The 72,089-nt window shown below is 30.1% G+C and overlaps 2 protein-coding genes across 11 annotated transcripts in view; one reads left to right on the top strand and one right to left on the bottom strand.

Annotated features, from left to right (window-relative positions):
* Positions 1 to 695, top strand: part of LOC132716639 (short-chain collagen C4-like) — a 14,801-nt gene extending 14,106 nt beyond the window's left edge. Inside the window, exon 7 of one of the 2 annotated variants that reach the window (XM_060699959.1) lies at positions 1 to 695. This exon is cut by the window's left edge and continues 1,477 nt beyond it. The gene's annotated coding sequence lies outside the window, so the exon portion shown is untranslated. The other variant, XM_060699960.1, reaches the window with a different exon arrangement.
* A 20,000-nt stretch (positions 696 to 20,695) lies between these two features.
* On the bottom strand, positions 20,696 to 59,529 carry LOC132716637 (potassium voltage-gated channel protein Shaw-like). Of its 9 annotated transcripts, none has more exons than XM_060699948.1 (8): positions 58,548 to 59,526; positions 31,989 to 32,158; positions 30,925 to 31,534; positions 29,878 to 30,183; positions 27,169 to 27,198; positions 26,654 to 26,686; positions 21,629 to 21,850; positions 20,696 to 21,437 (listed from the first exon to the last, which is right to left on the bottom strand). In XM_060699948.1, exons 1-8 carry the CDS (start codon positions 58,990 to 58,992, stop codon positions 21,364 to 21,366), a joined length of 1,890 nt encoding a protein of 629 aa, XP_060555931.1. In that variant the 5' UTR covers positions 58,993 to 59,526; the 3' UTR covers positions 20,696 to 21,363. The 9 variants fall into 9 exon arrangements, with proteins under 9 accessions (XP_060555931.1, XP_060555932.1, XP_060555933.1 ...); XM_060699949.1 differs by having other exon boundaries at positions 29,890 to 30,183; XM_060699953.1 differs by lacking the exon at positions 20,696 to 21,437 and adding an exon at positions 25,488 to 25,545 and having other exon boundaries at positions 21,711 to 21,850; positions 58,548 to 59,529.
* Positions 59,530 to 72,089: the final 12,560 nt, after the last annotated feature.

The raw sequence follows: 72,089 nt of genomic DNA, 5'->3' as shown, positions 1-72,089 counted from the left end.
TTTCAATTTTGTCGTGTTGGACTTTATTTAGGGATTCTGTATTTCTCTATTTTTTTGTGTCTGCTGCTCAGCACAAGGATCGAATCATTTGGCTTTCTTCATATAACACCAGTACCAGTAAGGTACAGGATGATGACTCGATTTTCAAGAACTTGTTTCCCAATAAGGCATGAAAAACATCTATAGCTACTGCTCAATTTTTGAACACATGTTTCAAAATTCAAAATTTCACCATTTGATCTGTTTTTATATTGAAAGGTTCAAAGGGAACGTGAACTTTTCATTGCACATAACACTACAGTCGATGAATTCAAACAAAGCATACAACGTTTGGAAGAAGTTTTTCGTACATTTTTATTAACAGACATGAACTGACAATTAATTGACTGCCTCGTCAATATAAAACATACACTTTCAAAATATATGGGTTACTTTTAATATTGCCCTCACATTCTTCAGGATGACATTTAGAGTATACAGGATATCTTATGACAAACGCCTCCGTTCATCCCGCAGCAGGAGAATTCATTTGTATGGATGGTCATCTCGAACCAATTCAAAACGGAAGTGCAGATACGAACGGAAATTTTATGTACCATGTTGAGGCGGTCTGTGGAACGTAACCTTGTTTTCCTTACGTTAATTGACGAGAACTTGCTTGTTCTGTTTGTAGCAAATCAACTAGAGACTTTTTTATCAGTTCGAGATGTGTTTTTTAGCTTCTATAGATTTTATAAGAATTATCAAAGAAATATGTGTGAGACATGACTATTATGAAATTTCATAATTTACCAGTATTTTTTTATGACATTACATAAATATAACAATTATTTGACAAGCGAGGTGACTATCATTCAAGGTTTGATCAGTTTTCTCTCTGTGTGTCGTTTTGTGTTTAAGGGGTGTCTAAATGTATTCTCACTTACTATTCTGAAGTTTATTCAATACATTTGTCAAAAATAGTTAATCAATATCATTATTGACCGAAAAGACAATTCAATTAAACCGAGTCTACGATTTGTGATATATGTGATACATTCTTTTCGGCTATTTTCAGGTTGATGGTTTCGGTATTCCCATTTGAATACTGTAAAAACACCCTTACGATAAATTCAATGATTTTTAATTTACTTTTTGACGTCTTGTCTGTGATATGCAGGCTTCATTACATCAGATCTCCTTTCAATATTCCATTTCATATAGTTCCACCAGTTGGTTTCTCGTTTAGGGCACACGCATTTTTTATTGGGGACCAAACGCTTCCTTTTATGGAACGACACTTATGTGGCACTTTGAAAAAAATCACTATTACCATGATAAAATTTTGAATTCTGTTTAAGCCGGTGGTAGGGGCGTGGACGGTAACTTGCACTTTCCATTACATCCATGAACACATGGACATGCCCATTCAAACCGACCCTGCAACAAGTTTGTCGTTTTCTTTAGGATTTATTTATTCTCTATTTTATTATGATACATTTCATTCAAATATACAATGATGAATACGCTCCTATGTGTGAAACATTAAAAGTTCTTGTTTTCGCATCCCCATCACATAGAAGTTATTACAAATTGTTAATCATTTTATACCTAAAATACATGTACATTTTTCGTATATACAGAAAGAAGAAACAATAAAATATACAATATTTCCGGGTTTTTTTTGTCATAATTTTTCAAAAAATAATCCTCTCTCAAATTTTACACGAAATGAAATATAATTATTAGAATTAAATATTTTATAACCAAATCTTTATTATATGTTAGCAAGTGTTTGCCAAAAAATAAGACCTTACCAGTTACACAGAGATATTACCTTTTGTAACAGAATGTATGAAAATATAGACATTACTTGAGATAAATTTTTTATGTACAACTTATTCTAATAAAAAGAAAATGAAAGAAACAAGCCCCTTCTTTAACAGTCATCATACTCATTTGAGTATGCAATTCACGCCTACAATAATTTAAATTAAACACTTTTAGTAAGACCAGCCTCCATTAATTGATTATTTTCCTTATGATAAAAACTGGTCTAAAATATGTTTTATTTTGAAACTAAGCTATTTTTGTCAAATAAAACGACGGATGACCCGTTGTTTATTGTCAGAACCTGATCGTCGAACTTAAGAATGTTTCTTGGATTATGCTTCTATAGAAAATAATTGTCTTCAGTCTTCCTGATGTTTGTTTGGAATTTCCAGCTGATGTTAAGATCAGGATATTAAATATTTCAATAATGAGGAAGACCTTTCGCAAAAAGTTAAGGGAGAGCGGCGTTACAGTAAAGCACCCTGGTACGTTTACATTCTTTCATAGACAAATGTACCCATTGGCATACTTAAGATTAAACATGAGGTCGGGAGAATGATTACATTAAGGAATAATTATATTTTCTAATCATAAACGAGTTTACAAAAACTATTTCAACATACAATGCTTATAATGCAAAAAATGACTTAAATGTAATTTAACATCTCAAATTCATAAAATGACATGTTTCGTTTGTATAATTTGCTTTTATCTATCATTACAAGGGAGAGTATCAGTGAATGTATAAAGATAGTCTGTACGATGTTATTTCCCTTCCGACAATGCTTATGAGTACAAATTTCTCGACTGGACTCTGAGATATTTTGTAACTAGGTTGTGAGAACAATAAAGGGATAGGGATAACCACTGTTAATAAAATAATATTTTATTTATTCTGCCTTAATCTTATACTAATTCTAGTTATTGTCGTTTAAATAATATTCAAGTCAATTGTTTCATAGCATTAAGATGTTTTGCGTCAATATATACGGTGTATTGCATACCTATACAAGTACATCGTCATTATGTGTTCTCGTGTATTACATCTGGTATATAAAGCAGAATTCTCATTCATTTTATATGTACCAAGAAAAGCATGAAGGACATTTATGTTTATAACACAAATTAATGTTATGCTTGTATATACTTGACTTGTCGATAAATCTTTTGAAATACAAAGCATAGCATATGCACAAATACATAACATTCGTGATTGTATATACTTATATAAGTTCACATTGAAAGTAATTATTTCAAATGAAAGAAATGTATACAAACTATGAATGTCAAAGCCAAATTTTACTCGAAAAACAACTCTTTATCAATACCAATGCATGTGTAAAATAGAACAAAATTTACTGTGAACGTTGCCTTTGCCTTGTTGATCTTTATTCTCGTTTTCTAAATGCTGTAGGCTCAGTTCACCTTGACCAGATAAATTCGCCACACTTGATAAGGAAATCACATATACACCAAATTCCTACACCACCGTGTGTTTAATCACTTTATGATCTTGGTACGATGAATAACCTTTTCTCCAAGACTTTACATAGCATTTTGGATCGCCTTTATCAATATGATAACAGTCATATTATCTTGTAAGCTGTCATTTTTATCAGTATGATGGTGTATATCATCAACATGTTCACATCTCTTTGCGCGATACATGTCCATCGTTAAAGCATGTCCAATGTTGAGATTTCTCTTTGCTGTGTTTACAAGTGTTACATTAAAAGTCATTAGTTAAGATTTTGACAGACACAGTTCAAACGTACGTAAGCTTAGATAATGAAATGCACAAACAGAAAATATTTCACGCTATTACAAAGATCTAATACAAAATGAATTAACCTATTTCGAAAACATATTATACTATATTGGCAACGGGATAGCCATTTACATTATTTTATTGGTGTGCTAATATCTTGTAGTTGCATAGTATGAATGTACAGAGTGTCAAAATTATTGTACTTTTTAATCATGTGAACAAATTGGTGCAACTATCTTATCAGTAAAAAATAGTTGAATTTTATCCATTGACAGCTATTGTATATACGCCTAGGTAAATCATAGTTTTAGTTATAGTTAAGCGCAAAAATCATGCAACTATTAATTTCCACTACAAATACTAGTTATTACATATATTAACCGCATACAATTAAATTGTCGGTTTTTCATGAATTTGTAGATAAGATAAAACTGTTAATATGCCGTTTTTTAAAGCGAAATAAGAACGAAAATAAATGTGATTGATTGCTTTTCCGTCTCAATAAGAAATTGATAAAACCGCTCGAAACTGGCTGTAATGCCAATATAAAACGCTTATTATCTGATAAACGTTTTGCATGATAGATAGTTTGTTTTGTGGTAGATATTACGTCATGAATTGAGGAACATACTTGATAAACGAATTTATACTTATCATTTTTACTTTCTATTTTCGTATCTCTAGCCTATCAAAATACATCGTATATTTTTGTGATTTATTCAAAATGATCATCCCTTTATAATGAGTTTCTTATCCTGCCTGTTCTTTTTTATACTTTTTACGTCCATTGTCTTAAATTAACTCGTCTATCATTCAATCTGGCGGAAACCATAAAGATTTTGAGTTTGATTTGTACTGGTCACATGGTTAGAATCAGATGCCATCAGCAGGCAAATAGCTTAGCTATATTGCAGTATTATACAAGTATTATGACAGCATATTTTTCAGCTCGTATAATGATGTTTACTTTGTTTTTGAATACAATACAAATATGCCTATGATTTCATAAAAAAATTGATATGTACACTATTTCAAAGTACAGTGTGTATATTATAAAAAACTTATTTTCTCAAAACAGATTTTAGTTACATACGTTAGATATCTATTACCGATGTTTTGTGAAAGTATTTGATAAACACATTAAATATTACTAAATAGTTTTACTTTGAAATTCTTTTTCATATTTGTTCGTCTGTAATTAAAAATTATAAGTCTTGAAAATCTGTACCGTAATACTTATTCGATGTTTTTCAAATATATGACGATATTAATCTTTTTTCTCTTTTTAACAGAAGGACAAAATGTGATACTTAATTTTTAAAGTTTTTATTTACGAGTATTTGCTAAAATTTACTAATTATTTCAAGTTTTCGCTTTACTAAAGAAAACGAAACTAGTAGAGAATATACAAAAAAATGTAAGAAAAAATGTTTTACTAAAAAATTTTATAGCTTTATTTACGAGTATATGCTTAAATTTACTAGTTATTTTAAATTTTCGGTAAAGAATGTCTAACAAATATCTGAACAAATTGACAACTAAATTATTTACAGTATTGATTATTTTCAATCGCGGATTCTAACGCCCATTCCCCAACAATTGTCCTAGTTTGTTCTACCCCTTCTGGAAGACAAGTAAAATATCGACCCACATCCCATGTCGAATTTGAGCTCCTGTAAAAAAACTTGATCTGCGTCGTTTTCATTTGCAAGAAACTAATTAACTAAGTTTTATTCTAATATAAAATCAATTAATTTTGTTTAAAATGCCTTTACTGGTAACAAAGTAAATCTGTGAAATGATATTATTTGTGTTTGCTTAAATGATAGAAAATTACAATTGAAAAGTGCTGCAAAATGTCTGGATAATTTGTCATATAAGTTTGTATTTTTTTAAGTCGAAACTTTTGGAATCTTTCATGTAAATGGCGTAAACAATGTTATAACCCAAACATGGCTTGAAATCGATATTCTTTTAAGTCAATGAATAAACACGTTTTACTCTAAATTCAAATGCAATTTCATTAATACCCTTATTAAATATTACACTAACTTCATGTTATTAATTATCAAATAAGTAATTTTAAAAAAAAGAAATTGATTGATTGTATGAGAAGTACGGAAATAAATATGACAGTGTTGCATATATTGTTTTAACTCGTTTCCTGCCCAATTAGCACGTTAATTTTGTAAATTTTATTTTTTTTTTTTTGTATTATTCATGTAAATTTTTTTCAATCACGTTTTGCCTAGAGTTAGTTCCGATAAAATATAATTAAACTAAGAAATGCTGTCGTTTATATAACACATTGTATTTTCTAACACGCTTCATATTATTCCTCTAATGAACGAAAGGACAACATAATGCATTATGCACGGCATTAAAAAGTGTTTACTTGCAATATGACGTCAATTAACCAAATGACGTCTGGAAAATTACTCATTAACTCTCTGTTATTCAACATCTCTTAGTCAATTTGCTCTTTATTAAAGCATTATAATGAAATGTGAGATATTTGTAATGTTCTATATTGAATATTGAAACGACAAAGGGTTATTATTTATTGCATTCGTTCGAGTGATACGAATCGTTGACATTTAGTCTTTTCTTGCTGTTTATACCACATGTAGTAGACATAAATAAAATATACCTGCAGTCGTGTTATTGTTGAGAAGCTCTTTGATCTGTTTGTTTACAATGTAAGACTGGAAAGATAATCTGATAGGGAGTGCATGAGCTAGGTCTGACAAATGATGAAATGTAATGTGTTACGACTCAAGAAAGACTTGCCAATGCTATCTTGTTGATTGTTAGTCATGTTTTGTTTTTTTTAATTTAAATACAATAATGTTTACACCATTCATGAAAGCAATTCAATTGGTATTATTTCTAACTATATTATTTTCCAATTTGAAAACTCAAGCATGACGTAAATATCTATTGTTTAAACAATTGCTGAACTACTCATTTTCCTTATGTTTAATTCATATATTTTTTGTAAGTTTACAAGCAAGAACATTACAGCCTTATAGACATAAAAGCAGCATTTATCCCCTCAAAGGCATACGATAGAACAGTTTGACACTTAGTTGTGTGCGATGCAACTTTTTAAAGTGTCCACAGCACTTTGTATCAAATCTAAAAAAGTCAAGGTCAGTCAATGAATAGAAACAATTTCAGAAACGCGCTGTTTAAGCCTACTCAGCAAAGATATATGTTATCTTATATGAGTTGTTATGTCTTATAGACATTTTTTACATCACAAAGTGTAAATCATTGATAGATATTATGTGATAACATTGAAGTCAAGGAGATTGCCAAACATCATACTTATGTCATTTTTGTGGATGGTAGCTTTTATATTATGGCCAGGCTCAATCTAACCAAGCTTGAAACATTTTTAGTTTATTTTTTCTTTTATTGGCGACCTTAAAGATTTTCATTCGATGCATTTCAAAATATATCTTGATTTAAAAATTCTTAAATAACAGAAGAAACAAGTACATAGTACGTACAGAGTGGAACTGTTTTTAATTTTATCACTTTACCTGACTACATTGCTAAAACAAATGCTGAATTGGCAACGGACAATGCTATAGATGTTAGATACAATATCTGCATCTGATATATATCACTATTTGTTAACATCATGCCAATAGCAGGTAGTTCTGCTTTTTGTTAGTTCATATGTTGAATGATTTTTTGTGATATTGCATAAACGTATCCCGTAAACTCGTATACACAGATATTTCAAACATAAATTTGAATATGATAATATCTATTATCATTGGAAATACAAACACAGGTGACATCAATCTTGTTCGAAGAGAAGCCTTTTGATCGTATTTTGTTTGTATTTTTAATAGATGAAGCTACTAGGCGATGGTAATTCAATGAACAGTCTCGTCAAACAAGCAAATGTTTTTGCAACTTACCATATTTTCAAAGAAAATATCAATTTACTTAGACAGGTTTAACGCAGATACTTGTAATGATAAATCATATATTTAAACAATATGTACTTGTATTATTCATGACTAAAAAGAAACGTGTCATGTTCAAAAAGTCAAAGTCTGCAAAAATACGATATATTCTATATATCGTTCTTTTAATTTCCAGTTGAAATAAAGCAAGCAATTTTGCAAATTTTATTTTCACCATTCAAATGTCAACGTTATAAACTTAATGAATAATTTGAACGTACACTTGCATGAATACAACCAAGCATATTTTCATCAACACATTTGTTACAAGTATTTTGGTTTAGTCGAGTATTTCGTGTTTTACTTTAAAATCTAATTTATAGTTTCAGGGTTAGGATAAATGGACAAAAGTTGCACCATTAAAATTGTATTTCTGAATAAAGTATTCAAGCTATGGGTGTGTTATGCCAAGTCTGATTTTCATTTTGAATAATTGTCCGTTGTTGTTGTTCTTATTTTTAATCAATACTCATGCATGTGTAAAAAGTATAACAATAAATGATTTTGGCACAGTTCACCTTGACCATATTAATTCACCACATATGATAAATATATCACATCTGAGTCAGATAAAAGGCCAAAGTCTTGCAAAACGTGTATTCAATCACTTTATAATCTTGTTCCGACAAAAAAACTCTTCTCCAACGCTTTCCAAAGCATTTAAGATCGCCTATATCGCTATTATATCAGTTGGTTTATCTTGTAAGCTGTCCGTGTTATCATATGATGGTGAATAACATCAACATACTCGCATCGCTTTGCACGATGCTTGTTCATAGTAAAATCAGCAAAAATGATCTTTGCTGTGCTTACAACAATTGCATTATTAATTTTAGTTAAAATTTAGACAGGTTATATTGCGCAGTGTAAACGAGATTGTAGATTATTATAATCCCGGCCGATTATATAACCCGAATCTGCAGATTAATTTGTGTTGCGATTAACATATGAATATGGCTAAATTGCTCAAACAGACGCATTTTCTTCTATCCCAATGTCTAATATATAGTATATCAAGCTATTTCAAAAACATGAACGTAAGAAAGGCGTCCGAAAAAGGTTATTTTGTTTTTCTTTTGGCTTTAATGGATTTGAAATTTTGTCAATTGTTATCTCTCTGGATTTATCGGATTTTCATTTCTCATAACCATATGTTCCAAATAAACTTTTTCTAATTAATTAAATTTTACATGGTCATAATTATGATAATATCTATTAAGTAATTACTATAACGAATAAACATTGAACATGTATTAGAAATTCTTATTTTTATTTTTTTATAAATGTCAAATGTGTGGTTAATTATGTTTAAATAATGGATATAAAGCATGTAATATGTTAAACAACTAAAGAAAATAGCACTGAACATACACTATTGTGTTCAAAAGGTAGAAAAATGTAAACAAAGTAGTATTTTGACGTCCATACAAAGTCCTAATGAACTATAATAATACGGATTGCACACATAGCTATAGTTACAAAAGATAGTCCATGTAAGTTGCAAATGAGTATTACTTTGAAAACTATAACAATATACCAAACGTTTCAGAGAAATGAAATTAGTAGCATTTCTGAGGCATAATTGGCCTTTAAAAAGCGAAATAAATAACGAAAAGATTATGCTGATTGATTGCAACAGTGAGTGATCAACAGTCTCTATAATTATTTGATAAAACCGCTCAAAACTGGCTGTATTGCCAATATAATATCCTTTAAATCTGATAAACGGTTCGCATGATAGAAAGATTGTTTTATGGTAGATATTACGTCATGAATTGAGGAGCACCCTTGATAAACGACTTTTTACTTATCATTTTTACTTTCCATTTTCATATCTGTAGCCTATTAAAATATATCGTATATGTTTGTGATTGATTCAAAATGTTCATCACGTGATAATGAGTTTCTTATTCTAGCTGTTCTTATCCTTTTCACGCTAAATATCATAAATGGACCGTTTAATCTTGTAAAGGCTATTAATCACTCGTAGCGTAATAATTACTGGAAAACGAACATTGTTGACCATGATCAGACGTTACAGATGTACCGGTTGATCTTTGTCTGCACTGGCTGAATTTGTAGAATCGAAACCACCAGTAAGCTAAGAGCTAAACCACATGTTTAAATATTGCAGAAATGTACAAATATTCAATATATTTTTCCACTCATAAAACATAACATAGCATAAGCAATTATTAATCATTAAATGTGATATCACCCATATCTAATCGCATATCGTTATTTATACAAACGTATATAGGGCAAGTTAATGATTTAGAAAGAATCGTTAGTATGTTGTTGTTGTTTTTTAATATCTCTTACATTTAAAAATTTCTGTAATTGGTGACCATTTATATATGATTTCTTCTTTTAGAAATAATTCCTAAACAGGCCTGGAATTGTTGTCTTTTGAAATGAAATTCAATGTAAGATCAAATAAAAGCAGATATTTTTTGCCCATTCAAGTAAAAGATAGCATGAAATATCGTCACGGTCATCATTGAAAAGTCAAATGTTATACACACTTTTGTGTCCATACTATGAATTCTATACACTTTGAATGAGTGTCTACAAACTTGGCTCACACATTCACCTCAACAAGTTGATATGCAGAACACATGCCCCAATGTATCAGCTCAAAGACATGGAGGTCAAGGTTAAATATTTTTGTGTCTGAAGTATAAATGTTATTGTTCTGAAAGGTATTTTCAAACATAAATCTTTACCTTAAAAAATAATGATATACATATACCTACATACATCCAGTTTCATAGCAATTGTATGGGTATTAGTCACCTCTATGGCAAAATAGATCTTCTAACATTTCAGTATATAACTGTTTAAAGTCATGGTTTAAATAAAAAATAATAAATACTCCAGTCTGTACTATTATTTTGAAAATTGAGTTCAACTGGATATTTTGCAATTTAAGTATTATAAGTCGCATCTTTCTACAACAGTTAATCAAAATGTTTGAAGGCATATAGATGAAAGTGATTTATTAGTGTTCTATCTCAATAATTGTTTGATAAAACCTCCTTCAAACTGGTATAGTTGCCAAGATAAATTGCTTATTTAACTCGGATAAAAGTTTTGCATGATATGTTTTTGTTTTATAAACCTAAGTAGATATAGCGGAACATTTTTACTTTTTTATTTCATATGTGTTCGTCTGTTATCACATTGTAATCGCCTATATTATCCTTTTGACATATCGCTATATTATTTTTTTTCTAAACCATATATTTCTATATGGCAGTAAAATATAGAAAATATGTATCTTTAAAGAAAGCCCAAAATGACAAAATTGAAAATGTTGCAGACTCGGTTTGATATAAGCCTGTTCGTGGACGGTACAATCAAGTACAAACTACTGCGTCCACGCCCCCTAGCACCGGCTCAGGAAGAATTCAACATTTAAGCATGAAATAATAAAATTTTGAATTTAGAAACATCGCGGATGTATTCATACGGCGGTTATCATGAAAACTTCAATGTGATACTTCCGTGCCATTCCATGAAAAGCGGCGTATGGTTCCCAAGTAATAGAAAGCGTGTATCCTTAACGAAAACAATGGGTGGAACTAAACAAAATGGAATGGGCTCAGAGGCAAGAAGCCTGCATATCACAGATATCCCTCAAAAGGGAATATTACAATTCTTTAGGAAATATGGAATATCTCAGTATTTACATTCTGTTGTTAATAATAATGTATAATATATTTTATTCCTCCTATATTGAAGAGCATAATATATGTAACAAATTAATAATAATTTACAGACAGTAAATAGAATGTATATACAAATCAATCAGAATCAAAATAACAATGCGACCTTAAGAATCTCACAGTTGTCTAATCGACGAAATGAAGATCGAAAATGTCAGACAAAAAAGCGTTTTTCATAGAAACAATTATAAACCATGAACAGCTGACAAAAACAATGTCCACTGGTTCAAAATTAACTAGATACGAAAACGAAAGGCTAGTCAATTTACAATGGAATCTGTTCCTGCATACTTCAAGTATAATTAAGTTATAAAGCAATAAATGGGGGTAATATTTAAAAAATTATGACGAAAATGCATATTTCTTTAGGAAATATGGAATATCTTAGTATTTTTTTCTGTTGTTAATGTTGATTGTTAGCTCTGTGTGTATTGAAACGACAAAGTGTTAACATTTAATGCAAGTGTTCGTTTGATACCAAACGTTGACATTTAGCCTTTATCACGCGTAGTAGATATAAATAAGATATACCTGTAGTCATGTAATTGTTGAGAAGCTCTTTGATCTCTATGTTTGCAATGTAAGACCGGAAAGATAAACTGATATGCAGTTCATGACCCAGGTCTGACAAATACTTGAATATAATGTGTATCGACATTAAACAGATTTCCTTGTCTAATAACATGAACGACAAGAAAGCATTGATGCAAAGCATCAAGGGCGCTTAAAAAGCAAGGAAGCAAGAAATGCAGCAGATGAACTAGTAGACATATGATGACCAGATATTCCTATAAACTTTTCAATGGTTAATTGGCTTTTACCAGATTTGTATATCATTTGTGAATGGGCAGACATTAGACATTGTTCATCATGAACTTTTGGTAGGCATGCTAGAGCTTAGAATATTAAATGTTGTTTTTTTCCACAGTAACTTGAAATTCTATCAATATTAACGATAATATCCAAAATATACAGGTCTATAATATCCAAAATATACCCCCCTATATAGTATAAGTTTATTTATATTATATAGGGGGTGGTTTTGGGTATTATCATTAATATTGGTTATTTGATAGAATTTCAAGTTAATGTGGTATTTTCTTTGGAACATACAAAATAGTGGTCAAAATGAACAAAGTCTGTTAATTTATTTATTGAGAGGTCAATCTACTAGTTTAATGAATTACTTCAAAAACCTCGTCTGACTCACCAGTGTGTTTACATTCCTATCAATAAACCCATAACAACTCATGTTAGAATTGCAGACGAAAGTTTATGTTGTTTAAATGTCACAATATTCGGCAAATGAACATTCCACTCAAACTACCATAAAATAGATTGCCTTCAAACAAAAATGTAGAACAGTTAGTTAAAGAAACTTGAACTATATTCGCACTAAGTCAAAATAAAAGCGAAACTTAAAGTTATGAACTAGGTATATTTGAATATTCACGGTAAAAATGTCATAAGTGCAACCAGGGCCGAAAAAAAGAAAACCGGACAGATCTACGGAAAAGACAATTTTAAAATGATAATACTATGATATAACAATTCGTAAAAATGGCCTATTTAAATTTTTTCTATAGATTTATAAAGAGTGCAATAAATTGTTTGAATATTTTTGCATTTCATTTCCTGCAAATGTCTCCAGTTCGTGATTTATTACCAAAGCGCGACACGAATGACCGTTTCTTTAAACTAAAACTACTTCTGTAAATAGATTTTCGGTCGTTCACAATGATAAGATCATCATTCTATTTATAGGTACAACAGTTACATACATAGCCAACATGATTAAGAAAAAATCGAAGACCGCGATTAATTGACGGATAAGATAATTTCATTTGAATGTGTTTGCATTGCGAAATTCTCCAGTTCGCTATTCATTGTACATATCGCGACATCTCATTTTTGATATTCAAATACCCTCATACATGTACCAATCGGAATGATCGGCTATTATGACAGACGAAAAGGCCCGAGAAGTGGCAATTGCCCGTCCACAAAATCTGATTTCATTCCATAAAGGGTGTTGCGCTTCGACGCGGACCCAAATAAGATAAGGTTCTGAAAAAGGAGAGGGGTAATTAATTACGTAGATAATGAGAAGTGCAACTTCTCTCAAGTCTAAAGCATAAGATAAAGGACAGCAGTGTAGAATCTGTAAAGGCCTCAACAGACGGTAGGATTTTGAAGTACAAAACCAATTAAAACTGAGATGTACAATCAAATCTTAATGTGTGAAGGCTACTATTTCATGAACCTTAATGCTAGATGTAAGTAATAGGACATGTTCTAATTTGAAAATCTTGTAAAGACCTCCCGCAATGACAAGTAAAAGATTATCTCCTGATAATGTGATAATGGGCGTAATGAATGAAATTCCAGAACAATAAGGGCTAAAAGGTAAACATGGTAGTAAGATTGGGTAAAAATGATGTTGAAAAACACTTCAGGAGACCCAAAGTTATGGTATGTTCAAATCCCAAATTATTCCGAAAATGATTATGTCACTCTATTGAACTGTTCTCTAATCAGGGGAGAAAATTTGTAGGCGGCCGGATAGCTCAGTCAGTAAGAGCCGCAGTACGGTACTCCAAGGGTCCAAGGTTTGAGTCTCGGTCAGGCTGCACATTAAAAAAAAAATTAAAAAAAGTAAATAAAACAAAATGGAGATGTTCAATCATTACTCATGTTGAGAACAGAACCAATTATCGAACAGAACCAATTATCCCGAAGAAAAGAAAAACACGAAAATAAAACAATGAAGGAGAGCAATATAATTTGTAACACAATAAATGACATTTGAAGTACCACCAGAATTTACAACACTGAGTAAAGTGCGATGCAGTTTTTTTAAAGTGTCCACAACACCTCATGTTTTGAGTGTTACAATTCTGAAAAAGTTAGATCTTTTGGAAGTAGTAAAAGAATAAAATAATAGATACAACTGTAGAATCGTTCTGGTCAAGCCAATGTACTTGTATTACAGATAAATACAATTTTAAATAAGTTGTTTTGTCTTTATGGACTTTTTGTCACAAAGTTAGAAAACGTCGTAAAATTTCCCTTAGATGTCAAATGATTTAATTAAAGTCTAGGAAAGTACAAGAATTCATATGATTGTCCTCTTCCATGGACGGTGCTTTTTATATTATGATTAGGTTCAAACTAACAGAACTTCAAATATGTTTTTAATTTTTATGCGTTATTGGCGGCCCTTCAGTTTTCAATTTAATGTATTTCAATAGATGTTTGATGTCAATTTTCATACATAACAATAAACAGCTACTTTCAAAGAGAAATTATTTTAATTTTACCACTTTTCCTGATCACGCTGCTAAAAAAACAAATGCTGAACTGGCAACGCACTGTGATATAGATGTTAGATACAATATTTACACCTGATATATATCATTATTTGTTAAAACCATGCCAATAGCAGGTAGTTCTGTCTTTTTTGTTAGTTTATATGAATGATGTTTTTTGTGTCAGTTGGCATAAACGCATCCTGTAAACTTGTATAAAGATATTTCAAACATAAATTTGAATCTGATAATATGTTTGAAGGTAAATTTAATCTTGTCTCAAGGGAATCCTTTTGAGTGTGTATTGTTAAATAGATTAAGCATAATGCTAAGATGAAATTACAATGCTAAGAAACATGATTAATAAGTGTACATAGACACACATGTCACGTTTAGAATTTTTACAGAACAATATTAATAGGTAGAAAAGTAGATTAAACAAAACGCATACCATTTGAAAATTTACTACAACACCTTAAACTGTATTAATGACGGTGTATTGATAATCTATGAGCATAAACATTGGTAAAATCCCATGTGCAATGTATGTAGGGGTTTTTTTGTTGTTTTTTTTTTCTTCTTTTTTTTTTGCTGCTGCTGTTGTTTTTTCGGGAGGGGCGATTGTTTGTTTTTTTGTTTGTTTGTTTTTTAAAGTGTGTTGTTGTTGTTGTTGTTGTTGTTGTTGTTGTTGTTGTTGTTGTTGTTGTTGTTGTTTTATATAAATGAATAAAATTCTTTACATACATGTATTAAGTTAAGATTAAGATTGGTCATTGGATAGGTGGTTATTTTCTTTATGAGAAAAAATCTATATTGTATTCTTATATATATTCGTAAAATATTATGTGCATACCTCTTATTAAATGAGAGAGGAGAAATTATTGAACATTAATTGCATTTAGCATGACTGCAAAATAAGATATTAAGATCGCATGGAAGCAGTTGCCAAATAAACAAGACACTTTATATCGTCTGCTAATAGATCTCAATCAAACCTGTGATTTAACCAAACGTCTTCTTTTGTTTCCCGTGCTAATAAATACTGATTTTGATTCAGAATGTTATAATAATATTGATAAGCATGATAATGATATGTACATGTGAAAATCATCTCGCAGTTGGATTTTGTGACTATAAATTAACCGAACTCAAATAGAATTTAACGATTTCTTTATTAGAAACGAGTATTCATAGAGCATTTGTATTAAACATGGTAATACTTGTTATACTTTCAATCATCTGGTGTGTATTTTCTTCATTCCACACAACACGATGCTCTTAACAAGCAATAAAACGAATTTTATTAATGTTAACTGACCTTAAAAGTAGTCCGTCTATAAATCTTCATTGTGATTAGATATATTTCACCGAATTTTAGACATATTCTCAAATTATTATCATTTTAAGATTACCGGCATTTAATGACATTATAAATCAAACCTTGTCTGAAGGTTTTGGTCATTGTTTTTGTTATCATCGTCTCTCTTATCATTTATTTATGTTTCTTCAATGCATAATAATACGTAATTAGCATCTGTATCTGACATAATCTGCAAATATTTTCCAATAGAAAATAAAAAATTTCAAACAAAAACAAATCCCTTTACAGTCTCTTAACTCAATCGAAACGTTAGATATTTTCAAGGTAAACGGTAAGATAACAGTCTATATATATATAATAGTTGATTGATATATGATGGCCCATTTTTGTCTTTTAAGGGATATTTAGTATAAATACAACAATTAATCAAATTCAATACTTTAATATTAGTTAAGTGCTAAACATTTTGCAAGCAATTGTTCATACTGCAATCATATAAAATGTTTTAGAGTAGTTATTAACAATATGTCCAATTGTACATCTTAGATATTACAAATAAAAGGGCCATAATGCCCTAGATATGCTTTAATTTCTTTTTCTTAAAATCTTCCTTTTTTTATATAAAACATATTAACAAGTTTATTTTTTGCGAGGAGTATGAAGATTAAGATCTGGACAAGGTTTATATAATGCCGCAATGAATATAAATTGAATTAAATGGCGATTTAAGTTATGAATTATCTAATTATAGAAATGCGAAATCGCACTTGACAGTTAGACAACATGAAGGACCCTTACGCAACACGTTGTCTTATTTTTTCTTTGAATTCGTTCTATATGTAGAATAAAAAAATATTAATTCATTGATTTATGCATTTTATGAATACAACATTTCAGCCAAACTTTACTGGGACTAAATATAAATTGAATTAAATGGCGATTTAAGTTAGCGGCTTTGACATTCTGTAATACCTCTCTGGCGACCCAAACAAACAAATTAAATCATGTAAGCATACGAATAATAATAAAAGTAAGTACTCTGACTAAAATAGTATTATGAAATTTATTGTAATATGTTATTAATGCAAATTATTTATTTGATAACAGTGGGTATTTCACATAAGTGTTCATTTCGAAGCACAAAGTGGATATGTTTAAAGAAGAAAAACAATAAAAACTATCATTTAACTGAAAGCGCTATTATATCCATCAACTACATTTTATATGCAGTAACAAACTAAGTCTTTGTAGTGTAGACATAATCAGCTTGAAAGTAGCTTTAACATAGAACATTAGTATACTAGTTTTCACACAATACGTCATCTTTCACTCAGCAAACGTTACAATATTTGAAAGTCTGTTACAGTTTTGAACAACATGTCGGCATGTTTCCGACAACTTAGAGCGAAAATGAAGCACCTGTTTTGTTGAGGAATGAATATGAATGACGAAAAAAATATTTGACATGTTTATACACCGTAAATGAGGATTTATGTAAGCTTTGCATGAAAGTGCGAATAAAAGCAAATAATTAGTTTATATTGCAAATTTAATATCTTAATACTTTAAAAATAAAGGTTAAAGAGTAATACATGTATAATGTCTATTATTGTGAGCAAGGTATTTTTAAAACTTTTGTAAAAATAAAGTTTAAAAAATATTTTAGATTAAACTGATCGCAGAAATGCATGTAAGTAAATTAAAGTTAAATCTTGCTTATTTTCATGCAAAAATAAATACATCTCGATAATTCATCAATAAACCAGGACTGCATTTCGTAGCAGCATTTCTCTAAAATATCATCTTGTCTTAATTATAAGTTAATCGGTACAAAAAAAAATCTGCATTAATGGTTCTTAGCTGATATTGCACTGAAGTTAATACAGCATATGTCAGAAAGAAGCTGAGGAATATGAAGAATTTATAAACCATATGGTAGGAAAAGTGCGAATCGTGAAAAATACTGTTTTTTATTGTAAATAATATTATGATAAATACTTACGAAATTAAGTGACAATACTTGTATAATACTTACGTAATTAAGTGACAATACTTGTGTATAATATATTCAAACAACGTTAATAGCTTGTCAGTATCACCATAACGTATTTCCTTTTTCTTGTTCATGATTAGCACCTCGCACTATTTGGTATTTTCAATTCCCCAGTTGTGTTTTAGCTTTAAAATTGAGTGCCCTACCTTGCTCCTTCTTGATGTATTGTCTCGGTTTATGTGTATTATTTAAGCGTTCTAATTTATCTTCACTTTGCTCCCTTTCCCCATCCCCTTCCTCTTACAAATTTATAAAATTTCCCCCTCATTTGCCCCGTATGTCTGCCTCTGCCCTATTGGTGTCCATTTCAGTGCCGTTGCATTTTGAGATTGTTTGGACTGCGTTTCCTTTCCCTTGTTAATCTTTATTTTTATATTGATATACAAGAAACGATTGTTCAAATTTGCAATATAAGGAATAAGATATGTGCTATATCTTTTCTAAAGGTTTGATGTTCTATTTACTTACGTGTGTTGACTTATGAGGATATAAGAACCCTTTCCATTGATAGCTCAGGCAAGACAAACATTACTTTTTAGTCAGTCTTTTCCTTCCTATGGCATTGGATCACTTTCTTGTTGGAACGAGGTAAAAAGAAAAAATTAAAAAGATGTTAATTTTTGTGATACCTTACCAGACAAAGGCGTATGACTATCTACGTCATAAACATGATACTGTTTAAATAAAAAGTGCTATTCTTGACGTCAGAGCTGCTCCAACTGTTCCTTTTCCCTTATAAGGAGGTACATGATTTCTACATTTCATTCGCTATATTAATATCCCAATTACAATATTTATAGAATAAATTATTGTTTAAATGAAATGTCACCTTATTTTAATGTCATAATATCTAAATAATTCTTTAAAAATATTTTTGGTTGACTTAACGTCGCACCAACACAGTGCAGGTGATATGGCGGAGGGAGACCTCAGGTGCCCCAACTTGCATTATTTCATGCACGAACGCCCTTGTGTAGTTCTCAATAAGATTGTTTTTAGCTCTTATATAGGTAACAAGTCATAAATATCTTACGAACAGTGCTAATTTGATTTCTTCTTTGTAATTAAATCTATTTTTGTTTAATGCATTATAATTATTATAATTAATTCTGAGCCAAAATAGATACAGTAATTATAATAAATGATCTTGGCACGTGGAATGCTTTGTAACATTACAACAAGTTTTCTAAATTATGTCAATTAACTTTATACCTCTTTTATTGTAAATCATCATTTAAAATACCTGTTTAACATGTAAATTAGTAAATTCGTAATATGCACTGGAAATGTGTACTTGAAATAACATGCTTATAAAATTCAATTAAATTTATGAAAAATACATTAAATCAATTATTAAGATTAAATATTTGCCGTTCATATAGCCATTTTAATGCTTAATATAAAATATATATAAAGATATTATTTAATGGATACAAAAAAATACTTTGGTATTTATTTAGACGACAAATAGAGTTTGTTAATATTTTAGAATTAAATTTGAAAATAAAAGATAAATTATAATAAATATGAGTATAAACACAATATTATTCAATAATTGAAAGAAAAGTATTTAATAGATGTAACATTACTTAACATGTTGGAAAATCATCAAAGAAACTAAATCAGTAACTCTTTATTGATTCAAATGTTTTTGAAATATTTTTTTCAACTGATATTCGTCCTATTCTGTTTTATCCGTCAATGTCTATTTTTAGACGCTGCTCACAATTATACGTTACTAAAATAACATTTCGAATAAAACCTGAAGCCAAAATAGCAACCTGTTAGACAAACAAAACTGAACTCTATCCTGCCAGAACACATAATTAAAATAAACCGCTGCCAATATCTTCTCTGTAGGTGCTCGTAAGAAAGGTTGTGGAAACAAACAAAAGTATCAGCGTGGTATAAGCAGGATTTCTTAAGGTTAAGCTTACTAGCACTGGTTCATGTTTTCAAATATAAAAAAGGTAATTAAAATATTCTTCTGATGCTGATATTATAAACATATTAATTGCTCATGTGCCCTAACATATAAATTTTGTTAAGAATGCTAAGAGAGTCCTTTGCTTCACTTGAGTACTGTTCATAAGTTTATCTAACATAATTGGAAAAAGCTGTAATCTGGAAGTTTTTCTCGTTTATTTGTCTTCTATATATGGTTGCAACCATAGATTTAACAGTAAATTTAATTCAAAATGGTAAAGTTTCAGTCACCTGTCATATACAAATAATCAAACAAGTTTTCTACATTCAGCCAAGACAAAACAATGAAATGAAAGTGCTTGATCAGTCATTGAAGTTTGATTTCATTCTTGGAATATTGGGACGTAACTAAACGTCAGCTTCGTAATTTGGTGGCAAGAAACTTATAATTTCTACTTAGAAAAATGATCGTCACGTCCTCGCTCCTCTCTTGTGCCGTCCGTTTTGTTCGTTACCTTCTTGGGTGCCTTAACGACTGTTCTGTGTTGTTTGGTACTGTTGGAAGCTGTTGGAAACTGTGTCATTTCTTTTATATATTTTTAATATATCTTACTTCTTACGCACACTTTTTTAACAACTTAAAAAGGTAATTTAGTAATATCATAATTTTGCAATACTATATGGACACGATATGTTAATGAATAAATTAATAAATAATGTGGAAAATAAACATTCTGATTATTGAGTAGGACTGAAATTGCATAGCTACTATTTAATAACAACACACGAAAATACATGTTTATTAACATTTTAATGATAAAAGAGCATTGAATACAAGTGTTTGCAAAAATATACAACCTTCGAATATTATACAAACCAAGTCATAACGAAGAATGATGTTTATTTATATCATTCTTGAATGCTGAAAATCAGTTTCATATTTCAAAAATATATAAATATTTTCGCTTAAGGCACATTTTGTTTAAAGGCAAATTGATAAACATGTGTTAAATAGTATCACATTTTATTTTATTTTTAAATACACATAAAGACAAAACAATACAATTTGAATATTTATTCATACTTTCTGCTAATTTTTTTCAAAACAAATCTTATTCATGTAATTCTATAAGTTATGAATACTAATTTATCCAAACACGTTGCTTAAAAACAATACTATTAATATATTTTCTGCAAACCATATCGTAAAAAAATGAGATGAAAACAAGTCATACACCAATAGACTAGTGAAAACGATTTATAATAAGAACTATATATAGTAGGATTTGGAAAAATGGAATATAAAAATTGCTTAAGGAATGCACCACAATTATTTCATCAAATGTTTAAATACAAACTGCATACATGGTTTTGTGTTTTGTTTTAATTTTGTCAAAATATGAAAGAAACATTAAAGATTCAATGATTTAGTTATATATTACATTTGACAACAGCTCCGTGACGTCATCTATTGTTGCTCTTTGCAGAACGTATAGAACTTCTTCTAGATGCTGTAATCCCTGGTGGCACCAAACTGACTGAGGAGAAGACATAAAAATAAAACTTTGTATGACGAAAAACATCTATTATATTATGAAATTAATGATTGATTAATTGCAAACTACTTAAGTTTTTATGGGCTTTTAGAGACAACGGACTTAATATATTGAAAAATGTTAACTATAACATACTGTATAATTAATAACTAATTATAACAAGCAATGCTTACCTCTTCTCTGTCGCCTTGGGAAATTTTGATCAAAGGAATGTCTATGTGGCGTTAGACTGTCACGTGACTGCAATGAAATTTCTTCATCGGAAACTTTATCATCAACAGTTTCGTCTTTAATTTTATCAATGCTTTCTATAGATAAGGTTGGGTCCTCCGAGGCATTTGGTGATTCTTCAGTAAAAATGACGCTGATACCAACCTTACCGTTCTTACCATTGTCTAGAATGAAAAGGTCACAAATGTCAATGCTACATATAAATGACATTGCTACATATAAAACTGCAATAAGATGAGTTTTAATCTCGATTTTAAACTTGCCTTAATTTAACGGATTTCATAAAAACGAACATACGTTTTATTTGAAAGTAATTGAAAATGCAAAAGACATAACAATTTAAAGACAAGTTTATTCTTGACCAAAATGTATTAACAAATAACAACTGTAACATTAAAAGAGAGTGTTCTGTAAAATAACATTTCTGAATTTAATCATTTATTGAATAAATGATTTAAAGAAGTATTGTCAGATACTTTAAATTTAAAATTATCTAACATGTAATATACTGTATTTTATCCAAAAGTAAGGAGAAGTTGATAAACTTATATCAAGATACATTTTACAGAAAAATGCCTTTCTGAAAATCTACTTAATCAATCATATATGCATATATAAATTACAATTCTAATGCAATCATCCACTAAGCTTTTCATTCTGATATTGATTGGCATAAAAGCAAGATTAACGTTCGACCTGATAAATTTCATCATTAGACTGTGCCGGCTGACGTTGTTTGGCCGACAATTTAAGGTTTTTGACATAAGTTAATAAACAGTATATATATATAGAGCCTAGTCAGACTTGACTTCTTGAATGTTCAGACTGGCCTGTGCTTGGCTGGTAATCAAGACTTATAAGTTTTGATTCTAGCAGGTTATGGTTAAATGAAATGGTATGACCTTAAGCTTTCTATTTAAAAGATATTCCTGAACATATTTCATTATAATGGGTTGTAATTTAAAAAGATGAAAATAAAAAAAACTATGACATGTTGTCTAAATTCTTGTATCTGACGATGAAAGATGTTATCATAATATGTAGCTGGTGGATTAAAAACAATGACGATTTTTTATACTTTGTTTATAAGAAAGCAAAATTTTGGTTTGCCTTTTTCACTATTTATATAAAATTAAAACATAATAGAAGCCCGAATACGATCTGGCTTCGATGTAACAGTCTATGCCAATACCACGAAGTATAAGAAAAAAATGTTGCCAAGAGCAATTATGTATGTATGTTTTCTTAATAAAAATGTACATTTAACAGACACAAGTATACATTCAAACATTTGCAGAATTTAGTTTTGATAAACCTTTTGATAGAATTATTTGTTTTTTTAAATAATGTACAGCAACTGCTTTTGTAAAAAAATAAAGAGAGTGGAAGGAAGAATATATTTGCTAAACAAAGATTGATCAGTTTATGTGTTTTGACAGAACAGAAAATTCAGTTTGAATAGGAAACACCTCAGCTTATGCGTACATTTGTGCGATAGAAAAACAATATAATTATTGATTTATTAGACGAATATAAATCAGATGACTAATCATATAATAGTTGATACAAAGTAATAGTCTATAGTGTACTGACAATTTTTTATCAATAACTGTTCAGTTGAAAGAAAATCTTTCTCAAACACTGACAAAGGACTCCTCGAAATTTTAATTAGCACAGTTGTTAAAGCACATTGAAGGTGTACTCTTTCAATTGTACTAAAATGACTTCTGGAATCTGTGTAAAATCACTTAGTATTATGGAAATACAGATGGTCCTCTATATTTTGACAGATGTCCTAATAAGCATAAACTAAACATAGGTCCATCAGTTAGGTCCATAAGTTTGTTTAGAAACTAAATTTATAATTTTGCAAAACATTTTGTTTATTCCTTGACAAAACAATTTTTAATTGTACATAACCTAAATAAATGTCATACGTTCTGCCAAAAATGCATTTTGAAAAGATTTGCATTTGCCAACCTTTCTAGATTTTTATACTATATATTGTATAGCTCAGCATTAAGATGAGCGAACGAAAGAAATGCGATAGTCATATTATACATCTATATAGATCTGGTTCAGCTTCGCCAGTGAATAAGAAAGTCAATAAGACAATCGACAATCTTTTGATTTGGTTTTCAGTGTAGTCACCTATAAAGAGCAAAAAATCATTTAGAAGGTAATATTAGGACAAATATTTTACACAATAAAATATTTAAATTTATAGAAAAGAGGGAAACTAAATTCGTAAAGAATGTCAAAAACGACAAAATTGAAAATAATGCAGGTACGTTCTGATTGGGTCCGTTCATGGTCATACACGGTACTGGAAAGTGCAAAGTACCGTCCGTATCGGCTTAAGTAAAATTCATCATTAAAACATGAAAATGAATATCTAACAATATTTTCTGTATTTTTCCTTACAAATGTAAGATATGCATATTGTAAAGTACCCTTCATAATAAACTTTATAAGTGTATAAAGTCGTTATTGCTAATTAATTAACCCTTAATCTAATGAAGTGATCCTTCTTTGAATTGGGAACAGTCCCTTTATAGCCAAATATAATAATTGGGCCACCAACAGTTTAAACATTGTGCAGGGTAAAAGCTTAACAACTGAGAAAACACATGAACAATGTTCAACACTTGTTATCGACATCTCAATATATTTCAATTGCCTTCTTTTGTAGGGGAAATTTTCAGATTCGTTGCATTGTTTAACTTATGTGTTTGAATACCTGAGTTTAAAATTATATTGTTTAAATTGAGTCAGTAACGAAACAAATTTAAATGAAGCTTAATGTCAAAATATGTAAAAACTTCCCGCCAAATATTTATCAATTCTATTTGGAACTATAAAAAGCGCATGTAGAGTGAAGCATTATGCAATTTACATTCTAAAACATGCCAGATATAATTTGTTTTACGTTTCATCACCTTATTACACTATGTGTAAAAATACATTTATGAGAACTACATACTTTGTCTATTCTTGATATTACTTAAAGATATATTCTTATTCACAAACTGTTGTCTAAGCTGTGTATGCAATATATTAACCAGTTTTCCAAGACGGTTCTCTATTCACTACAGTGTGCTTTCTGACGTTTACAAAACACGATAATGTAAAAACATTCTAAATATTACCAAAACTATGACAAAATCGCACAATGACAATAAACAATCGTTTTGTTTTATGTATCAATAATATCATCTAGTCATACCTACATATAAAATAAAATGAGACGTATACAATACTATACTATTTCAGAGAAGTTATGCCGCCACTTTGTCTTCGTTTTCCTTGGCAAGGGAACTAGATTCCAAATACATGATTTAATTCAAAGACAACATAGAGAAATTAGAAAGTATTTAACTGTGTGTATTTTAAAATTGAAACATTAATTACTGTTTGAGAACATTTCACAACTGATGTACAACACTCGTTAATCTTCTAATTACCTTCCATATTTTGTGTTGTTTTTTATACAATTCAATAAGAAGCATTCATGATATCAATTCGGTGTGTTATTGCAATATGATATGACTGTAAAAAATTCCAACAAAAACAAAATGTCGGCGTAACACTCAAAACACAAATATATATGGACATGTTACTAAATTCATGACCTGGGAAAATGCCTTATTTGTGGTGGCTAAAAAAACCTTTTTTACTAAAATTGAAAGAAATGCCAACAAAATAAGGCATTTTCCGTGTATAGTATAATGTTTAATGCTAGATCTATAATACATATATATACAGTTAGAATATTTCCATCTCCCGTGAGTAAATTCTTACCATTAGCCCTTTTTCTCTTCTTCAATATTAAACAGAGTTGTTTTTTTCTTTCGCCCACCTGGACAAGAACCAGTTACATTGAACCGAATTTGTGTTGAATTATATATTACCGTATTAAAAATATTTATTGATTTGATATATATAAAAATATTTTAGTTTATAAACAAATATACTATGAGGATTATTTTGTATTTTGTTTCATAGAACTAAAAACACAACAGATTAGTAATAAAACTTACGTAAGTATAAAGTAAAATGAAATGATTAAGTATTTTACATGTATTATCAAAGGACTATACGAAAGAACAAAATGCTTTGATTTTTACAACTAAATTGCGATGAACTTTACTTTTGTACTTATTTTATATACATGTATCACTAAAATAATGACAAACTTGATCATTGCATATTGATTGACAGGAATATATTTACAGCCAAATTGATAAGGAAGAAAACTTGCTAAAATCAATAATGAATGAACCCATTTTTCCTTGTAATAATATATACTAGTAACAAAAGTACAGGGAAAATTCACGATGGATATTCGTCTTTTACACTATAAATTATTTTGGAAAAATATTGGTGTCTTGTAAAACTGAAAATAAGAATTACGCCATAACAGTAGTTGTACTTCAAAACAAAATCGTAAATAAGTTTAATTTTCAAAATAGTTCTGAGAGGCAGTTACTTTTATTATTCCAGATATTTAAAATGCTATAAAAATTAAGTTTACTTTTATACAAACAAATGGGGTACCTGCATGAAGCCATTGGGTCACATATTAAGAAATTTAGAAAATAGCACCAATTAATACAATACTTATGGGGTAAAGATATTGTTTGATTACAAATGTTACGAAGATTTGTCATCTAGTATTATAAAGACATAAAATAATGATAAAATATATAAACTATTTTATAAACATTTTTATTAAAAAAATGTTTGCATTAGAGTGTAGTTAATTGAAGCCTTAAAAAGTTTTATGTTCGGTGTTAACGTGTGATAACAGTTAACAAAGGTAACATTGAACAAGCAAACGTTTAATCTGTCAGTAATCTAAGGGAAACTTAAAGCTACAAATTAAAAGTGGTGGTACAAATATGTCATTAACCGACTGCTACATATAATTAACTTATAAGCTCTAACTCCAAGTAAAGAACGCTTACACAAAGGCGGTGCTGACTTCCGTTTCCCCCTTACTGATAAAATAAAGAAAACCTTCTAAAACTCACATATGAATAATAGGGAATTTCAAGTGTAAGCTAAATATCGAAAAAAAAATACAGAAAGGAATGCTTTGATAAAATTATGGTATGTTTTAAATAAAGATAACCATTTTTTCAGCAGTTGTGCTTACTCCTACAGTGGAGTTTTTTGTTTTCTTACTATGTTTTAAACCTTGAAAAAAAACATAAAACTTATTACTAATGTCCAGGTTTTAAATAAAAGACAGGTCTTAAAACATTGAAGATTGTGTATCAAAAATAAAAATGTTACTCGTGATCACTGATAAGTAGATTTCATTAAAAATATTTAAAGTGGAAATCTTGTTTAAAACTCATTAGAAAAACGAAGAAAACTGATAAAAACAAGCATTTCCTTAATGAAAGAAATCAAACATATATGTAAAACGCAAAATAGGACATTTATGATAAAATTAAATATTGAGAATAATACTTACAATAGGTTTCATTAATTTCCTTGAATTTATCTGAAATGCAATGAATGTTTATAAATTATGTAAATGAATAAATGTTACACAGTTGCCTATTGAAGAAATACTTGACTCATGTTAAAAAAGAAAGATATTGTTTCGAAAACTTCATAAGTCTCATTACAATTTGTCCAGTTTGAAAGAGTATAATTCTAAAGCATTGATAATGAAAATAATGTAACTGACAATATACTTTTGTTCATAAATAATAATTATAAATTTTATTTTCTTCTAAACACCAATTCCTGAACCAACAGTTGCACTGTTATTATATCATATTATGATACAGTCTAAACATTAAAAGTTAGGATTTAATCAAAAACTGTACATTTGCTTATCTGTGTAAGTACTTTGTTTTAATTTTTATCAATTTTATTTGATTCATTTATCTATCAAAGACTTAAAATTACTCAAATTCCGCAATTGAAAACAATTGTAAATTGTTATCTACACTCTTTTCACAGTTTGTATGAAATATTTGCTGAATAACTACAATGATATTACAGAAACTATTCTAATTTACTATACAATTGTATTTCAAATATTAATCAGAGCAAGAGGTAGTTGCAACAATAAGAAAAAAATGAACCATCATTGCAAATTGACGAGATTTAAACATTATTTTATTACATTTGATCACCAATGATTTTACCAGACGGTTTTTTATCTGCTTCTTGAGATATCTTTAATCTTGAGTTATGTAAAAAGCCATCGGGGCATAGCGTTATTTTCAGTTATGAAAGATTTAATTATGTTAACACACAGGTTTCTGCCTTTTGCCAACAGCTAAATAATCACACAGTGTTTAACCACTGACTTGGTAATCGTCCAAAGATCTCGACCTAACCTAATTAGTGTAATTAAAAGAACGGATTGGTGCTACGAAAGCAAAAACAAAATTCCAAAATGTATATTTCTTTTTGTAATAACAAAATTTCTGGGATGGAGTGAAAGTGAAATACAAAAATACAATTTAACCTTTGCAATATAGCACACTTTACAGAGTGACATGTAATGAAGTTGGTTGTTGCTGTTACGTGTTGCTATAGGGAATAAAGATTTATTGTGAATTGTCACTTTTACAAGGGAATGAAACTGTTGTTATCAAGAGATGATTATTCTACAGAGGGCCGTCTTCCATATTTAAAACACGCTTCTATTCTACTATTTAATTAAGGTTGGAATTCAAGTTTTAAAATAGAAAACTCATATAACACTTGCTGTACGTATGGATGTGTTTACACATGTTGTTCGTATGGATGTGTACACATTTTTTGTACATATGGATGTATACACATATGTTGTTCGTATGGATGTGTACACATTTTTTGTACATATGGATGTATACACATATGTTGTTCGTATGGATGTGTACACATTTTTTGTACATATGGATGTATACACATATGTTGTTCGTATGGATGTGTACACATACGTTGTACGTATGGATACGAGCATGTAAAACACATGTACAATGTTACAAATGCAGATTAAAATCTACACACAAAAAAACACATTGAAGAAAAGATATGGTTTTCACGTTTTTGCCTGAAAATGAATTTCAATGAAGACGATCATCAAAATATAACATTAAACGTAGAGCTATTCAATCAATACACCTTACCGTAGAAACAGATTAAAATCAAATAAATTTATTTTTATAATGTCTGAGTGATGAAACATGAACATGCCTAAGGGGGCTTATTTCTCTGGAAGATATTCTCAGAATTTATGACATATTCATTACCTTTTAAAAAGTAAAGTTATGTTCAAATTTTATTTGGAAAGCAATAAGTGTTGCATGACAGATTTGTAAATATCAAACAAAACTTGCTCATCTGCATTAAATGCATTAAGATGCAAAATGTAAAAACAGCACAACAATTAAAACGAAGCAGATCTGGAAAATGTCTTAAAGACAGGTGATATAAAATAAAGACAGTTTGGTATGATTTTATAGCTATCTATGAAACAAAATTATATTTGTAAGCAAATTTAGTGCAAATGGAAAGTACGAACATGAACAACATGAATGAAAGTCATGAGCATTTAATTTCTGACTATTTTATAGAGTATTCAAACCATAATGGCGAAACATACGATAAAAGTTACAAATGCATGAGCACTAATGCTGCTTTATTACAGACGTATGTAAAGAATTTAAAAGAAAATGCCACTTCTTTAGGCAGGAATTCTTAATTTATTAAGTGAAAAAAAAATAATGCGTTCACTAACAAATAACTTAGCTTCTGTTTTCAATTGGTTCAACAATCATGATTTTGCGAATTTTAAAACAATGCTCTTACAAATTTAAAATGTTTGGTTAAGTTTATCAAGATACAAAGAAACATACGAGTATATTATACATACAAAACTCAATCCTTCTTATCAGTATATACTCTTAAAAGACGTTGATGTATATTATACTTAATTTTGTCATTGAAATATTTACGACAGGTTAACAAAAACTATTACAAGCGAAAAAGAACAGAAAAACATATGAAGAAAGATATTACTGTAAAACTACAAATACTTTCACTTTAATCACGATTTTGAGCTGTCCTTTTGAACACCAAAATTCATGCGACCTGTAAACAAACACAAAACACAGTTAGGGAATGTACAGAACATGTTATACTTGTACGGAAACCATGCATGGATTAGTAAGACTTATACCGGGATAGCTACCGAAGGCGGAATCCTCACTACTGGTCCTTGGAAGACTGTTGTTCTTTGTCGCTGTAGACTCTTCACTTGTTGTATCAGCTACGTCAGGGTCAACAAGTGCATTTGCGGCACTTAGAAGCGCTTGTTTCTTTGCTTTCTTTGGAAGTTTTAGGCGTGCTTGAGCATGTGTGTAGTATAATGTAAAGTTGCTGACAATCACAGGGACTGGTAATGATAACATCAAAAGACCACTTACAGCACAGACTGTTCCAATTATATAGCCGAGTGCTGTTCTAGGATATAAATCACCATAACCTACAAGGACAGAATGTTTTAAGGCTTTCATTATAGTAAGTTGTCTTTTATTTTTATCATTTCTTGCGAAAATATTGTAGGATACACAATTTATCAAAATGAGCACATAGCAAATGCTCTATATCAATTCCAAGGATGTTTGATAATGGATTTATTTTGTACAATTTTACAAAAAAAGAATGTTCATTTGAGCTAAGGCTTAAAAACCGAAAATCAATTTCTAAAAACCAAATTGAAAAGATTAATATTATTTATCTTCTGCAAATATTAATATGCATAATTTTCTTGAATAAATATCAAACATAATATGTTGATCTGCCTGTATTGCTTAAAACTTGAATGCATATAATTACCAAATTTTCTGAGAAAAGACGTTGCCATGATGAATTTTTGTAACTTTTGAAAGATATACTATTTATAATATAGAAAACAAACTCATTATATTAGTAAGCAATAATCTCTAGACACTGTCTAATATCTTAGCTTCTTTTAAACATTATATATCAACTGACGTCATGGTAGATATGATAGGTGCTTATGATATTATTTTGAACTTTATAAATTGAATTAACGCCAATAATATTGACGTGTTTGCATATAATGCATTCGAAAGATTAAAAGAAACAAATATTGCTGGTCAATCAGATTGATATAATGCTTTAAAATATAAATTACGAAAGCTATTAATCATATTAATAAATAACATTGTCTAAAATTCAAAATATCATTAAAATTGCTTACCTAATGTTGTCATGGTAACAACTGCCCACCAAAATCCTCTTGGAATATTTGAAAATGAATTAACTTCCGCTTCGTGCACTTGTTCAGCATAATAAATCAAACAGGCAAATATCAATACACCAATTATCAGCACCAAAAATAGTAACAATAATTCCTTGGCACTTGCTTTTATTGTATGTCCTAAGATTTTTAGTCCACTGACATGGACCGTTAGCTTAAAGATCCGGAATATCCTTATCAACCTTAGTGCGTTCATGAACCTGAACGCTACTGAACTTCTGACGTCACTTTCTACTAACAGCATGATGTAACAAAAGAAACACGGAATGACGACACTAATGTCTATCCAGCTAAACACTTGTTTTAAGTAATGTTTTCGGTCGGGACAGAATACAAGTCGAAGAATATTTTCGACAGTGAAAAAGAAAACACAAATGTATTCAATTATGTCTAGAAAGAGCATCGGTTTGGTCAATACCTCTTTTTCTCTGACGGTCAACTTGGTAATGTTAATATCTGGCATCACAGATTCGCGGAACATGATATGTGATTCGAGACAGAAAGACATTATGGAAATAATCAGAAATGTGAAAGACACAAAGGCAAATATCTGAAAAAAAGAATAAGATACAGAAATATACTGAGACATGTAGTACATGTAATATCATTTGGGTTTTTCCTTTTTCAAAGAAAACATTTTTATTAGAGCTTTTACTATGTTGAAATATAATATTCTTAATGAAAAAGAACACTTAAGAATACACAAGTTTGCATAATACTCAATTTTGATGTACAAAAACATGTTGGAAAAAATCTTGATTATTGTTATCGAAAGAAAATATGTATTTAAAACAAACTGAATGTAGACCTAAAATTTAAAATTACGGCAGAATACAATGCCAAGTTGTGTTTTAATAATACCGAAGCTAAAAATATAATTACATGTCATGATGTCAAAGAAATTATATATCATTGATATATTTTTAATTATAAAGATTTTACAGTTAAAATAATGTGTTTATATTGTTTTGATAAAAGAAATAAACAAATGTGCTAGAACCTACCTTTGCTGACGTTGAAGACGTAGGTTCATCAAGTATTTTCCATATCTTTGGTTTAAACCTTGCCCAGAAAGATTTACTCTCCAGACTATGCTCTTCAATTATACCAAACTTTTCACGAATGTCTTCTAAATGGCATGATTCCGTGTCTGACTCGTTACTCATAACATCGCCTAGAACCAAATACATTTAAGCAAGTATTAATAATAAATACTCATTTTTAGTTGTTTTGTGTGTTTTTCTTCTATGATTAGTAGCTCTATTATTTTTGTTGTTGTTGCTGTTTTGAGAATGATTAAATAATTTGTTATTTTTCAAACTATTATTATAGCCTCAAAAAGGAAATGAGAAAGATCCATATATGAAACATTTTATAGCAACCTTTTTTTCTTTTCTTTTCTTATTTATTTTTCAAAAATTACTAACTGCTATTGTTGAAATATTTCTGAATTTAAAAAAAAATATTTAAGGTAGAAGTATATTTACAATAATTCAATTCGTCTTAAATTCGTTAATCAATATTTTCTAATGTAGTTACCTAAATATATGTTTTAGGAATTATATGTTTTTGCCCTTCAATTGCATGGTGTAAAACATATTAAGTTTTATACGATAAAACTCTTTTAAGGTTATTTGCACATTAAAAGGAAGGGAACTATATGTTCAAATCATTGTTTTTATTTTACAAAGCACCCTGTCACCATTTTAAACCTTATTATTTAGTCTTGTCTGTTTATTTATGTTCTTTCCATTTAAGTGTACATGTCATGGACAAACGTTTGTCTATATATCCCTAAATATATCTCGTGCTAAGTTTGTCTATTTACTGATAAAATTCATTTTTTAAATAATTTAAAATTGAATCACATAGAGAAGTGGTAATTACAAGCTACCGTCTACGCCTAACCAGTATGCAACATTTAAACATAAAAATGGTGCAATTTTGAATTTAGAAACATCCGCAGATATGTTCATACGACGTTTATAATAATGGAGCCCTTCACTCTGACACTTCCGTGTCAATCCATGAGCGGCGTATTGTCCTCAAGTGCTGTAACCGAGAAAACTATGGGCGGAACTAAATAAATGGAATTATGAAAGCGGATCAGAGGTAAGCCTAGTATCTCTGCTTTTTTTCTTATATCTGCACTCGTTAACAGTCCTTTCATGAAAAAAATCCAACGTAATTTATCGTATTATAAATGTGTTTACAGATAAACGAAATTACACTAGCTTATCACAGAACGTATAAAATGTAAATGCCTAACAGGAGTAATCAGGCATTCCATATGTTTTTATAGAGACCGTCAAGAAGCAATTAATATAAATAAAAGCCATGATTGAATTATTTTACAGAACATGCTTCATCTAAACAATGTTGTGATGAAGATTGTTTTCCTAGATGAACTGGTAATAACCCTAATCATTTCATCAATTATCACCGACACGTGCTAACATTCGCCTGGTATACCATACACTAGGTATCTCATAGATATTATTCCAATATAACAGCCTAATAGTTTACAATAGAATACACCTATCAAAGCAATTTCATAGATGAAAATTAAACGGCAGCAGTCCTTGAAAATGTGAAAAAGACTGTAATGTTTGCAATTGTTAAATAAAGGCAGCGATGTTCTTGCAATAAAAGAATGTTCTCAGATAAGTATAATAGATAGAGGATAAATAATGAAAATCATTTGTAAAGGCAATCTCAAATAACAAATATTTGCTTATAGATTTGGTGTTATTATCATATAATGAGCATAATTTGACCATTTAAACATAGACGATATGGATAACAATGATTTTCTTTTGGCGAAACATTATTAGTCCGGTAAAACTGTTGGATATCAGTTATAACATACTATAGACGATGCATATTACTTGTTTGTATTTGCTATCGTTAACGTTCATATATTATTTTGTTAAATATCAATGTTCTTATTAGAAGACAAGAAATAGTACAAAACAATAGTAAATGCCTACTATAAATAACTAATGCAAGTATCGCCTAAGATCTAAGAAAAATTTTATATTCAAAGTATCTTAAAATGTGATTTACGCATAAAATAAGCATTTCATTTGTTAATTGAGATAGTTAAGTTAATATATTTTCCTGTATTAAAAGATTTCACTTTTATTGTTGCTTAAAATGTAAAACATTTATGAGCATCTGATACCGTATTTACAAACACAATTACAATTGGAAAAAGCAACCGGCAGAGCGTTATTTGGGGTGTTACTATTTAAATATATAACACATTAACTGTGACATTTTATACAAATATTTAGACAGTGATAACAGAACGAATGTCAAGATAATTAAGCAAATAAATAATACTTATTTCAATTAGTTAACAACTATGACATTAAGTCGTAATTATGACACTTATATTAAACCCACATAGCAGCGTTTAACAATAATGTCATAAAAACGTTTTCGCGATGTTACTGTCACTTTTCCAGGGTGAAAATAAATGATATGCCATAATGTTAATAGGGAATATGTCTGATTGTATTTATTCATATATTTAATTGTATTAGCATGTATTACATTACATTACATTACATGTATAGCATAATTGTGATGTAAAATACCAGTTGAACAATATATTGTCCTAGAAATTGTAACTAAATGAGACCTTGTGTTTCTTTGCAGACTTGTAAATATAAATACATGTTAATTTGAATGTAGGCATTTCGGATTAAATGTTTAGTTCGACAGACCCAAGAAAATTGTTCAGATATAACCAGATCAATTCATGCATAGGATTAATTAAAAATTTTAACTCACTTCAAGCTATTTTCCTACAAGTTGGTAGACAGACCGAGCGCTTGAGTGTATTTTCACGTGTAATTTTTAACAAAAATACATAAAAGGGAAGAAATGTTATACGGCATATCACGTGACGTCAATAAACTAAATGGTGTTTTAAACACTATGTCTGCACCTAATGTTGTCAATTTATAGAATTGCAATTTAAAGATTGCGATCAAGCATACATGAATTGTTGCAGTTCTTTGTAATTGTATAATTTGATACATTGTTTTTGTACATAAAATATGTATAAACATATCATAATTATCATATGGAAAAGAGAAGCTTATTACACCTAAATTCATATAATAAGCGAGCTAAAGTTTACGTACCAAAACGAATTTTCTCGCATAGCGTTCTTTTATTAAAAAATCATATATACTTTTGGGAATAAGTTCTTTAAATTGAAACAGTTGAATGTCACAACGAGACACTTAAATTTGTTGTATAACAATGCGAGTTTTGTATTAAATTGTTTTACTCCTGCAAAACAATCATATTTTCAATATTAAAAAAGGTTCGTAGGAAAGAATAAATTTTTCAATAATAGCTAGTCTGATTACTAGTTGCTGAATGGAAAAAATAAGAACATATGACCTGTATAAACAGTCTGCATATTCTGACAGTGTAACAAACAACAGTGCGTTATTAAGACTAATATTATTGAAATATATAAGTAAGACATTAACTATGCCAGTTTTGAGAGAAACATTAGCCAGTATTATTTGTATGCATGTCAAAATAATGTAACAATAACGTAGAGCACTTATATCAATTAGTGAATGGTCGTGACATTATGCGTATAATTATGACACTAACAATAAATGGCAAAGAAACAAAAAATGTCGTTCATATGTTTGCTTAACGATATTGTCAATTTTCCATTGTTGTACGAGTAATAAGTTTGCCAACATGTCTGGCTGTATTTATTTGTTTAATCAACTGTATTATACGCAACTCTAGGTTTCTGTTTTTTCTCTATTTTTATTGTCACATCAACGTTATGTGTACCGTGTGGCGGGTGTAAAAATGTCTCTCAGTACATTTAATTAAAGATATAATATTTTCGATCCTTGAAGTTCGTTCTGAAGGACACTATTGTTGAGTATTCATTTTATGTACGTCCATGAACAGGCTCAATCGAATCGAACCTGCAATATTTTCATTTTTGTCCTGTTTGGCTTTCTTTGTGGATTCTGCATTTCCTCTATTTAAAAGGCAAGAATGAATGTCAATTCTCGAATGCATTGACCTAGCTGGTTTGATTTATTTTACTCTACTAATTGTAAGAAGTCTAGTAAAAAAAGCTCATAGTTCAGACCTAGGGATAAAAGTTACAAACACTTTGACAAAGTATATAGTTCAAGCTGTTAAATATCATGAATGAAATGCTGAATTATCCTCAGCCATCTTATCGGGGTCGGTGTATGCTATTCAGTCGGTACTTGTGATCATGGTTCTGCCCAGTTGGGAACATTGCAAGTCTTTTAAAGAAATTTAGCGTTGTAAGGGTTTATTCATTGAATGCAAACATATACGGAATGCTTTCATTAGATACAATATTGGGAAAAACTAAACAAAAACTAGACTGTTATTAAATTGGTATTGATAAAAGGTTTTTTTTCAAATGGTACACTTGTCCTGATTATATCATTCAATTCTATAGAGGATTTCTGAATGTAAAAGTTGTGTGCTATAATATATCACAATCAGAGGCATGCTATATATCTAAAATCAGAAGTACCAGCTTAGCAAAGCTCATCGTTAATCATATTTATAAATATAGCACCTTAAAAATTAAAAACGATTTTGCATTTTGAAGATGCAGGACAGTTTTGTGCATTCAGTGCTTTAATTATTGAAAGCTTATTGTTAAGCGTTATGGGTGTTATAATCCATTTTATACATTATTTTCAGATAACATAGAAAATATCAGGATTCCTTAATAAAACACAACACGGCAAAATTTAAAATGTTACTGGCTCGGTTTGATTGAGTCTGTTCATGGACGATACTGGAAAGTGCAAGCTACCGTCCACGCCCCCTAGCACCGTCACAAGCAGAATCCAACATTTAACGTGAACTCGTAAACTTTAAATTTTGAAAAATCCGCAGATGTGTTCATATGGCGGTTATCATGGAACCTTCAATGTGACACGTAAGTGTCATTCCGTGAAAAGCGGCATATGGTCCCAAAGTAAAGAAAAATGCATGTACTTTAAACGAGAAAAACAATGACGTAAATAAAGTGAGAGCGACCGACAATTCATGATTCCTCAACAACGTAAGTCGTATAGGTATTTTCAAAGGTCAAATAATCATTTAATAAGACATTATGGGAACTACGCCAATCAAAATATCCTTTCCCTTTGTATCATTATTTTTGTTATATGTGTGCAAAGAATCATAAATCTTATTTGTTGTGGAGAATGTGGAGTAATATCATTTCTCCCAATACAATATTAATTAATATCTTTCATTTATGTTACAAAACTATTGTGATAAAATCGTCAGGACTGCAGTCTGATATATCTGATTTATAAACAGATAAACTTTGTTTCGGAATACCGTTGAAAACACTTTAAATTATATATATTACATCACATTAAACCTTACATTAATTATTAACTTGCATCAGAAACTGATTGTAAAATTATAATGAATAGATTAATCTTCTGAAAAAGAAATCGAAACGTTCATTTGTTTCCGTTTTCGCAATGTCTGTTACACAATTCAATATAAATGCTATAGATACCATACCTTCATATTTTGACCATTAATATAAAACAAAAACACTGGCGAAGTCAAAGTAATTAAATAAATCATCATGTTCAAATATTATAGGCCATCCAGCATTCGTATAACTGACATTTAGGGAATTGTTTTGAAAGTCTGACTTACCGTTAACGTAAAACGTCTTTAAATTGATATAATAATTAAAACAGTTTGATGGTTGATGTTTGCGAAACAGTAACGTCAGAATGTTTTGGTTATACAACAGGAAATATCAAACTCCTTAAAGAACGCCCCAAACAGCAAAAGGGTCTATTTAATAGAGCATGTAAGTGTTAAACTTATTAAAAAATACATTTTTGCTGTATTTTAATATTACATGCTTTCTGTTCCAAAGAAATAAGTAATTTATGGGAAAAAACGCAAAATATTTAATTTATGGCTTTAAACCATAATATAACTTGCTTAGTTGCAATAATAAACAACAATTATTATAACAAATAAACTCCAAAGCATTGTTTATAATACCGTTTGTAAATATAGTATATTTAAGAAATAAAGAGCGTATCAATTTCATTGAAAGGCAGGCAATATGTCAGGTAGCCATACGCATTTTCAAAAGAGGTTATTTATTCAAGTACAAAAGTACGTCTCATCTTACGTGAATGCATGTGTAAGTAAGTAAATACAAAAGACAAAAATCTTTTTTATCTTTAATATATTGTACTTGGTTTATGTATTCTATATCATTAAGCCGATCACATATAAATGTAATGTTACATTCATTTCTTTACAAACAGCAAAATAAAGTTAAAGAGAATCCAAGGCAATTTATCACAACCTAAGGCTAAAATGTTTAAGATGTAAATCTAAATTACTCCTCAGCTTTTACAAGTAGGCTTCAGATTGCATATTTTGATCTATGAAAATATAATGCAATTCTTGTATAAAAATGTGTTTAAATAATTTCATTACTTTTAATACGTTAATTTTCAGTTTTGCTTTTGGTGTTTAATCTATTGTACAGTTCAATTCTTGTAAATACAGTTAATATATGTTTAATAAATATTTTTAAGTAATCTAACTGATAAAGAGCAAGTGCACCTGAATACATAATACATCTTTGTGAAGGTAGATGTCTATATAAAGCTGCCTGTAATTGGTAAAATATCAATTCTGTCTGTGTCTTTATAACAATAATATATTTTTTAAATGTTGTCCTTAAATCCAACGAGGAAATGTTACGTAAAATCTAATTTCATCACAATAGTATTGAAAATTGGATACCGCTTAGCCGGTGATAGTATCCAGATATGCTGAACGACTTAGTTAGTTTGTCGTAATAAATAACGTCTTAGTAAGCCACAGTCTCCTTAACGTCGCTACTTTAAACCCGTTTAAAAAGCTGTATCACATAATGCTCACTATTTATTTCTACATCATCAACGCTCACGTGTTTGGCCGTGATGCCATTGAGTGTGTTCAGTAACACACTTTTATATGGCTGCATAACTCTACAAGAAACAAGTACAAATGTTGCTGCAATGCAGCAATTGAGAAGCTCCGCGCAAACAAAATGTGCTCATTACAGATACCTTACCAAATTATTCCTACGCACAGGTCATGTTATATTCAGATTAAGTACTATTGTAGATTTTTTCCGAATGTTTTGTAAACCATCTTTTGCATAATTATACTTATCTTATGCACTGTCCATAATTAAAAAGAGGGGAAATATATATTTAATATAAAAAATGCTTTCACTGATGCCTATCTGGTAAGGAAAGTAATTCCATTGACTACAAACAAGAATTACAAGACTTGTAAATGTTATGTGACATGACTGTACTGTGTCAGAAGATAGATGATAGAAATATCAAAGTCTGTTATAATTGTAACAAATATACAAATAGTAACAAAAGGGACTAATATTATAATATAGAGGATATTGAATGAGTGAAAGTTCAATACTGAATTTATTGCACGAGTTGAATAAAATTATATTATGCGAGCCTCTGGCGAGCATAATATTATTTTATTCAACGAGTGCAATAAATTCAGTAATGAACTTACACGAATTTAATATTCTATTTATCACATACCCAAAATAAACACCGTTTAAAGTGAAATAAGAGTCATTTTTCATTGACGCGCCTATAGTATAACGCTAACATTTAGCGCGTCTTTACACTTTGTTTGTATAACGCTAATGACGTCACGTCAAAATATATGCACGGCCGTGCAATACCATTTTTACGGAGTCGCAAAAGCGGCACGGGTGTGTGATAAATAGTAATATTACATGCATATTTTTCATGTGAAATTAAAAAAAAATGGTTTCTTTCATTACTTGAAAGTAGAACACACTCTGGAATGAACAAATGGGATGAATTTCCAAAAGACCAAATTCAGGATTTTTTTTGTTTGTTATACACGCGTTACATGGTAATACAGTATTTATCAATATAATAGAAGACTTTTACCTGAATTTTAGGTAGGTGTGAGGAAATTCACTAATATCATTTTCGTGCGAGACAAAGATATGAAAGCTATTTGACATTGGTAATATATAAAAAAAAACTATTGTTAATTAATTTTTAGGGAGATAAATATATATTTTTTTGTTGAATTGCTTTAAAACCATTCATAAAAAACATTACACTTCATGTTCAAACTGCAGATCAAAGTTTCTGTTGTTGTCATGATATCTATCTATAGCCTATGCTTAAGGTGATTCCGCTTTGTCAGCCATGTTTGTTTTAACTAAAGCCTGTCCAAAGTGAAAGTAGGCCAAAATTCATATAACAACAAAACTCTTATTGTAAAATGATGAACAATAAGAATATTTACCTTGAATGTGCTACATTTCTGAAGACCAAAAACATTCTGTTGCAAAGTTTTATGCACATTTCATGAATGGCAAAATCCTTTTAAAAGTCTGTTTTAGTGCCAACAAAAGCTATTTTTTTTGCAGCAAATACAATAATCTTTCAAAACTTAACTCCAAATAAATCAGTATTTCGTGTCATTCTAAGCACATGGCCTCCATTATTTTTTTGTAAAAAAGTAGTGCAAGAAAACAATCATCATTTATAGCCTTATGAACTACAATTAAAATGAAAACACAATCAAACTTTAAAATTTAACCTTTTTTATGTGTAACAGTGAAGTGTGTCTGTTTGTCATGTACACAAGAAATAGGTAAATGATGTTTATTTTCATGGTACTACTTTTTTACACATGTCATGGAGGCCATGTTTTTTCAAGGTCAGATAAACTACTTTCCTAAGATTTATGTTTTTTTAAGTTTTTTGTATTTTCTGCAAAAAATAGCATTTGTTTGCACTAAAATAGACTTTCCATTCATGAAATGTGCATAAAGATTTGCAACAGAATGTTTTTGGTCTTCAGAAATGTAGCCCATTCAAGGTACATTTATTATTGTTATCATTTTTATTTTTGTTTAAAATAGTCTTTAAAACATAGAATTGGAAGTGTACTTGCATAAGGCTCATCATATAACAATGTGAGCTTTGTTGTTACATGAATTTTGGCCTACTTTCACTTTGCACAGACTTTGTGAATAAAAACTTGGCTGACAAAGCGGAGTCACCTTAATGAGGGTCCATCCTCTCGTTAGGCTACTAAATGTAGCTTTCGCTGTCGAGTACGGATTCAATCACTAATAGTATACTTGATATGCTGTGTGTAAATGTAATTCAAAATGTAACAAATTATAATTCATGTACTACTAAAAAAGGGGAAATAACAAATTTATATCCTAAGTGTAAAAAATCAAAACATTTGTAGCTATTTATAGCTTTCGAATTTATGCAACAGCAGAACTGCTTTGCGGTTCTCATTCATTAATATGACATGCTGCGAATCACCGACGGGGAAACCAATATAGAAATCGAAAGGAGTTCTAGAATGCGGATTTACTTTTAGCTGTTAATCGAAAGGATTTATTGCTCAAATCCGTGTCCATGGACAAAAAAAAAATAGTAAACACAAATAGCTCCGCGCCTGTGGGCGCGGAGCAATAATCAGGTACAATCAATAAGCAGTACTTAAGATGTCATCATCATTCAGTAATAATTAAGATGCCACCATCATTCAGTTATAATTAAATAGATGTCTTAACTGGGATCAATTTAATGACAAATATGCCTCTTCCTATAGAATTTAATATATTCTCCGTTAAAATACAATTTATACTTTAGTTTAACATCGTGCAACAACGTTCGGTTTCCTTTGTTTCATCAGGCACATGACAGATAGATAAAATATCTAGTATTTACTACCTAACATTTTATATCAAACTAAACGCACTATTATATGAAAACTAATGGGAAAAGAATTAACTTTTCACCTTTTCTAAAAATATTATCATATGTATCAAAGACAGATACATTTGTCTTAAACGGTACTTTTTTTTAGCTCACCTGTCACAAAGTGACAGGGTGAGCTTTTGTGATCGCTTTTCGTCCGGCGTCCGTCGTCCGTCGTCCGTCCGTCGTCCGTCGTCCGTCCGACGTCCGTAAACTTTTCCTTTAAATGACATCTCCTCATAAACCACTAGGCCAATTTCATCCAAACTTCACAGGAATGTTCCTTTGGTGGTCACCTTTAAAAATTGTTCAAAGAATTTAATTCCATGCAGAACTCTGGTTGCCATGGCAACCGAAAGAAAAAACTTTAAATATCTTCTTTTAAAAAACCCTAAGAGCTAGAGCTTAGATATTTGGCATGAAACATCTTCTAGTAAGTGTCTACCAAGTTTGTTCAAATAAAAGCCCTGGGGTCAAAATTGGCCCCGCCCCAGGGAGTCATTGATTTTCCCTTTATGCATATAGTAAAAACTTAAAAAATCTTCTTTTAAAGAACCCAAAGAGCTAGAGCTAAGATATTTAGCATGAAACATGTTCTAATGAGTGTCTACCAAGTTTGTTCAAATAAAAGCCCTGGGGTCAAAATTGGCCCCGCCCCAGGGGGTCATTGATTTTCCCTATATGCATATACTAAAAACTTAAAAAAATCTTCTTTTAAATAACTCAAAGAGCTAGAGCTAAGATATTTAGCATCAAACATGTTCTAATAGGTGTCTACCAAGTTTGTTCAAATAAAAGACCTGAGGTCAAAATTGGCCCCGCCCCAGGGGGTCATTGATTTTCTTATATGTGTATAGCAAAAACTTAAAATCTTCTTTGAAAAAACCCAAATAGCTAGAGTTTAGATATTAAGCATGTAACATCTTCTATTAAGTGTCTACAAAGTTTGTTCAAATAAAAGCCCTGGGGTCAAAACTGGCCCCGCCCCAGGGGTGTCATTGTTTTTAACTATTTGTGTATAGTAAAAATTAAAAAAAAATTTTCTTTTAAAAATCCCAATGAGCTAGAGCTTAGATGTTTAGCATGAAACATCTTCTTATGGGTGTTTAGCAAGTTTGTTCAAATAAAAGCCCTGGGGTCAAAATTGGCCCTGCCCCAGGGGTCATTGATTTTCCCTATATGCATATAGTAAAAACTTAAAAAATCTTCTTTTTAAGAACTCAAAGAGCTAGAGCTAAGATATTTAGCATCAAACATGTTCTAATAGGTGTCTACCAAGTTTGTTCAAATAAAAGCCCTGGGGTCAAAATTGGCCCCGCCCCGGGGGTCATTGATTTTCCTTATATGTGTATAGTAAAAACTTAAAAAATCTTCTTTGAAAAAACCCAAATAGGTAGAGTTTAGATATTTAGCATGAAACATCTTCTAGTGAGTGTCTACAAAGTTTGTTCAAATAAAAGACCTGGGGTTAAAATTGGCCCCGCCCCAGGGGGTCATTGATTTTCCTTATATGTGTATAGCAAAAACTAAAAAATCTTCTTTGAAAAACCCAAATAGCTAGAGTTTAGATATTAAGCATGAAACTTCTTCTAGTAAGTGTCTTCAAAGTTTGTTCAAATAAAAGCCCTGGGGTCAAAACTGGTCTCTCCCCAGGGGTGTCATTGTATTTAACTATATGTGTATAGTAAAAACTTTAAAAAATCTTCTTTTAAAAAACCGAATGAGGTAGAGCTTAGATGTTCAGCATGAAACATCTTCTTATGGGTGTCTACCAAGTTTGTTCAAATAAAAGCCTTTGGATTAAAATTGGCCCTGCCGGGGGGGGGGGGAAGTTCATTGTTTTTCATTATATGTGTGTAGTAAAAACTTAACATCATGAAACATCTTCTAATGGCTGTCTTCCAAGTTTGTTCAAATAAAAGCCCTGGGGTTTAAACTGGCCCCGCTCCAGGGGCCTATATACAGGTGAGCGACCTCAGGGCCATCATGGCCCTCTTGTCTAAATAAAACGAATACTAAGTACGCATACTATATAAATGTTCATTTTTGACAGTACTATTTGTTTTTGTTTAAGAACAAATTAAAGGCTATTTAATAATATAAAAGACAACTTGGATACCCAACTTTGTAGTTTCGTTGAAAACATTGAATATTATACAATATCCATAATCGTTTTCATACTTTGATACTATTTGCAACTATCTCAAATATTCAGAAAAAAAACCAAATCGTTCAATCATTGTATATATCGTGTTTTAGCTGTTTATGCAATACAACCTGTAAAAACCTGAAATTGCATAACATGCTTTTCTTTGTAAATTTATTGATAACATCTATTATGAAACATGTTGTATACGCATTAAGATCCACCAGAATCTGCGCTATTGAAGGAATTTACTGTTAGATAATCGGGTAAGATCGTAATCCGGTCAGAAATATATTGAAAGATCGCCTTATCTATCATCAAGTTCGGGAATCTACTCTGAATATAGTCTAACAATAATATGATGAATTCCACATGATTGTATTTAGATATTTCACAGTGTTGATATAAATAAAAAGGCTTTTTAATTACTAACAATAGGTTCTTAGTTCTAAAAATAAAGGTTAGAACTTTGTGTTGTTTGTTTTTTGTTGTTTTTCCCCTTTTGTTCGGTTTTGTTGTTGTTGTTTAATGTTGTTGCTGTTGTTTCTTTCAGCAAAGGTAGTGTTGAGAGATAATGCACTTATCATTTGACTCATTAAAACCGTTATCAAATAGAGAAAAACAGAGTCCCTAAAGAAAGTCTAACACGAAAAAATTTAAAATGTTGCAGGCTCGCTTTGATTGAGTCTGTTCATGGACGATACTGTCAAGTGCAAACAACCGTCCACGCTCCAAGCCAATTTCATTATCAACCAAAAACCAAAGTTATTTATTCATTTCGGTTCCATTTGTCTACAAAATTAACAATGTTTTCAAATATCACTCAATGTACTGATGTTAATTGTTTCATACGGGAGACAAAATGAGTCATTCGTTAGGAATTATATAAAATGTTACAGACATTTTACTTGAGGTAAACCCATTTCTCAAAAAAAAGACGAAATATATGTTACTGTAGCTTTGATTATAGTACACGGAAATTAAATTTTCAATAGTTTTCTGTTTTCTTTTAATTTAGAATTGAAGAGTTTGCTTGTAGGTAATTAAAAATGTAAGTGTACGTTTTTAAATCTTAAGTGTTGAACATAGTTTCATCTTAAGTGTTGTACACGGTTTTGTAAACAAATATTGATATGTAAATTAAACCAATTGAAATTTTAATTGATCCATTATTGTTTGCTGATAGACATACTGCTTTTATTACTTTTCAGTTTTTTACAATGGATTATTACATGCACTCAGCTCTTTAAAATTTCGTAAGACTTAAGATGCATTTAAGACTATCCAGAAAACGGACACGAGGTTCAATCACGGAGAACTCAAGTAAATTTATGATATAATAAGTAGCTAAGTATCGTGAGCTGCAGGAACTTGATTCAGCCTAAAATTTTCTGTGCTACGACTTTATATTTTTGAAATCTTTGCATGATTCTAACAAAACACGCGCACTCTTTAGAGGATGGCATATGTGAGTGTCATTCACACTTTGCAGATGATAAAAAACTTACTTTATGATCCGATAAAAACAACAATTTGAAAATGTTTCTGTACAGAATTGTTAAAATTGTAACGACGCCTTCTCATTGGTTGTACAAGTGAGGTACAGTAAAACAATATCAATATGTTAATAGTCCATAACGTTATATCGTTAAATGAATCTATTTAGTTATACACATATACCTTCAAAAACGTACTGATAGTATATTTCTTTAAATTGTTAGCGAATAAAATTTTTTTTTAGTTATCTAGAATGAATAATATGATAATATGATGAAGAAAAGCAACAACCTTTGTAAAAGGGATTCACTTTGAAATTATTTTCCTGTAAAACAGTTAATGTTACACTCGACCTTCACTATTCGCAAATAGTAAGGACAAAAAATGAAACTTAACTAATTAGAAAAACAACGAAAGTGATAATTATGACCATTGATTCTTGCAAGTTAGTTGTTAAATATTCAATACTGATTAAGCCGGTGCTAGGGGGCGTGAGAGATGTTGCACTTTTACATTATCTATTAAGACCAGACTTAATTTTTCAAATTAAATTGCTTATCTGATAAATACAGCTTTATCAGACACATCGGCTTAACATACCCCTTAATTCATCAAGTAAAATAACTCGGCAAATTCTCGCCTTTATTTCTTCTAAACATTGTCTGATAAAATTTACAAGCTTAGAAACAAGCATTGTATATATCTGTTTATTTGATGTATAAAAGTTGTTGAAATTAGCGTATTCATACAGATATGAGTATATTTGAATTTGTTAAACATATTCATTTAACATAAATATCAACGATAAGGGCATTTTAAACACATTTAATTTGTATATTTCAAACGTTTAATGGACATTTAACATCCATTGTAACAAATATGACATGCCTTCTTTAAGACAGCAAACGTTAATTATACGACGTTTGCATCATAGTTTTAGAGCATGTTCTTTTTTTAGTCAGGGGATTGGTCGAATTCTACGTTGCACCAAAAATGTACAGGTCATATGGCGACTTTCCAGCTTTACAGGTGGAGGAAGACCTAATACTCTCCTTTCATTATCTAAGTCACGAGTGGGTACCTGAGTAGGACCACCGCCGTTCCGTAGCTAGCCGGATAACTACCTTACATGGAAAAATCCAAAGTCCCTGGCGGGATTCGAACATACAGCGGTAAGGAGCAAGTGGTTTGAAGTCAACTACATTAGCCACAGCTATCTTTAGATAATCATAGAAGCATAAAACGAGTTTCAGTTACTTGTTATTATAATCAGTAATACTGTTAATATTAACAAACATTAGATAATCATTGGTTTTCTTTTATTAGATATTTTTTCTTGGGTGTGCTTACAACATAAAACCTCCTGTTATAAAAACCACATTTTTTCTTCTTGATTTTTGTTTTAAGAAATGTTGAAATCAATTAAGTACGTTTGATCATAATTGTCCTATTTTTTATTTTGGTTTTCTTTTCTTTCTCTATCACATAGCGTTATGGTGATGACTTTATAATGAGAACATCATTAATTGCACACAAAAATCTATGTACGTTTTACATTCCAGTGGCAGATTTTCGAATCGGCAGTTTTATGTTTTCATCTATAAATTAGAACAGGAAATGAATTCAAAATATGGATAATAGTTTCAAAATATATGTCAAGGGAATACAAGTTATTTTTAGTTATAACGAGCATGAATACTATAAGAAAAAATCTTTAACAAAAATGCGTTTGTTTTCATTGAACATATCGTATTTAGATCATGAAATAGTAATATTAATATTAATGGCATATTGTATTGTAGAAAGATCAGAGAAAAACGCAAGACTTCTAAAGTCCAAACAGCTTGTATTAGTCTTGCTAAATAATAATTTCATAAAGTTGTACGAAACAATTATATATTTATAATGTCGTTGCCATACAATGACTAGAAACAGTTATGTTATACATGTAGCCACAGGAAATTGGTTAATATGTAACTAGATAATTTATCACTCTGTGGCTGTGACTACTGTGTTATGACAACCAATCAAACACATCATGATCATACCAGACAACTATTGCACACAATACATTACTGGCACAAAGTTATCACACAAATATGAATCAGATATATATATGTATGCAACACTTGTATTAGGCTATGTGGAGGAGGAACTGCTTTATCCCAAAATTGCAGAAATTTATAATAATTTATATCATGAATTACTGGAAACGCTTTCTAGACGATGTGTTTATTTTATGGCCTAAATCTAAGCATGAATTGAATTGCTTTAACATTTTACTGAATAACCTTCATAAAGATTTGAAATTCACAATGGAAAACAGTATAGAGAAATTGCCGTTTCTAGATGTTTAGTTAAATTAAATGGTGACCAAATAGAAACAGATATCTACTATAAACCTACTGACAGTAAACAATATCTTTTATTCAACTCTTGTCATCCAAAACACACAAAACAAAACATCCCATTCTCACTAGCTAGACGACTTTGTACAATTATATCAAATAGAGACATATTACATCTCAGATTAAATGAATTAAACAAATTCCTGGCTTCTTTAAAATATCCTCAGAAACTTATAGAAAACGGCATCCAGAGAGCTTTAGCAATAGAACAATCCGAACTACGGAAGACAAAACTAAAGACGGACGAGAAAGTCATACCATACGTGTCAACACATAATCCAAGGAATACCGATTTTTTCACAGTAATACAAGAAAATCTACCAATTTTACAAAATGATGAAATAATGAAAGGAATTATTGACAGAAGCCACATAATTAAAAGTAAAAGACAACCGGCTAATCTGAAAAAACTTTTGACCAGGGCACGATTTTCTTCAACACTGAGAAAGAATAAAATAAAAAGATGCAGCAGTTTAAAATGCGGCCTGTGCAAACACATGATAGAAGGAAATACATACCATTTCAAGAATGGCCGCGAATTTAAAGTAAAATTCTCAGGATCATGCGACATTAGAAATGTAATTTATGCATTGAAATGTAATGGTTGTTCCAAAGATTATATTGGAGAAACTTCAAATTTAAGAAATCGAGTAACATTACACAACCAACATATACGAAATCCAGACAATGCATTATTACCAGTCAGTCGACACATTGCCATTTGCGCAAAAGACATTACTCCATGTTTAATATAATGCCAATCTATAAAATGCGAGAACCAGACACATTCAAAAGAAGAATGAAAGAAACTGTTTTAATAAACGTTCTTAAACCAGAATTGAATTCAAAATAACTTTGATATATATATAACAATAATATTATAGCTTATTATTATGTCCCTTTAAAACGTTATAAGAGTAACGTCCCTTTACACTGTTTTGACGTCGTTACCAAGCGACGTTATTAACGTCATTATCTTGAAGATCCCTTTAACGGGTGAAACCGGTTGATATTTCTCTTCAATTATTTATTACAGTTTTGTTAATAAACAATTGCAATGTAAACTGGAAAAGGCATCACTTCATTCTTTTTTCCCCGCTATTTTTATCCGTATTGTTTTAAACTTTACATTTTGGATATATATATATATATATATTTATTACCCTTCCAGATTTTTTCCGCCTTTTTGATTGGATATTGATCACCCGAAAGAAATTGATATAACCGAGCCAGACGGGTAATATACGCACTAAATTTCCCCGTTGGGTACCCAACGTTGTAAACAACATGCGCTGAGGTGATGCGCGTACGGTTCGATTTTACGCGGTGTAAATTCCGATTTAAAAGCACTTTTTAACTGTCAAATGATAAATATTTACCAAAGTAGAGTAATGATACATATTACCATCAGTATCGAAAACAAAAATGACCTTGTGAAAGCTTGATATAAATTACAAAAAAGTGCGTTTAATAGACTACTCCTTTTCTCTTGTTTACATTTATTAGGTACGGGAGAAAACACGTCATGTATTTATGTGACGTCATGTTGTGACGAAGAGGTACCCTAAAGGGAATCTTATTTCGACGTTTCATTTGAAACAGCAATGATTTTTTAAAAAATCGTCTAAACTCGGCAGGGGAAGGGTAATAAAATTATTATTTTGGTTTTGGAGTCATATATGTGGATATATTACCTGCCAAGATAAAATATCACCCTCGCCTAACAGCTCGGGTGATATAAAATCTTAACAGGTAATATATCCACATATATCACTCCAAAACCAAAATAACATATAATATTTATCTATATAGTGTTGTCCTTCAATGTGTTCAGACTGCAGTGTTTTGCGAGCTTTCATTTCTTTGATTGATGGATTAATACGATTTGCATTAGTGTTAATTGTTAACATACTTCTAAAAGATGGTTTTGACCGATATACAGCAAAATATTAACAACTGAATTACCTTTGTTAAGTTTATATTGAATTTTTTGCGATGTGAATATGTAGCTGAGCATGGAGATGGTGATATTAGAAAAGTAAAGACATTTCTTAAATGTCCAACAAAATGTTATCTCTCTTATACCATACGACGAGCAAATTGGAATTATTATTACGTCAATACGTATTTATCTATAATTACTTACAGCACAATATTAGTTGTAACTTCATCAGATAGCAAGCTTTAAACCCGCCACAGACCAGGGAATGTTACATGTTAACGCTTACAAATAAAAGTGTCGCATATTTACGTACGAGCCCCACTTATTGCCTTTTTTATTGTTTCTGTACTACATCTGTCAGGAACAATCAGGTTAAAGACGCACAAGTATGCCTAATATTTTGGTTTGCCTTTGGTGAATTGTCGGTAAATAAAAGCAGTATATAGTTGGTATTTAATCAAGAGACATGTTGTTGTCCTACTTTTTTATATTGTACAACAATATAATAACTAGCATACAAGTTATTTTTGCTTTGTCAGCTTATTATTTAGACAGGGCACCGAAACAAGAGGCTATCTGATTTGTACAAGGGAGCATAGCCCCAAGTATAAATCAGATTGCCGAGTCTTTTGACGTTCTTTCTCTTTTGTATCACAGGCAATTATAAAAACACGTTCCCTGTCGTCATAATATTAAACCCTAGAAAAAAGCAACCATTGTACGAACATCTGAATATGACTTTTCTATAGTTATCTCTTTCCCTGTCGTCGCAATAAGTAAGCCAATCAGCGAGCACTCTCTAAACAGACAGTGAGTGCGGGAAACTAAGACCTGCACTCTAGTTAACGTTTTGGTATACGATTTAACTCGTACACGTTTTCAATAGAAAAGTCTCCAAAGTATGATACAATAAAAAACATATTGTGTTTCTTTTCAACTGTATTTTTATTATATAATTTATGCATGTGCATTGTTATCAATATATAATATAATTAACTTTTACACTGCTGTTTATAAGTAAGGTCCCCACTGGGCTCCTGGCCCTTGTTACTGGGTCGTGAAGGAGTTGCTTTCGTTGACTGACGCCTTTCCTTGTTGATTTTGTTTATCGTATTTTACCTTTTTTGAAAATTTGGTATTATCCATTGTTTCTTGTTGTTTTATGCAGTTCAAGTTAAGCTACAACTTACATACAGCTTTGCAAGATTGACCAAATTGTATAGAAAACAATGATATTTTGGTTTTGTATATATTGTAAAAATATCTCAAATTTGAGAGAAAAGAACAACAAGGAAAGGCGACATTCACTAAACACCGCCCCCTGAATAAAATTCTGCAACAAAGTATCAACAGACAGAAATACAGTTGAGCACCGTACAAAAACACAGCATTACACCGTACAAAAAACAGGAAAAGACATAAGATAATAACTAAGCTTCAATACCTGGTAATTATCTACTACACAAACTTTTCTATCTCCAACGTTTCGAGGGGTTAAACCCCTCTTTATCAAGGAGTTACTGTTTATTTTTATATAAATCACATATTTATCTTCTTACATGTCTTATCTTTAACTATGTTATATGTGCCAAATGTTAAAGATAAGACATGTAAGAAGATAAATATGTGATTCATATAAAAATAAACAGTAACTCCTTGATAAAGAGGGGTTTAACCCCTCGAAACGTTGGAGATAGAAAAGTTTGTGTAGTAGATAATTATAAATTAACTGTTTCCAGATAGAATACCTGGTAAAATTTAACGTTTTACCACCACTTGTTAAATATAAAACCAATTCATTCTGGTTAAGATAGCTACTAGTAATTGGAGTATGATAATGTATAAGTTCAGAACAGGATATCTTTATAAGCTTCTCATGCTTAGGTACGCAAGTAAAGTGATTTGAGTTTTAAGAGTAATGGCCCGGAGAAGTGTTTTGGGGGATTCAAAGTGAGACCAATTTTTATAAACAAAAACATTTTACAGTTTTGAAAATGAATTTAAAAACACTAGAAAAAATTATCATACGTTAAAAATTAATTAAACATAAGATATAATAATTTTATGTCTTCAAATCTGCAAATAAATCCAAAATTCACATACTATGCACGATTATGTTAAATACCTATGCACCTGTTTAATATAAAACAACACATTCAAAAGTTCTGATAGGAAATCGCATGATAAATCTAAAACAAGACTACTTGGAACGATAACATGCACGATAACATGTGCTAAATAAATCATTAAAAATATTACATGAAATGAATGAAACAAGCAAATTGAAGAAACAATAGACGCATACCTAATGGTTGATTATTTTGCAACACTGCTAACTGTGGTTAACATATTTTACATTATTCATTTGTTTCTTATGTTTGATTGAATAACTGACATAAATGTATGTGCAGGGAGTCTGCTTCTGCATACATGGTGTCTTGGGTTTGAAGAAGCGGACTCGTCAATGATTAATATGAATTGCAAGAGTTTGTTGTACAATTCAAGCTTGAATAATTATCTTTTGGATGAAGTAAACAATTTTAGCGCAAAACAAGGTTAAGAAGTATTTTGACAGAACTGTTTTGACTGTATAATTATCAATCAGACTTTAGTAATAACTTGTTATTAAATAAAGTTTTATTTATATACTTTAAAGAATTTCCTATACCATATTATTATGTTTTTTTATTGGAGAAACTTGACTTTTTGAGATCAAAGAAAGTCTAAAGATGTCCAATTATTTTGCTATGTTTTCTTTTTGAGACATAATAATGATTATTTTTATGGGAAAAGCATTTTGATTGATGTATGGTTTATTTTCTCATAACCCCAAATTATTTTAACTCAGGCAAGTAATAGTAGTTGTTACTTAATTGTATGATGTAAGTCTCTTAATTTACTCTCAAAATAATCAAGACGTTTAGAATTTTAGAATAAGGTAGATAGTTATCTTTTTCTAAAAAAAAAACATCTCAATATTATTTGTGTTTCGGGGGACGGGTGGGTCGGACTTGCTGGGCATCATCACACTAAAATTCTGAAGCTACATAAAACTTAAATCGCAAAAAAATGACCAAATTCTAAAATCAATTATTTGTCAGCGCAGTAAAATAAATTCTCAAACGTAAAAAAACTCAAATATATGAATAACACTTTAAGAAGCATTTTGATTTCTAAGAAAGTACACACCGGTTTTCTCTTTCTCATGATTCGAACTCCAAAAAATTTTGTTACCTTGGCAACAAGGTACACATATTTAGAAGTCCTTAATTAAGTTCTTCCCGGCTTTCTAAAAACAGAACTTTCAGTGCTGTGCTTAAAGTATCAGTGACCTTGTCAACTCCATGTTAAAATCATATCCAACTTCATTGCTGGAGATCGATTGAGAGAGCACATTATGTCATATATACGCGAAAGTATTTTTTTAACCTACACATCCAAAATAAGAAAGGTTTACAATTACAAAGAGTCATTTTTCATTGACGCGCCTTTAGTGTAACGCTTAAGTTGGTCCGCTTTAACGCTATGCTTGTATCTAATACAAATGACGTCATATCGAAGTGTCATATCATTTCTATTAAATGGCTTTATTACAATCCTACGGCTTGGTTTTTGTGATAAAATAAAAGAAACTATGAATATCGATTGCCAGTATATCATTCGCAATCAAACAAGCTGGACAAAATCATGGAACAGGTCCATTCGAGTAGAGCAACATATTTTTTCCCTCTACCCTGCGACCTTTATGGTTCTTTCTTACTGGACATATATATTGTAATATTTGTTGCATATGACATTCACAATCAAAAGGAGTGCCACTTTTATACAGACATCAACCATATGTGAGTGGAATGTAAAAATGTTTCATATTTTGACATAGCTCCAAAAGAAAAAGCATAATTATCATATTGGACAAAAATGACAATTACCCTACTAAATAATTTACCGCTGTAATTTCTGTTAACGAGTATGATGTGACATCCAATAAGATATTTCATAAATATGCTAGATAATCAGAAAACACATAATATATTTTTGGCAAAATATCATAATCTTTCCACGGCATACAAATCATTGATGTTACTTTAACTCTAAATAACATTTTGAGTTCATTTTAATGAGTGTAGTTAGACTACTTATGTTCCGGTTTCTTTTTATTTATTTTTTTTTATTATTATTAAATAAATATGACTGTTTTAATGTCTGCAGTTTTTTAATTATTCATTTACCGAGTATGATGCATTTAAAGTTCAAATGACGTAGAGATTTGTTTTTATTAAAGTCATCATACTTATTTGTAATTTCCTACATTTTCATCAATAAAAAAAAAGTTTTCTTAGCTTAAGTAGCAAAAATAATATATGCGAAGTATTTTCAATATAAAGCTGCTTTATCAGAATTTTATCAAATAATCCCCGCATCATTAAAACTTTCATTTCAGTAAAATAACGACTCTACCACTTAACAAATACAATAAAAAAAATACAGAATCCCTAGAGAAAGCCCAACACTGCAAAATTGTAAAATGCTGCAGGCTCGGTTTGATTGAGCCTGTTCATGGACGGTACTGGAAAGTGCAAGTTACCGTCCATGCCCCCTAGCACCGGCTTAAGCAGAATTAACACTTAATCACAATACATGGGTAAGGCTTTGGGACAATGACCTAACGTAAATGGAAATTAAACTTGCTTAAAATGATGGAATTGTTCTATTTCAAAGCAATTTTCTTACTTTAACGTATGATTTGATAACAATGATTTACATGTTCTGAAAACGTTAATAAATGCAATATGCTTTTGTCAATGATGACGTTTGCATGACGTTTTAACTATTACGTCATAAAGTAGAAACACTGCCATCATCTTAGAACCGCTATATTTATGGAGAGTATGTGCGTTTGAATCAAAACATTCAAATAGAAAGACCCTGCATAAAATTACACAAACTCGTACATAGTGTATAAATCTCTCCTGTTTTTATATAATTTATATCTTATTCAATATGCAGAAACATCGGGATTTATCTGGAGATAAACACATACGAAAAAGAAGCAACATGCATTTCAATATATCATGAAGATAACAACACTGCATCATGCATTAAGTGCCCATTTCCGTACTTTCATTATTTTTGATCCCGATAAATTTTGGTGATTAGTTGAAGATAATCGAAACATGCACTATTAAAAGATTCATAGATACTTTTTTATTCATACTTCTTAGAATTTATGAAGACTTCTTGCAGCATTTCAGCTGTTTTCTTTCCTAATTTTTTCTCGTCATCGGAAACTGTTATTTGTTAAAGTAATATTACGGATTACGTAAGCCACCAGCTGTAGTCATTTGTGGCTCAAATAAATTATTTTTATAAATTATTCATTCACAAAGTAAGAGTATCTGTTACGTTTTTAATCTAAGAGTTTATGGAATGATTAGGTATATTTAACGTGTAGAAATTAAGTTGCAAGCAAATGGTTGGAACAGTGCTAAGTTAGTTCTGTATTGTAACTAGTTTTCTTGGATTTACACAGGTCCTAGTATCATAATAATCACGTTTCGAGACAGAAAAACGTACGTTGCAATTATGGAAGTTTTTCATTTATTACGATGCGAGTACAAATGCGATTTGTTTATTAGTAAGAAATCATAGCATTGGATACAATCAGTAGAAATTTTGTAAACAATATATCGAAATTAGAATCTAATGGCATTGCAAAAATAATAACTGTGCAGGCCGGGTCTGTTTCATCAGGCCTGTAAATTTACTAAAGCTTATGTTAAGAGCCCCTAACATTGGCTTAGGCAAAATTCATGTTTAGGAAATTCAGACAAAAAACTACAAATAAAAGAAAGTAAAATTATTTAAATCAAATTAAATAATATAAATTGTATCTATAAAAGCGATCAAAGTAGAAAAAACCATTCTCACACATTAAGCATTTTAGTAATGCAAGCAAGTTAAACTTTTGAATAAAATTTAAGTTACAAAAGCATTATTATAAACCTATTATGCCAAACTATCAATTTTAAATAATAATGTTATTTTTCAGGTGTATGTACGCAAAAATTTATCTTTTTTTTCTAAAATCTAACTACATGTATTACATAATGTAAAACATGTTTCCATCTTCTAAAACCTGTTAAAAATTAAAAGATAAGATAAAAATGGTTGATTTTAAACGATAACTATACATTCTTTGATATTCTTTTACATTGAAGATGTACATCAGTAGAAATCAGAATAAGAACTAGGTCGCTATTCAGGGGCAAATTGAGATATAAATCGGATTCAATAACAATCGGATTCAATAATGGTCAGATTCAAAATAATGAATAGAGTCAATAAAAATTGGATTCAATAATGATCAAATTCAACAATGATCAAATTCAATTAAAACAAGAATCAGAGCCAAGATCATTATGCCAAATCATGTTCAAAAGCTCCTCTGTGTTCACAGCCGACAGTTACATTAAGAGAGAAATTACCTTTAAACGTCAAACTTCATTTTCAATTTTGCAAACATGTTCGACATTTAAAATAGTCCAATGTTGTCTTTTTTTAATTATCCATATGAATCCTAAATCCTTTTTAATCACAACAATTAAAGATTTTGGCATGCCCTATCCTTGAGTGTGTACGACTGTTGAGCTGATGTTTGTTCTTGAATAGTCGGCCAGATGCTGTTTAACAGAAACGAACACATATTGCTTTGCTTTTATTGGCACTTTGTTAAGATTAACAAAATGCAATTATCAATGAAAATAAATTGTACAAATGTGATTATATGATTTGTTGTTTTTGTTGTCTTTGTGTTAAACTTGTACAAATGTTTAAAATGATTCTTTACTGTTATTTGAGTTGTCGACTTCAAATTTTACAGGAAACATTTTTTATTTTATTTCGACATAAGAAAAGTACAATAATTAAACAATCTAAATTGTACAATGTGCTATAATTGACATAAACAGGTGGTTATCGTGTTTCTTATTACCGCCTAAGACTCAAATAAGCTATGCAAAACATACGTATATCTTTTAATTTACATGTCACAGAAAGAGATAATTACTGTTCATTTAAGCATTGAGAAAGTTAGAAATATGCTTAAATCTAAACAGTCATTATTTCAAATTTAAAGAAAGGAATTATCATCAATTATCATTTGCGTTGCTCAGTAAAAGTTTGATTAAAGGTCAGTATAAATCATGTAGAGATATTACATGTGCATGTATTAATAAAACATGAATATTTGAACATTGTTTCTTATCTTTGAAATAAAATACCAAGTTAGGCAAACTTTAAAACGAATTGCTATTTATAGGTATGAGTATAAGCCCCTTCTATAGATACATTAAGACCGAAATTTTCGGTAAAAAATCTTAAAACCAGCAGTAATAAATAATATAGTTTTCGACTTCATTTTAGGGATAATCAAATGCATATCTCTGTAAGTATATCACAAATCTCAATCTCTAACTTTCACCATCATATACAATTTTCAATATCCAAAATTTGAGCATAAATGGACTAAATACATTTTTCGACCGAGTTTCAGGGTTGTATCGGTACAAAAACATAATTTATTTTGTGGAATAATCAATTCCATTTATCTTCACGTTTCTGTCACTAAATGAATAATTTAAACAGTTCAAAAAAGACAAACGCTTATCTAAGCTTTCGACATTTTGTCTTCTTCAGAAAACATTGACGTTTATACAACGCAAAGACAAAAAAACTAATAATGTATCTAACAATAAATTAGTTGCAACTTGAAAAGATTGAATATTTTGATTCGATTGCCGTATATATAAGTCTCAAGTAACTTATGCAAAATTTTATACGGATTAAATATTGTTATATTTATACGAAAACACTGTTTCTCAGAACACAGCCTTAAATCTCTAAGGCGTCTAACATAATGTATTTTAAAAACCGAAAAGAACTGTAAGTAATTCAGTTTTATTCTGAGATACTTATATCCACTAATAGTCTAATACCATACTTAAATTCCTTCGTTTTCGCTCACCGCAGCCACGGAACGACTAAACAACTTACTTTGGTAAACTTAAATGATTGAAATTACTTTCGCATGCTACCAGCTTATCACTAAACTTGATTCATTGCCCCTATGTTTAACCACCTACTGTGAAAATATTAATATTTGATTAAGTTTCAAACAAAACCACGTTGTTCTAACGATAAAAGTTAAGAGATATAAATCCGTTTACTCATTCCTTTATGCTTAGAAATCTTGTAACTAACACCTAAATATATAACTGTTAAAATGTACCTGGTTATTTATAATTATAAAAAAACTTTAAAACTGCATGGTTATTCACAAAACAAAAAGTTTCGTCAACAGTATGTTTACAAAAAAGATTAATAATAACATTTAATTTCAAGTATAAAGTGAAGTTTTTTGTATATAAGCTCTTTTCTTTTAAGCAGTCAAAGCCTGAAAGCAAGTACTTTCTTCTTAGGTAACATTGGTTGAATATGATGTTATATTACCTATTACCTATACAAGAAGTCATTTACAGCTCGTAAGGTGTATCAATATTATTGTTTCATTTTCTTTACATTCTTTAAAAAATAAATATGACTTGATTATGCTATTCTTCAAAATGACCACAATTATGAAAATATCCGTGTGTCTAAAAAGGTGATGTAATAATTTAACGACTTACCTCCATCCATCTCGGCAAGGGTCTCTTGAGCATCTCGATGAGCTCGATAATTAGACCAGCAACACGGCTCTATTTGTTTCTCATCCAAACCCCAAAAGGCTAATTCCTCTTCAAATAATGGCCCACACACATCCGTTGGCGCATGCAGCTTTCCTGTCCGGTAGTAATTCAATATCATATTAAAAACTCCAGGATGGCGATCGAAAAAATATTCTCCTGACTCGGAATCAAAATCTGGATTATGTCCACCTTTATAGTTCGTAAGCCAAGCAAGTCGAGTGTCTGGAATGTTTTTGAGGGTGGATCTGTAGGTTTCATACCTTATGCCACCAACGTTGATAACAATTTTGTGCTCATTTCTTCTAGAACAACTTCCCGATGGACGCGGTAAAATTGACGACTTTGGTGCAATTAAAGAACGCCTTGAAAAGTCCACGGCCGACATTGTGAAATATTTAATAGAAACAAGTATTCCAAATTTTTAGATCATTGTTTTTACTTCCTTGCATCATTCCATGTCACATTTGATTAAATTTCAAATAAATCACATAGAAAATGAATATACCTGTAGTGAATTAGCACCGGCATTACTTACATCGATTTAATCTTCAATTCATTGCGAACAGAAATTAATTCCAAACTAAAAATTAACACTTTCCAAACAATATATAAACCGAATTAAAATGTATCCGCTCATTCTTACTTTTATCCGAGAACTACTTTTCGTAACGCAGCAAGATCTAAGCTTTCTCTTTTACGTGATCCAACAGGTCTTCATGTAATCTCAGATGCATTATGGGAATGATTACTACACACCCACGTGTCCTCTTGTCGTTACTCATTATTTTCAAACAATCCGACAGAACTAGATCATGTACTCTCTGACAAGCGGCTAATCAGCCTAACCGGCTTTACGGCAATATCAAAGAGCTTTCAACAATTGCATGCGTACAGGTAGATAGCTTTTTTTATCTACCTCATGTAGTGTATTCAGTAAGCAAGAGTACAGTGTCAACAACGGTTATCAAACGAGGCCTGAAATCATTATAAACTTGTTATCGCTTCAATGTATTAAGTTTCGCTGTTTTCTAAAAAATAAACGAATTCAATTTAGTTCAAAGAGATTATTTCTTTAGAAAAACTGCTTAGTAATCTATTCTTTTATTTCAAACAGCATGATAAATTACTTAAAAATGTTGTTGTTGTTGTTGTTGTTGTTTCATTATTAATTATTCAATAGATCATTATTCAATAGATTTTTCTTGTTATTATTTTTATTATTGTTGTTGTTGTTTTTTGTTGTTGTTTTTTTGTTGTTTTTTTATGGTTGTTTTTTTCAACTGTGTATCATCTTTTTACTTATACTGCTTGATATTTTTGACATAAAATATTACTAGTTGCAATAGTCTGCTAGATTACTATTATTAACTTTTTTAAAAAACAAAACGCATACGAGATGCAATATTTATTATATTTTCCAAGTGCATCATTACGAATGGATTGAATTTAGTTAACAGAACAATGACATTTGTATCACTAATTAGATATATCTATTAACTTTGCATTTTGCGATTCAATAGATTTTTCTTGTAATGCATGTACTTTACAGAAATTAACTCTGTCATTAGCATAAGGGATAGAAACATCTCGATATTATTCAGTTCTTGAACATTTTACAGTATTTTTCGAAAGCAAAATTCGTTTTTTTAACTCTATTAAACGTTATAATAAACATGTGTCTGCGATAAAAGCTATCTGATAGAGTACTAGTTCCGTAAACTAAATGTTTTACGGATATTTTTAAAGCATGTATTAGAAATGATGTGAATTCACCTTATCTCTATGAACGGCGCGTGATATGTAAACAAGATATATGGGTTTTCCCGGATCAAGCTTATGATTAATGAAATAAGTTATAAAAAATATTGTAATGATGCAATGGTTCATTTCAATTTTACTATAGGACTTATGTAAGATAATAGTGTGTTACGTGCATAAATTCGGGCTAGTTAATTTTATATACATGAATGGGCAATAGCTATTTTTTGTAGCAAAAGAGAAAAAAAGTATTAATTGTACTTAAAATCTGTAAAAGTAGTTACTTTTGTCAATTATTTTGTACTGAACTGTATTGCTCTTTAGATTTATTTCATTTTATTTTATTATTTTTTATTATTATTTTTTTTGTCTGTACTTTTTAATAGATAAATTATAAGCGTCGCATTTCTGATCAATTTAGTTCAAAGGAATGTGCCTGTTGTTTATTTTATAAAATTGTTAAATGACATCCATTTATCTGTTAAATTACCTGTGGGATATGTGGCCTGTTTTTTTTTAACCTTGTCTTTTGACGTCATATCTGTGATATGCAGGCTTCATAATCGCTGATCCCTTTCAAAATTCCATTCAGTTCAATTCCGCCTATTGTTTTCTCGTCTAGGGTACTACACGCATTCTTTTACTTTAGGACTATACGCCGCTTTATATAGAATGGCATAGTGTGTCACATTGAAGGTTTCATAACAAACGCCGTATGAACGTACCTGCGAATGTTTCAAAATTCCAAAATTTACCAAAAATTTTGCCGTTTTGCGCGTTCTTAAGGGATTCTTTGTTAATTTCAATTTAACATTTTGCTGCTAACTTGCCGTTGTCCCGTATCCTGTTTTTGTACTGTATTATGCTGGTGCCTTACCTTAGGGCTACCTTTATTGAAGTCCGCCCTTTCTTACTTATTCTTTATTCTCATAACTATTGTACTTCTATCATCTAAAGATCTAACATATTGCTAAATATTGATAAGTAGTACAAATAGCTGCATATACAAACTATACGGCAAAAGCTTTGATTGAAACTTATTTTCCAATACCAGATGTATTTTAAAAACACTATATTCATGTACAAATATGTAAAGAAGACATGATGAAGTAACATGTTATCCTAATTAGTACGATCGTTTCTCATCAAACAAACATATCAAAGAAGAACATGCTTTTTGAAGGAATATTCACGGAAAAGAGATATGTTTAATCATCAACGAAGGCTTTGACCCATTGAAATACTGTTTCTCTTGATTGAATAGCGCTAGTGAAAATGAAACAGAATTTGGTTTACATGCGATTCGTTTTGTACAATTTCAATGGTTTAAACCACTGGAAAACGTTTGTTGTCAGTTGTTACTATAGCAACTTGAAAACATAAGACTAAAATAAACATACATTATTGCAAGCGAATCATTAAGCAGAGATCGAAATTTGTACTTTAAAAGTCATGACCTCACCTTAAAATGCATCTAAGATACTCACTTTAAAATGCATCGGTGATACCAGGTTCAGATATAAACATTGACTTCCAAACAAAATCTTTATAACACAACTAACTGCCAAGCAAAAACAAAAGAAGACAAAAAATGGCCCCTCTGTTTAACCAATAAGTAGCTGTGACACAGCACCAATTTATAGCATTTTTGGTCAGACTGGGCTTTTAATAGATGGTGAAAAAATAATGTATTGGCTTTATGTTTTTATTTATAAGGCACTTATTTATATATGTCTTGGACAATTATATCAAAATGATTTCATATTCATTTAATATTTAATATGAAGTCTAAATATGTTGAAAAAATATTACATTTACAAGTTTGTAGCGAATGAGTTAAAATATTGATTAATTTATATCTTATGTCATTTGTGTATGCTATGATATGTTTCACCTCCGTTTGTCATGTTACAAATACTGAGAATAAAATAAATTGTAAATTGAATGTCATTTTGAAAATAAGTGACATGCAAAAATGTTAAGAAGCATTGTCAAATGGAATGGCCATTTCTTTTTGATTACTGTCAATAAGTAAAATATCATAAAATGGTATTTTATTAGAAAAAAACAATATTGTTTGTATGGGGTGTACCTGACAGATGGAAAACATTCGAGTATATAAACGTTAGATCATTGATGTGAAAGTACTTTTTGTGTGCTTCCGCGACGAAAACAAGTACACAAACGCTTCCGTCTAATTTAAAAGACAAATGTGTATATAAATTAAATTGTCATAATACCATGACGTCAAAACAACATTTTGTATTCTTACAATGTGACCATTGTTCTCTTATATAAGTGTACGTGCGAAGAATCAAACAAAATTACTAACGTGTCAAATACTTCTTTACCTGATGCCATTTTGGTTCAGTTTCTTCTGACATAGTACAGCTGGTGATGTCATTTAATAAGGTCTGTTCCAGGTGAACATTCGGTGAATTATAAAGGAGACTTCTTTGGAAAAGGAATCTTAGTTGATGAGAGAGAATTATATAGTTCTGAGTACCATCCTTAGATAAAAAACATTGTTTTTTTTGCAACTTTTATATTGCATTTGAAAACACAATCGGAAGATAATTGAAAGAAAACATTAAGAGAATTTCATTATAAGTACTTATTAAAACTAAAGCCAGCAAACATGATCATGTAAGGAAGAAAATACACCTGATGTGCGTGTGGTACAGATCAAGTTTATGTATATAAGGGCTGTCATTTTTATCTGAAAATTAATTACATCAATAATTTTATTGTGCTTCGTCAAAGGTGGCTTGTTTGAGTGAATCATCAACATTTTATAAACGGTGAGATTGAAACAATGTACTAGTTCATTGTTCTGTTGAACCATTAAGCTGCTGAAAATGAATTTATCCAACTTCTTTTACCATTTTGACTCTTGGGATATCAGGGTTACATACAATCTTAAGTTACTTAAGTTACTTAACCAACAGTATCAAATAAAAAAAACAAGATCAACAAGGAAGAGCGGTATTCAATGAACTCATACCCCAACTCAGAATCCGGTAAGGAGCACAACAGCACACCAAACTGGGCAGGGCAAACGTGCAAAAAAAGGGCGGGATATCATAATTAATTATTCAAAACATGAATAAGCCCGGTCAGTTTGCACGGATATACATTTATAAGTTGATCATTTAGTCAAACCATATCCTTATTTGCTTCTATGGAGCACAAATTAAAATTAAAATGTTCATATCTTATATCAGAATTTATTGCAAGGTGATTATCCCAAACCAAAAACAAGATTATATAATGGAACAGAAAATATTTGATATTCATTACAAATTGATACATTCATGATATATACTTGTAATTTATGAATCACGCCAAGTTTTAAAAGAAAGCATGAATATGATAAAACTTGCAATCTTATGTACTTAAAGATGGTAGTTTAAAATATGTTGTTATGATATGATCAAGGATAAAACTTTTTCTGAAAAGCCTTGTAAGTAGAAGATATTTTGATCAATCATTTGACATATTGTTCAGATATGAACATACAAAGTAAAGAAATTAGATTAAAAATCGTTTCTCAAGAGTGTTCGCGTAAATTATGACGTAATATCTACATCATAGAAAAAATGCATCATGTTTATCAGATATTCTGTTCCTTTGCTGCTAGCCAAACTGGTTTTAATCGGTTTTATTGAATAGTTGTATTGGTATAGAAATACGATGGATCACTTTCAATCAAAAATGCTTTACTCTGATGCTTTTATTCCAAGATATAATTCAACATTTATAAAATAAAACTGTAACATGACAAAATTTTAGAATAATCTAGCAAAGAGAAATCAATATCCAATGCAATGGCATTTTTTTTTTGGAGGATGTTGTCTGTTTGTACTTCTTATTTAAAATGCATGTTGATATTGCAATTTGTACGCGAATTTTCCTATTGTTTTTCAATCTTTTAATTTTGAAATTTATGCTTTATATGTTTTATATGTAAAATAACTCTTTTATTATTTTTATGAATATTTTAGTTGATATTAAAACAAATATAGCTGAGATTTATTCACATAATATCTCAGTAAAAATATTAATATTTCATCATTCGCGATAACTTCGGGGCTTTTGTATGAATTGTTGTATGATTCCATAAAACCGCTGAAATTTCAGAAGCCTTAAAAGTTTGATATATGAAGTCTTTTTGGTTGCAATCGTGTTATGTTTTTAAACATATTCAGTGATTTCTCAAATCATAAGCTACTCATTGACTTTTGTTTTTATGCGTCCGTACTGACTGACCTAAATTACTTGTTTCGTGAACTTTAAGTCATTAGTCGTTTGGGTTTTCCTGTTTTTTTATTTTATACTTGATATCTTAAAATCTCCATGATACATAATGCTCAAATTTGAAATATAGGAAACTGATAATTACTATACATTCTCTTTTAAAATGTACAAAAATATACTCTTTTGAATAAAAACAGATAGGAATTTAGAGAAATACAAAATATCTATGCAAATGTAATGTGAAAGTTATCTGTGTAATAGCGAATATGAAAGATCCTGTAACTCATTTTTATGGTTTTATATCATAATTATGATTTATCAATATTGTTATAAGTTCAAAAAGCATTATTTGTTAAGATATTACCGAATTTACAATTCATGTTAATAAAGGGAGATTATTAGAATTTTTTCAATAAGAAATAGATTCATATATTTTAATGATTACATATAATGTGGACAAATATTTGCAGTACATATTTTTACATACTCTTTGACGTTTGAAAAAAATTAGAAGCATAATTATATACAAATATAAAATTTCACTTAAGTGTGGTAACAACATCAATTACTACATAGAGGATCTTTAAAATAATATTTTTTATCGCCACTCTTAAGATTTTTTGGATCTTATCGAATTTTAAAAACGTTTTAATTATTCCTTATGTACAGACTCTATCGAACAGAGTTTTTAACTTTCATGTAATTTTGTTTTGATTAATGCTTCCCAGGATGCACTCTTTTCTAGATTTTTGTTAATTGTTAATATGCTTTTTTTATTTCATATGCATATATTTAAGCAACTCGATAAATGCTAATAAATTGAAGAAGATTTTATTTTCGCATGTAAATTAAATATGTTATTTACATCCGATAACTACCTTCATCGCCTTGGCAGACCTACTTCATTTGAGAATAGCGTTTTATCTCATCTTAAGATAGTGTTTTATCGAAAAATGAGCATAATCTGATTATTACAAACTGAAACGCTTACAAATATTTATATTTGGCACAATGCATCTGATGTTTTCACACAGGTAATATCCTATCTGTAAACAAAGGCTGTCGTTTATGTATCAACACAGAACGACATCAAATGATCCCGTCTGTTTATCTACAGATTATTTATCTGAATAAAATAGAAAAGTTATATTTAACACATTCAGTGGAACCTTAGAAATTAAATGATCTTTAGTTTGCACTATTTTTCAGACTAATATGAAATTACATATTATCTCTTTTCTAAGGCACAAAATCCTTTTCAAGGAGAATGATGTCAAATGTTAAAGTTGATAGAAACTGATTTATCATCCAGTTATATCTTATGTCTGGATCTGTACTTCTACCTTTGTTATATCTGATTCATAAATTAATATGTTTTTGAAGGAAAGTTCATATCATATTAAATTATTTGCTATATATACGTCACATACGAGTATATTGCAATATCGATTTGTCTTGTACGATTTTGAATAAAAACAACAACAGAAAACAGACAAGTTTGTATCTTAAATTCAAAACAAACTCATTTTACTTTTTCAAAATATATGTGAAGAATTACACACTTTTTAAAGTAAGAAGATTTTAAAGAAATGAAGTGATTAAAAATGACGTCACAACTACATTTTAGGTTACAATCTTGTCATTGTTTAGTTATGAAAGTGTACGTATCAAATTAGAATAGTTTGACAAAACTCAAATGTTTTAATATATCATATACATGGATAATAAATTGTTTTATTTTATGCTTTTCAGTGGATTACTGATTTATCCGTGAAAATTATATTTGATAATTTCACAGTGAAAATTATCAAAATATAATTTCACTTTTTTCAATGACGAAACTACTTTTTTAAGATTTTCCCCATGTTGTACCTCAATTTCATTTTTACTGACAATTCTGACAATGTCAGGCTGTTAAAAGAAATAGCAAAGCTGAAATAGATAAATAACTTAAATGTCAAAAGTAATAAAGAGAGAAAACTTACTTCTATTCCAATCACAAAATTTCGTCTCTAAATTTTTTTGTTTCGTTTTTACAGTCTGAAAAATACATTCCTCCCCATGCAAAACTGCTCTTGATGACATTTGGGCATATTAAAGTATCCTACGAGCAATAACTGCCGTATGCTTTATGAAATATTGAAAAGCATTGACAGCCATCACTCATAGAACAAGTAAAACAACCCAGCGTTCATTAGCAAGCTTCCAAGTTTTCCATTTCCCTAGCTCCTTTTCTGAATGTTATCACTTCTGTCAACACTTCTTTTTTGTCTGTTACAATCCTCAAATAAGTTTTCTTTCTTTTAAAAAGGTGCATGACTAACAAATCCAAGACTTCTTGTTTTTAATGAGAAATCCCGTCTAAATGGGGCTCTCAATGGGGGAAATAATTTTTAATATTAAAGGTTAAAATTATGGAAATTTCGTTTTAACTTGTTTTTAAGCATAAAATAAAAAGAAAATTTTTCTGTTTGTTGTGTAAGATGTAATTTTATTTCATCTCGTGAACTTTAAAAACAGTATTCTCACTCGTGGCTACGCCACTCGTGAGAATACTATTTTTAAAGCCCCCTCGATGAAATAAAATTTCATCTTACACACAAACAAACAAATATCCTCTATGTCATTGGTATAAAATATGATAAATATTATCAAAATTTGTCTTTACGTCAGTCATATTTGTACAACACTTAAATCGAGGAAAAATGTACAGCTTGTTATCCATGCAAGCCTTTTATCAAGGTTTAGTATTAAGATATGTATGAATATCTATTGTGTTACTATACATTCATTTTACTTAGATTTATTCTATTTTGTATGTGAACAACTTAACGCTTGGGCAGGATTTTTATCAAGCTACAAATATGTATGAACATATATTGAGTTACTTTAAATTCTTTTAGATTTATTTCATATTGTATGTGAACAACTTTACGTCGTCATCTTCATTAAGAATATAACACACCTCAATATTGAACAGTTCAGCAACATTTTTCAACATATTGCAGAAGTAATATAGGTTTAAACCCTTTAAAAGTTATAGGAAACATGTGTCTTATTTCTAAATTTTACATCAAAGCTACCTGCTTGGATAACAAGTTCCGTACAATATGTTGGTATGAATATATCTGAAACATGCATTTAGAAGCATGTGAATCGTTCTTATCGCGAAGTACTGTGTGTGATATGTAAACAAGATACAAGGGTTTTCCCGGATAAAGCTTATGATTAATGACTTATATTAATAAAATACATTATAATGATTCAATGGTTGATTTGAATTTCACAGTATGACCTATGTTACGTAACAGTGTTACGTGCATAGAGTCGGCTAGTTAGGTTTGTAAAAATTTCTATCAAATAGGTAAAATACGTCATGAGCAAGAGAGAAAAAAAGTTAAATGTACCTTAACGAATCTGTAAAAGGAAACTTGCTCCAGTCAAATAGATTGTATGTTATTGTATGGCTGTTTGAGGTCATTACAGTTTGATCTACATTGATACTTTGCAATAAATAAATGGAACGCGTCGCATTTTTGATAAATGGAAAGTCTGTTGTGTATTTTATACTTTTTTCAAATGCCATATACTTGTTTATAAATGTGACTTTCTTCTTACTGTTGCCTTATTCTTGTCCCGTATACTAATTTTGTTCAGTATTTCTGCTGGTTCCATGTCGGTCGTTCTTAGCTGCTGGATTTTGTTGAGGGCTGCGTTTATTGGCTGCCGTCCTTTTTAATTTTTACTCTCATATTTTACTTTTATCACATAGTCTGCAAAAAGCGCACTGATACATAGAAAAAAACTAAATTTGTTAGTAGAAAATATGTTCAAAACCTGCTGTCCATAGCAAACTGTGAAGAATAATTTTATCCGAGAGTGCTCAACAAACAAACTATGAAAGGAGAATAGAATGCTTGTGATTAAAATTAAGGAAGGTGAACTGTTTATTATATGGAAGATTTGGACCCATCTGTAATACATGTTAATCTATAATTGATGGCATGTGAGTTTCTGTGCAGTTTAATGCTTGAACCACTGGAACACGTTTGTCGGTTGTAAATATAACAACTTGAAAAGGAATAAAATAATAACATCACTTATTCTAGTATACACAGACAAAATTGCCAGCGAACCCGTTAACAAAGATAAAAGTTATACTTTTAAAATCAATAACTTACTTTAAATTTATTTTTCTATAAGAATTGATGTTACCAGATATGAAAAGTGATAAATAACTCATTGGAATTAAAAATGCAATATAAGAAATGTTTTTATTTCTGATGAAATGTAACCTCATTTATTTCATGTCGATATATCATTATATTATTCTTGCGACATAGACATAGGCCTAAATTAAATGCACATTTTGCTTCAGGAATGAGTACAAATTAAAAGCGCAAACCTCTGTTCTGTACATTTTGAATAGTGTATTTAGAGAATGTTATATGATTGTCACTGGAAGAAACAGCAGTAAAGGTAAAATAATTTGACATTAAAGTAGCAAAATGTCAAATATGGAACTTTCGTTTACATATCTATGACTCTTTTTGCAAAAAACAGGAGCAAAGGATGGCAAATATTTATAGCAAATTAGTATTCTTAACTGTAAGTTCTCCGGGTTCATTTTGGACTTTAGTATATCACTGAAGAAAAAACAAATTAATCGAAGCTGTAGTTTTTAAAATAAAGCGAGCATGTCATTTTTCATTTTACAAAATTGTTTGTGTTAGATGTAACTCGGAGATGAAAGAAAACATTTGAGTGTAAGTTAGATCACAGATGTGAAATATCTTTTTGTGTTTCCGCGACGAAAACAAGTTAACATAAGCTTTATTTTCAAAGAAAATGTGTGTATATAAAAGATATTGTCGTAGTAACATGACGTCGTTTGAAGCAACAATTTACAGTACAATATGACCGTTGTTCCCTTATATAAGTGTACGTGCAAAACATCAAATAAACTTACTAATTTATCAAATGTTTCTTTATCAAATGTCATTTTGGTACAACATAGAATGTCTGGTCATGTAATTTAATAACGCTTGTTCTGATCTTTTGAAAGAATTGTTCTGAAAGGTAATTTGAGTTACAAAATATTATATGTATTTCTGAATGCCATGTTTCGATAAGGGCTTTTTTCTGTACGTTTGGTTTTCCATTTCTAAAACTGTAAATGGAAAATAATTTTATAATAAAAGCAAGATATTTTATTTCATTGTTATTAATTTGAAATATTATACGTTACGTGAACAATTTTCTTAGTGTTAGCGGACTTTTAATTAATTCATTTTAATATTCGCGATGACGTCAGCAGACCGACAACAAAGGGAAGTGACCGCCTGAGCAGACAATATCATGTGTTTCTCGGACGCTAAAATTGGACATACTTGTAGTAGTACAAGCCGGCGGATAACAATTTACTGTACGTTTAATTGGAAAACTTGTTATTCAAACAACATGATTTTTTTCTCATTGAATTTTATCATGTTGTTCTTGTAAATTGTGGTATAAACACTATTAAACAGTACTTCGGACCTTATAGAACTATAGAATTAGTCACCTCCCAGTCAAGTCCCAAACAATGAACGAACCTCAATCTGCGGCTTCGGTCCTTGAAATGTTTTTGGGCAATTTAATTGGTCACTATAATTATATTAGGTCTTCAATGCTGTGTACTGTCTATAAATCTACAGCCAGCAAACATGGGAATACACCTGATGTTCGTGTGGTATATATCAATAATATGTAAATAGGAGCTGTCAGTTGTGTCACAAAATAAATTACATCAATCATTTTTATTTGCTTATTCATGTCTGGCTTGTTTGAAAAAGCCATTTCTTTTATAGCGAGTCAGTGCCCATTTATTTGATGTTTAATATTTACACTGTCAATTATCAATTATGCGGGTATTGAGATTAATTTTCTCTACAGTTAGCAAGCCAACACTACAGAACGTGGTCAGACCGCACGGATTTACAGTTATAAAATTTAATTACTTTTCAAACACTATCCATACTTTTTATTACTCTTAGTTTATCAAAAACAGATTAAAATGAAAAGTTCATATAGTTTCGCTTTTATGAATAAAATCTTTTATGACATAATTGAAAGATAAATACAGGTATAATTAATGGAATGGAAATTATTTCAGATTCAATAAAACTTGATACATTCATGAAATCACGTCAAGTTTTAAACGAAAGCAAGAATATGATAAAACTTGTAATCTGATGTACTTAAAGGTAGTATTATGTAATGATATAATCAAGAATAAAATTTTTCCTGGAAAGCCTTGAAAGTAGAAAATATTTTGATAAATCATTTTAAATGCTGTTTCGATATGAAAATACGAAGTATAGAAATTGGATTAAAAATCGTTTATCAAGAGTGTTCATGTCTAGCATGACGTAATATCTACAATATAGAAAAAATACATCATGTAAAAATGTTTTATCAGAAATTCTGTCTCTTTGCTGCAAGCCAAACAAGTTTGAAGCGGTTTAGCGGTTTTAATGAATAGTTTCGTTGGTATAGAAATAAAATGGATCACTTTCAAATTAGATATCCTTTACTCTTATATTTTCATTTGAATAAAATGAAACTGTAAAGTGTAAAAATATGAGAACAAGCATCAACAAAGCGAAAACTAAAGTCTCGAAACGCAGCTTCCTAAATATCCAAGAGTCAAGACACAAACAGTAACAGAAAGGGCAGGGACAGAGAAACGGGACGAATGCTAATTAAAAAATAAGTGAAATTTTTAGACGATGCAAGCAGTTTATTTTATTATTGTGTTTTCAACGGTGATACCATTTTGTGCTTCATACGTATTTCGCAGATTTGTGATAATATTAAATTTTTTGAATAATTTTTGTTCTTTTGTTTATTGTTTGTATTTGTTTTTTCGGTTGATTGATTTTTGCACTTTTCGTATTTTTCATTCTGACCTTTTGTACGACACTATTCCTTTTCAATCAATCTTTAATTAACAAAAGTCTTTGACGATATAGGCTGAACTTTGTGTCAAATTTTGTGGGATACCATAAAATCACTAACATTTCAGATGCATTCGATATTTGCAGTCGTTTTTTGCAAACGTTTCATATTTCAAAAAATTCTCTCATTCACTTAAACTGACTTTTGTTTTGCGTATAACTCTACTAACTGATGTAATCAACTTGCCGTGAAGAAATTAGTCTTCGGTGTTTTTAATTAATTTTACTTTTTTCTTGTAGAATATCTAAAAACCGATACACTGCTTATTCATTACATCCAATAAAGGTCATCGTCGGATACCCACGGCCGAACCATTATCATTCATCAGCCGTGGGATTTTTTGCCGATATTCAGTCGATTAGAGGTGTGTCAAAGGCAACTATTTCATTGGCTGCCTCACGATTTCATGAGGCGAATAAAACCAATCAAAACGCTCGTTCTGTACGACGTTCGGTATTACAGACAATA

This window comes from Ruditapes philippinarum, unplaced genomic scaffold (assembly GCF_026571515.1).
Source record: "Ruditapes philippinarum isolate M1 unplaced genomic scaffold, ASM2657151v2 ctg645_1_1_1_1, whole genome shotgun sequence".
In the NCBI taxonomy this organism is placed as follows: Eukaryota; Metazoa; Mollusca; class Bivalvia; order Venerida; family Veneridae; genus Ruditapes; species Ruditapes philippinarum.
Note: the sequence above shows the minus strand (reverse complement) of the source record. Positions and strands in the feature narration are given on the sequence as shown.

Excerpts from the sequence above, each read along its gene's own strand:
- LOC132716637 (XM_060699948.1), bottom strand. The coding sequence starts at position 58,992 with ATGTCGGCCGTGGACTTTTCAAGGCGTTCTTTAATTGCACCAAAGTCG. Across the intron at positions 27,199-29,877 it reads CGCCTTCGGTAGCTATCCCG|ATAAATTCAAGGAAATTAAT; the intron begins GTATAAGTCTTA and ends ATTGCATTTCAG. Across the intron at positions 26,687-27,168 it reads GGAAATTAATGAAACCTATT|TAAGGGGGAAACGGAAGTCA; the intron begins GTAAGTATTATT and ends TTATTTTATCAG.